The sequence below is a fragment of the Lygodium microphyllum genome, chromosome 1 (genome assembly GCF_053477565.2).
Source record: "Lygodium microphyllum isolate KBCC chromosome 1, Lygodium_microphyllum_v1.1.10, whole genome shotgun sequence".
Taxonomy (NCBI): Eukaryota; Viridiplantae; Streptophyta; class Polypodiopsida; order Schizaeales; family Lygodiaceae; genus Lygodium; species Lygodium microphyllum.
The window spans coordinates 191793888-191865976 of record NC_141135.1 but is presented as its reverse complement, the minus strand read 5'-3'; positions in this window follow the sequence as shown (position 1 = coordinate 191865976).

Below are 72089 nucleotides of genomic sequence, written 5' to 3'. Positions count from 1 at the left end.
GTCTAACTCTTCTTCACTCTCATCTCCAATAGAGCGCCAGTCCTCATACTCCTCATCATCAAAGTCTTGCCCCTCTGACTGCTCATCATCCCCCAGGTTTTCCTCTCCAATCTCCTTTTCATCAGTGACTAAAGCCCAATTGTATAACAGGTTAAGATCGTGAATTTTGGTCCAATTCCACTCAGGCTTAGCCAAAAGATCACTTAGGGGTTTTAGATTGGCAGCCATGTTGCCCTTTAGTTTATCGATCAACTACTCTATGATTCCCTAAAGCTCGAGCTTGTTGGTGGGGATATGGAACAAGACCGATTTCCTTGGGTTATGTGAGCTTCCTGCCATCATGCAGAGTGGCACGATGGGCTCCCTTGTTGGCATGCTTGGGGATTTAGCAGCTTGCGTATATAGCTCTTCCTCATTTGAGAATGGTAGGTCAACGGTTGCCAAGACATGCATCCAATCCCGCTCGTCCTCAGGGCAAGGGATGTACTTGGTTAATGGCCCATAGGGTTTTCTTGCCTGTGCATCACCTTTTAGTATGGTTGAGATAGCATCAAGGTCAGTTGGGGTAGTCTTCCAAGTATCCATTTCAACCCTTACCGCTTCTGTTCTATTCCCCAAGAAGATGAGATTGTTACCCAAATCTTCAATAACTCGCACGTTCCTCATCCAGGGACGGCCTAGCAGTATGTCATAGTCCACTCCCTTCATGACAATGAAGTTCATGGAAAACTGCATCCCTGCAACCTTCACTAGCCAGTTCTTTAGGACTCCGAATGGTCTGACCTTCATTCCATTGGCCAATGTGACATTGAACCTAGCCATTTCCACTGGTGGGTTTCCCCAGGCCTTTAGAACTACATGGCTCAAGACATTGGCACTGGCGCTTGTGTCTACGATTCCTTTTCGTGTTACATCTCCCAAGGCTAAGATAGGTAAGATTGCATGCATCTCAGTGCCTTCCCAGGAAGCATTGATGTGTAGTGACCTTGGAACTGAGTGTAGCATTAGTCTTGGAATCTCCATGATTGCATCCTGCTCTTGCAAGTTAGCGGTAGTGTGCTCCTCCTTTCCCTCCACCTAGTGCTTTAATTCTTGCCATAAGGAAGGGTGCTTCCGAAGCAGATCTCCTAGAATCAAGGTTACTGGCATGGTTACTAAAGTGGTGAGGAGGTTGTTGGGTGGTCGCCTTCCTCCTTGGTCAGCATTCTTTGGCCATATGTCTTGGTTAGCTTGCTGACATGCTTCTTCTTGGTCTTGCCTCTGTGGCATCTCACATGGTGTGGGTACGTTCCTCCTTGGTCAGCATTCTTTGGCCATATGTCTTGGTTACTGGCATGGTTACTAAAGTGGTGAGGAGGTTGCTGGGTGGTTGCCTTCCTCCTTGGTCAGCATTCTTTGGCCATATGTCTTGGTTAGCTTGCTGACATGCTTCTTCTTGGTCTTGCCTCTGTGGCATCTCACGTGGTGTGGGTCCCCGATTGAGATTGTGGTGGTAAAACGAGTGTACCAACACTAGAGAGGTCTTCAATTTGGTCCTCCAGTATGGGCTCTACATCCTTAAGGTGTTCTTGGGCGTCCTTGACCCACTCCTTGACTTTGACTATAGCCTCGAGTTACTGTCTAGGGTGGGGGTATTCCCCTACCTTGGCACTCCCTAGTTCTGCTTTCTTAGGAGCTGAGGTCTCTGCCTCTGCATCAGTGACCCTCTTTCCCGTCACTAGCATTGTAGCTTCCTCAGTCTTAAGGGTAATATTTGCATCCGTTCTCTTTCTCCTTCTCCTCCGACTTTTCTTTCCCAATGAGGATGCATCTAGGTTACTTGGCCCAGGCAATGAGATGCCTGTTTGTTTTGTCTGTGCTCGCGTCATGACATATAGTGGGATGGGCGTATCCTCACTGCCAAAGATCTCCACACCAAACAGCCCCAAGGGTACTAAGGGCACGTTGGTAGAACTGGTTGATGGCTTCTATCTAGGATAGCCAGGAAATAGGTATGTGATTCCACACTCCGTGCATTGAAGGTCAGCTTTGTCCTTGTTTTCCTGTTCCCTTTTCGGGTAGCATGATGAGATATGGCCTGGATGACCACAAGTCCAGCATGAGATTGGCTTGGTCCTCCAAAGCCTCAGCCTCTTCCTCTACCTAGCGCCATTACCAGTACTAGTCGGTAGTCCATTAGGACTGGATGGCTTTCCTCATCATAGGATATGTATGGATTTGCATAGGTATCCTCTTCACTAGGTTCTTCGACATAGTGAACAGGAGTGTCACTCGGTGGATGGGTTACATAGGGCCCTGGTGGTCTAGGTATGCTTGTTGGGTTCATCTCTAGCCTAGAAATGGCCGGTCTTGTGTCATTTGGTGCTGGAAGTGCCAATTGGGCTCCCCTGCCAAAGAGGTTAGGTGGCGTGTTGCCTAAATATGGAGGGTTGTATTGCTGCGCATATGAGAATCTCCTTGGCAATCTGCAATGTAATGTGTCATGACCGAACCTACCATAGTTCGAGCACGGCCTAGATCTAGGATCTTGGCACTCGGCTGGAAGGTGGTTACCACCACAGTGTATACACTGCACATGCCACTACACAGGATTCCTCATGTGTTGCTGATTTGCTAATGCATATCATGACATAGATTTTGGTCGCGCTTTAATTAAGAAGATAGTAGCACGAGTGTTATCTCGGTGCTATCCTTTCATCGCCGCAACGCGTTAGAGAATAAGTATTAAAAGCCTGATTATGCACACCACGTTTCTGATTTGAAAATGATGTTTGAGCACTTTAGGATCATTCACCTTTGCATGTGCATGATGATCATGGTATCGAAATAAAAAACCTGGATGCACAGCACATGTTTTCAATGACAATGACTCACATTGAGTGTGGAAAGGCATCCTAAGCCGTAGGATAGACGTTCGTTTCTTGGGGTGGTCAACACTCTTTCCCTTCTCCCATATGCTAGAGTTCTCTCTCTCTCCTGAAACTGTGGACTACTTTGGAGCTCTCTGGCTTGTACTGTCTCGACTGGTGTTCCTCATGCTTTCCTTTCTAAGCTGATAGTCCACCCTTATTGCCTCTTCAAAGACTCTAGCTAACACATCTCAATGTAGGGTGGAGTTACTAGCCAAAGCCTTGTAGAGCTCCTCACTTCGAATTCCATTTATAAATACGGTAGATACAGCTTTCTCATTAGGTTGCTCATTTGTAGGGATCCTCTTGAACAGGCTACGCACATGAGTAATATAGTCCCTTACATCTTCCTTTTCCCTCTGACTGACATTCATCAATCGGACGATGAGATTGTCAAAGTGCCCTGCCTCAGAGAATCTCTTGATAAAGAGGTCCTTAAGATGGGCAAAGTTCATGCGCTCAACAACATCTAGACTAGTGTACCGAATTCTCCCCTTATCACCTAAGCACAAACCGAAAGCTTGAGAGCGTTGTGCAAGGTCTGTGAGACCGTTTGGTTTGCAAACTTGTTCAAATTTCTCCACAAAGCTATATGGGTCATTGCTAGATTCATACTTGTATAGCTACTTTGCTATAATAGGGATTTTAGATTGCCCCTTTGCCCCTTGTGTGACCCCTAATCCTGAGAGTAATGCTTTGGCTAAGGCTGTTGCGCTCTACTCAACGGACGTATTGTCCATGAGCCATTTGGCTACGAGTTCACTCAATGATAAGTTAGCCTCTACTGCTCGTTCTCTCTTTGCATTTGGCCCCGCTTTGGCTGCAATAGCCAAGGCTAGCACCTGCCGAGCCTCATACATATCTACATCGTGTTGACGTTTCCTAGACTTCTGCTCGTGGTTGTAGGCAATTATGCTCTCTAGCACCTTTCTAATCGCCTTTCTTTTCTCTTCTAGGCTTGCTACCACTTCTTCTACTGGTTTACCCTGAACTACCGTCCTAGTCAACAAGTCATACTCATTGACTAACTCCTGCACTAAGACTGGGAATTCTCCCAAGTCCAGTCGGTCCTCTCCTTGTCCGCCTTGTGATCCTGACATTGCTCCCACTTCTAACTCCACAAGGTCGTCAATCAATTTGAGTAGCTCCGGCATCATTCGATCCTCTATGTTGTCGCCTTCTGGATCTCTGTGTCGTCTTAGGGTCCTACTGATGGGGCTCTCAGGCACCCAACTATGTTTTGGGATCTTCTCCTAATAGTGGGTTCCTTGATGTTATTATATCTCCTGATGAGTTCCTTGTTATTGAAAGCAGTTGTCAATCTTATTAACAAGTTGTGCTTTGTGCTTTCTAGTGCTCAGTCCGAAAAGAGGCTTTCTCTTTTCTTGTAGTGCACCTTTGGTGATAAAATCAAAAGTGAAGTGCGGATGCATGCAATGCTCAATGCAAACTCCACTTTTCCCCTCACATTCATAGCCTGATATGGCTCTAAGCATAGGTTCTGGTTGATCTAAGGTCTTACTGAAAGTCCATGCTGTGTTTTCTATTCTGCTTCAGGGTTGGTTGGTTGGTTATCAAAAGTCAAGTCAAGTTATAAATTCGGTCTGCTCAGTGTCAACTTGCAATACCCTATAGTGGACTTGAAAATTCTTTGAATTACTCTACAACACCTATAACCAAGTAAAAAAGCCTTCTAAGATGGTCCCAATTCAATTTTTGAGTGTGATACCCTATGTAAGACCTATAACCACCAATTTGAAATGATCGGAACACCTATAGATGATTGAAAAGTCATTCAAATGAAAGCCCAAATGTAGCAAACTTACAATAACCTTTATAATCCATGTGGCTAATCAATGGAGTCCCAAACAATGCTATCCAGCTAAGATATTTATGTCTTCAATAATTCCACTCGTGGTACATGTGGTGAGGGATATAATAGGATGATAGGCTCCCTACAAGTGTTCGAAATCACCAAGAGGTGGGAAAATTTTTCCTTGGATTGATTGGTTGCACCCCTTTGGGATATTTAATAGTGGGGGAGGGTCACCTCTATATTGTCCCATTATTTCCCTTGGCATCCACCTTTTTCCTCGATGGTAATATCAACATGGCAGCAACATTCTAATTAATCAATCAAGGATGAGATGCATAATTTAAAATTTATTTTAGCCTTTAATGAGATGCATGATTGATCAATGAAATATTGGAATGAAGAAATAAGTGTTGGCTAAGGGTCTTACCAATCCAATTTAGTGACTCACTAATTGCTAGCACTTACCCTTTACAATATTTCAATCTTGGGCAAAGAAAATCATACAACCAAATCAGGGTTATGCATTAACACATTGTAAATGATACCCATGATAAAATAGGACTAAAATGAATACTGATTCAATGATATACTTTTATTAATGAGAAGTGCATTAATGTCTGGTCTATTGATCAATTAAGAGAATTGATTGATCAATAATCTCCCATCAACAAGTGAAAAACATTAAAAGCAAGTGGATATTGAGATATTTTAGATATTAGGAAAGTCAAATACCTTGATCAAGCTTGAAAAAGATGATTGATGTAAGTTTCAATCCAATATTTGAAGAAACTTCCATAATCCACCATGAATCCATCATGAAGCTCGAAGAATCCATAAAATCAGCCCATACATGCTTGAACAAGATTGAATTCATGAAGAATCAATATCCTGAGCTTGCTTGAATACTTGAATATTGAAGATTCAAGTTTCTTGAAGAAAATCCCCAAAATAGATGTTCAATATGGGCTTCAAGTGTAGTGAAAACCAATAACTTGAAGATAAGAGGATAATGTGCACAATAAGAGATAGAGAGAGAGACAATATAGAAAAGGTAGTGAACTGCAGTTAAGCATTTCATTGCTAGTGGTTGTATATATACAAGGTACATTAAATGAGGTAGGTGAGCCTTATCTCTAAATATCTAAGATATTGACAAAGTGGATATCTATGAGATCCTTTTGTCCACATATTGACTTGTCCTTATCTTATCCAGCTTTTATCCTTATCCACAATTTTATCTTAACATTCCCCCTTAAAAGGATTCCATAGGTATCTATAAAGAAATTTAAAAAAGATTACATTCAATTCATCAATTCAGCTAAATGTTTTCCCCTCCCGATCAGATCATGCAAAGGATTTGCATGGCAATTTTGTGCTTCAAGTGAGGAACTGATTTGGTGAGGAAATCAACACCATTGTCACATGATGGTACATATTGAAGGATGATATAGGAACTTGCAATATCTCATATCAATATGGTGGAGTTTAATGCTTAATTTTGGTCCTTGAATGACAGAGATTGACACTTTATTGTCTGTGAAGATTGGAATTTGTTGAGGCTAATACCCAAAACTGATGTCTTCTAATATTTTCTTCAGATAAATTATTTCCTGGGTGGCCATGCTGCATGCCACATATTCGGCTTCAGTAGTAGAAAGTGCAACGGAGTGTTGTTGTTTGGTACTCCAAGAGAAGGGACCTCCTGCTAAAGTAATGATAAAACCAGTGAGAGATTTTTGGGTACCAAGATCACCACCCCAATCTGCATCGGAATAGGCTCATAAGAGAAAATCATTGCTATCTTTTGTAAAAAAATTTCCCACATTTGATGTTGCTTTTAGATATCGCAAGTCCCGTTTAAGATGCTTCCAATGTTCATAAGTGGGTTGATGCATGGCCTTGGAGAGAATGTGTCCTACATAAGATAAATCTTGACGGGTACAAGTAAGTAGATATCAAAGATATCCAAGTGCTTCCATGTAAGGAATGGTCCCCATTTCACGATCCTGATCAGTTGAAAGAGAATGGGAGGAGGATGGATTCAATTGTAGATTTTGGGCAAGTGGAGTGACCATGGGATTACATTTTAGCATGGAATAACGGGAGAGAATAGACATAATGTAGGTATGTTGATGCATTTTGATGGATGTGGTTGACTGTTCAATTTCAATGCCAAGACAGTAATGCATAGGACCATCGTCTGTTATAGCAAACTGTGAAGATATGATAGATTTGGCTTTGGACATTGCATGAGGAGTGTTGGCAAGAATAGGAATGTCATCAACATAGAGACCTAAGATAATGACAATGTTGCCTTGAAGAAGAGTATAAATGTTGTGATCTATTTCTAGCCTCCAAAAGCCATGGTGTAGTAAGTGAGAATGAGTATGAGTGTACCACTGCCTAGGTGCTTGTTTTAGGCCATAAAGATCTTTATGCAGTAGGCAAACATGTGTAGGAAATTTGGGATCAACAAAGTTTGGTGGTTGAGACATATTGATTTTTTGTTCTAAGTGACCATGCAAGAAAGCAGTCTTGACATCAATGTGGTGAAGAATTAATTTAAAATGAGCTACCATGGAGAATAATACCCGTAAAGAGGACAAAGAAAGTACATGAGAGAATGTACTTCCGTAATGAAGGCCTTCAATTTCTTCAAAACCACTAGTCACAAGTTGAGCTTCGTACTTGTCGATGGAGCCATCTGGTTTGAGCTTTTTGCGAAGTACCCATTTGCAACTTATTGCATATTCTCCAGGAGGAAGGGGTACCAATTTCCAAGTGTTATTATGAAGTAGACCTTTGTATTCATCAAGCATAGCAGCTTGCCATTGAGAGGCTTCAGTACCTTGAAGTGCTTGAGTAACAGTAGGGAAAATCAGAGCTTCAGGAATAGTGATTGGAGGTGAATTTCGAGCTTGGCCAAGAGCAATGTTGGCTTGAAGATGAAGATCATGTAAGCTCTTTGTTGAGAATCAGCAATCACACTCAAACAGCCTCTTTGTATGGAGTCTTAGGGTCAAGGACATGCAGGCTAACTTATCCCATATGCACAATGGTGCCTACTGCAGTTTCCTACTTTCCTATAAAGCATTGTACTTGCTTCCTTTCTTAATGCAATGATAGTACTCTTTTCATTTCAGTTAAGTGTCAATGTCATTGTCCACATACACAAGATTGTGTTTATGAGTCCAAGTCTCAATCTTGGAACCTAATTCACTTGTGTAACAAACAGTGTCCATTCCATCATGAGTCTACACTTCTCCTTCCATCCTCCATAGCTTCCGGTTATGTCATGCTCTAGATCCCGCATTTCTAACATGGTATCAGAGCCCAGTTGGGCATGGCATTGCTTCTCCAGCCTCTCTTGATTCTTCTGAACCTCCATCCAGCTCAGTGTCAGTGTATGACTTCTTTTCTCAACTCTACTCTCACTGAAGCTTCCATGGCAGCCATAGCCAGCAGCACCCTGTCAGATTGAATTGCTTATATCTCACTCCACAGGTCAAATCTCTTGGAGCTTCCTTCTGGAAAAGTATTCCCCAACTCATAAAGCTTCCCTGTATCACATCAATCCAGGACATTGGACCATCTGGAGCTCAGCATTGTGAAAATCCCCAATCTCTGCTCTGTGTCTGCCATAGCCAGACAGGACCTACCTTGCTTGGAGCTTCCATAACTCTTCAACCAGGCCATTTCAGCCCATGATTTCTTCTGGAGAGTTGTTCCTCTGCTCAAGACGCTTCATCTTGGCACAATAATCGATGACATTGATGCTCCCTGGCTCCAGCATTGCAGAAATTGACTGTCGCTATCCAGATCTGCGCCGATTTTGTTCGTGGCCTCTGCGTGCGCCGTACAGCCCGCGATCTGCACAATCTCCATGGGGCTTTGGTAGCCCATGACATAAGATTCCTAGATATGTAAAAAGTTTTGAAAATGATGCACTGTAGCTCCTGCAATAAGCAAAAAACCAGGCCCCTGTCTCAAAAACCCTAATTCCACCATAGCCAAAAGCTTCAAAATCTTGACATTTTTCACTGTTTCTCTCAGTGATTTTAATCACTGAGCAATACTCTCTGAAGTTTGTTAAAGTACTGTCACTCAGATCTGAAGACATCAGCATCAAATCAAGAAGGGGAAGATCACTTGGAGTAAAAGACTTTTGCAGATTTGGTATTCATTGACACTCAGTTAGTGCTTTTTAGCACTTGTGTCTCTCAATCAATTCTTCTGTTGCTCAAATCTAATAAAGTCTGAAGTTGATTTGCTACTGTTCCCGTAAATCTAACATGGGCCTTTGCCAAATGCTTGATTCAAAGGAGTCGGATTCCACACTTGGCAAACCCGCATCAAGCTCATCCTGATGAAGAAGGGTCTCTGGGCCATCACAAATGGCAAAGAGAAGAAACCGCGAGACGTGGACCTTGCAACTACTTGGCAAAAGAATGATGACAGAGCCCAGGCCATTATCAAATTGGAGCTAGATGACAGTTATATCCATCACGTGGATAACTGTGAGACCTCACAGGATACATGGAAAAGACTTGACACCCTGTTCGGTGCACAATCTAAATCATCAAAGTATGGTCTCCTAATTGAATTCTTCAGGCTTGAAATGAAGTCCAGCACATCACTTGCCACACATCTTAATTACATGGAAGGACTCCTAAACCAACTTGCAGGAATCAACATTAAAATGGATGAAGATGTTTGCATCGGTGTTCTACTTAAGAGCTTGCCTCCTGAATATAATAACGTATCAACAACTTTAATCAACATGCCAAATCCTGAACTTGTTGATATCCAGGCATCACTGTTAGAAGAAGAAAAGAAGCTAAAAACTAAAGAAGAACCAAGTACCTCTAGAGATGAGCATGCATTATATGTTGGCAACAGGTACAAAGGCAAGAAAGATCAGCTCTTTTGTGACTTCTGCAAAAGGACCGGACACACCGAGAAGTTCTGCCACGCAAGAAAGAGATCCCAAAAGGCCTATCTAGTCGCAGTCAAAGAAGAAGAAGAGAATGAAACAAAGGAAGAAGAAGATGAAGATCACCAGGATCGGAAGGACAAGACTCATCAGTCCTTGTACTCTCATAATTCTGATAGACTGTTTTAATAGCCTTGTATTTTTCCGTGCCCTAATGCTTCCTGCCATAAGCTATGTAAACTCCTTATGTAACTTGGCATTACAGTCCCTGTACACTTTGTGAGGCCCCTGTTACAGCCTCTGGATGTCCACCATGTTTATGGTACCCACACTTAGCTTTTTCTGCGACAGCCTCTGGTGTTTTGCCATGTCTGTGGTATACCCACACTTTGCAGGTGGTTCTCATTACAGCCTCTACACACTTTGTGCCTTTCCTAGTTGTGATTGAGGAGGGGTGTTGAGAATCAGCAATCACACTCAAACAGCCTCTTTGTATGGAGTCTCAGGGTCAAGGACATGCAGGCTAACTTATCCCATATGCACAATGGTGCCTACTGCAGTTTCCTACTTTCCTATAAAGCATTGTACTTGCTTCCTTTCTTAATGCAATGATAGTACTCTTTTCATTTCAGTAAAGTGTCAATGTCATTGTCCACATACACAAGATTGTGTTTATGAGTCCAAGTCTCAATCTTGGAACCTAATTCACTTGTGTAACAAACAGTGTCCATTCCATCATGAGTCTACACTTCTCCTTCCATCCTCCATAGCTTCCGGTTATGTCATGCTCTAGATCCCGCATTTCTAACACTCTTGAAGCACAGAGTTGATTGTGATTGTACCTCTTCAGTGTCAAAGTCGGATGTACTGAATAGAGTAATCGGTATTGATGGAGAAGCTAGAGATGGAGGCCATAGAGTTGTAACAATGAGAGCCGTAGGAGAAGTATTGCTTGATGTTGAAGACACTGCGGCTATGCGAGCAGACCTTCGAGGTTTTTGTTCATTAGTGGATGGAGTTAAGTTGGGAATAGAGGCATGGAGAGGAGCCGAGTGTTCATGAGGAAATGAAGCTTGTGAAATGGAAACTTGATCTTTATATAGATTTTCTTTAGTATGTTGAGAACTTTGAAATTGTGGATGACTGAGGGAATGGGTTTGAAGTGGAGTGTGAGATTTGATTTTGGCAATGATGGCAGCTTGTTGGCTTGCAGATGGAGTTATTAAGTCGTCATGCTGCACCAAATGCTGTCATAATGTAGTTGCCTGTTGCTAAAGGATTGGATCTACTGGCATTTTGGACTAAGTGAAGATTCTAGACCTACGTGTCAATGGGCAAGTTGCTGACTAATGGCAATTAGCACCATTTGAGAGAGCAGTAGGCATCATTTTCACGCCATCGTGATTGACTGCTGTAATTGGCACTGGTTGACGAGATAGAGCTTTAATAGCTCCTAAAAGTTTTGATAAGTCTTTATCTTTAAGGTAAGAGTGGAGTTTTGAGCCCGAGATGTGCCTAAAATTTGCCAAAAATTTCGGAATTTAGGGGAAAAATATTTAACATTGAAGGCGGCGGCTGCAGCTAGGACGATTTTAAGCACTAAGTGAAAGACGGCTTTTAAAAGGTGCCGGAGCGACACTTGTGGATTTTTGATAATTTTTTCGACTGCCGTATGGTTTTCCAGATGCTACTAGTCAGTGCAGGATGTCAAGATGGACGCGCAGGATTTTTCAGAGGCTGAAACGGGAGCCCAGACGGGGAAGAGACCAAGAATTGGCCAAGATTTGAAAAGGTGGACATTGAGAGGACCAAAGGGGGGGTGCCCTTTGGAACTTAAACACCCCCCCCCAAAAAAAAAATTTATGAACAATCTGTGGAGATGGCGTGAAGAAAAAACATGAGCAGATGGCGTCGATTTTTTCGCCCTCCCCCTCATGATCATGATGTCAGGCTGCAAAGAAGCCATAGAACCAACAATACCCGGCAACTTCTCCCTCTTGGCTAACTCTATCCCCGGTCTTCACGCGAGATATGGCTATCCGGATGAAGAGAACAGAATCTAGTCTTTCTCTCTCCTCCCTCTCTCTTCCCTCTATGGGCTGTTCATGTGCACCATCTTGAAGGAGGAACCGGGAAGGAGAATGAAGAAAATGGTGATGGAGATTGATGGAGATGCTAAAGATTGATGTACAGCATTGGATTGAGAGAAATGGAGGCTTCGTCCTGCTGGTTATGAAGTCATTCAAGGTGTCGGGTTACGTAAAAACACGGTATGACCATTTTTATGAAGGAAAATGAAGGATTTTTTATAGTTTATGATGATAATTATGTTCTTATTGGATGAAAATTTGTGTGAGTGTTGATTGCATCATGATTAATTGCTGTTCATCAGAAAATTTTGATTTTGTAATGATTTACATGCTTTATTTAATTCCCGTAAACCCGAAATGCGGTTTTTAAGCGGTAAAATGGTAGTTTTTCCGTTTCAGATGGGTAAAAGGTGTTCCCATGGGGGAAATATGGAAGATAAATTGAATCTTAGAATGTTGAAGTGATTGAAATAAGAAAAATGAGAAAATAGCATATTTTATTGCCAAATAAATCAAGAAAATGGAAAAAATAAGGGGAAAAATAGAAATACGTCTTGGAAAAATAAGGAAAAATATAATGATTATTTGTGGATGTGTGGTAGTGGCAAAGCATGAGGTTTAGCCTCAGTTTGCCCTATCTCTTTGTCAAAGTTTGTGATTTATCGCTTTTTATACATCAAAACATGACAAAATGAACCTCTACACCTATGCAACGAAAGCAATACCTAAACGTAGGGGGTTGGGATGTTTGAATGGTGTCATTTGCGTGCTGATTATTGCTGATTTTCTGATGCATATCATGACATAGAGTTCATGGTATTTTAATTAAGAGGATAGTAGCACGAGTGTTGTCTCGGTGCTATCCTTACATCGCCGCAACGGGTTAGTAAATGCATTGGAAAGCCTAGTTGTGCACCACATGTTTCTGATTTGAAATTATATTTGAGCACTTTAGGATCATTCAGTTCTATATGTGCATGTAAACCATGGTATCGGAATTAAAAAAACTGGATGCATAGCACCTATTTTCAATGACAATGACCCACGCTTGAGTGTGGAAAGGCATCCTAAGCCGTAGGATAGACATTCGTTTCTTGGGGAATTATTTGGTAAGGACACATGGTATCTCCTGGAGTACTTTCGAAGTGAAAGAGTGGAGTTTGTTCGTTTTTTTTATATGTTGAGCAGCGCATGAAAAGGGGCTAATCCCTGCCATGTAGGAGAGCTGCAATGGGGCCGCAGTGTTTCCGCTGAGAGGTTGCCTCCCATGTATGTGATTATCGTGGTATTTATGGCCAGTATGTATGGGTTCTCCCTCTGTGGAGTTTATAGAAAGGGAAATGTTGGACTACAAAATTATAAACACATAGATTAGGCTTTAGGATAGTCTGTCCTTTAGCAGCAGATTGATGCTCTTGGCCCGCGAGGCCGTGAGGGTGTGTTTGTCTGTTATGAGCATGAGGTCCGACTAGTGCCATAGCCAGTGCCGGCCCATTTGAGATCCCATCATAAGGTTTGAATCCTTTGGAGTTAAGGATTGTTCACATGTTTTAAGGGAATTTGAACTTTTATAAGAAGATAAGGCTGATGAAAGAGGTGAAGGAGGTGTGGCTAGAACTAGACGGAGAGGATGTTGTTGAAGTGATGTTTGGATTTGTATGAGGCATATATAATGTCAGGGATTCTTTGATGGGAAAAAGTGTGAGAGATGGACATGTTGTGGTGTTTGACAGAAGAAGATTATCTTCATAAAAGATGGCACTTCGGCCATAAATAAAGACTTTATCAGTTGGATCATGGAAGCCATAGGCCTTGTGACCATGTGGCTCTCTGTATCCTATAAAAATTAGTTGTGTGGCTCTAGGAGAAAACTTGGATTTGTGATCTTGATTGATAAGAAATGCAGTGCATCCAAAGACTTTAAGATGTGATAAGTCAGGAGGGTGATCAAACCATAACTCATAAGGAGTATTATTTTGTAGAATACATCTTGTTTTGAAGATATGTTGCAGTAGCTATTGCTTCCTCCTAGTAGAGACGAGCTTGTGATAGCATAGCTCTTGCAACATTGAGTAGTGTATGATTCTTTATTTTGGCAACTCCATTTCGTTGTGGGTGATGTGGTATGGTAAGCTCATGTTGAATGCCAAAGACCTTGCAATAATCTTCGAATTCATTTGAAGTATATTCTCCTCCATTGTCTGTACAAAGAGCTTTGAGTCATAACTCGTGCTTATTTTCAACTGCTTCCTTATATTCTTGGAACTTGGAGAAGACTTGTGACTTCTTCGTGAGAAAATATACAACAGTATATCTTGAATAATCATCAATAAGAACCATAAAGTATTTTTCTCCAATGAGAGAAACAGGATTTATTGGACCACAAATGTCAGAGTGTACTAATTGAAGTGGTTGAGTCGTAATGGAGTAAGATTTTGGATAAGGAATATTTGTGGCTTTACTGAGAGCACAAGCTTGACAAAATGGAAGTTGAGAGAGAGAAGGTGGAATGTTGCGAACAAGTTTCTTGTGAATAAGTTGTTGGAGAACATTTTGAGAGGCATGACCAAGCCTACAGTGCCATTGGAGTGTGTTCTGTGGTAGACTTGTGAGTGAAGTGGAGTTGGTTGAAGCATTTGAAGAAGTTTGTAGCACTGAATACCCAAGTGTATAAAGCCGACCTTCTTTGGGGCAGGTAAGCTTGAGAGAAGGTGAGAGGAGCTTTAAGATGCAGTGGTCTTTATAGAAGTGAGTAGTGAGAGAGGATTGCGAAGTGAGCTCATTGATACTTAATAGATTTTTCTTGAGATTGGGAACATAATAGACTCTATGTACCTTGATGATGTGATTGGAGGGAAGCTCCACTTGAATTGTGCCGTAGCCCTGAGCTTGTTGAATGCTGTTGTCCCCCATGGCAACACAGAGTGGAGTAGAGATCTCTTTGAAGTCGACTAGCCATTCCTTGTGAAAAGTCATATGATGAGTAGCTCTAGAATCTAGAAGCCATGTATATTCTTCTTTGGAGTTTGATGAAGGTGCCCAAAAACTTGTGGCTAGGCTAATGATTGTTTCCAGTTCTTCTTCAATGTCATAATTGCCGATACTAACAAAGTGAGCATGACCTTTTGATTGATATTTGTTGAATCTATTTTTTGGACGACAATCCTTTTCAATATGACCTTGCCTTCTGCAAGCATTACATATGAGATGATAATGAGGGCTTCTTGTTGAGGATAGGGATTGAAAAAACTGGTAAGAGTTGGGCTTATGTTGAGGATTGCCAAGAATCCCTTTGAAGTTAGACCAAGAAGGAAGCTTGGGCTTTTGATGAAACTATTGAGCTCTTTTGTGAAAATTTTTTGGGCTGTAAGCAGTTACAGCTAGAGCCTTGGATTCTTGATTTGAAGAAATAGAAAGAGCATCTCTCATGACTTGCTCTTACTTGATTCTATTAATGAGTGGTTGAAGCTTGAGTTTATCAGTGGAAGTTTGAGTAGTAATAAAGGCTCTCCAAGATAGAGGCAAAGAAGAAAGTAAAAACATGGCTTGTAATTCTTCTGAGATGACCATACCAGATATTATGGTTTCATCTAGCAAAGATTGCCATTGTTCTAAGAACTTAGAGGCAGATTGATCTTCATGCATAGTGGCAGTAGATAGCTTTCTAAACATGGCAGATTGATCTTCATGCATAGTGGCAGTAGATAGTTTTCTAAACATCATGGTAGAGTAAAAATATCAAATTGCTATGAGATTTGGTATGCAAGAAGAGAAATGTATATTTGCTTGGTCCCGTACACATGATTGTGGAAGCTTGTTGTATATTGACTTCATATTATGTTATTGCAACGGCTGGGCCATACAATGCTACCTTTTGTAGTTCAAAGTGCAAACTTAATAGGAAGACTAACAATGAATTTCCTTATGTGAACAAAAGCTAAGAGAAGGTTTAAAGTCCTAGAGTGTGAATGGGAAAAAAAGAAATATAAAAATTATTAAAATTTAATAAAGATATAAGCTTAATATCTTATACTTAGTCAATCAACACCATTGATTCTAAATGATGGGGCTGGCCTTTTGACTGTGTGATTGTCATTGATGATCATGCTTGCTACCACCTAACAAGCTAGCTCTTGCTTTGGATTGGAACTACAATTGATGATGCCTTGAGTTGCATTACATACACTCATTGAGGCAAGGGAAGAAAGTAGATTATGCTACTATGATGGCATCAAATGTTGAGTTGGTTGTGGAGCTGGCTTGAAGCCATTAAAAGGCACTATAGTTGATGCTTGATCTACCACATTTGATGTAGAGCTCTTGAGAATGTCAAGTTGCTAGGCTAACTTGGTGAGTAGAAAATTATACAAACTGACGTGACACACACTGATCTAGTGTTGTTGGATATGGCGTGTTGATGATTGGGTTGTCACATGGAGCATTGAGATTGAGCTTAATGTGGCTAGAGTAAGTGCTATTGTGCCATGAAGATTGCAAATGATGAGTTGTCTTCTATTGAAAATAGACTATTGATGGTCCATGAACTCTCTCTCAAGTCTGAATAAAGAAAGGATAGAATCTAAGAGATATTGAAGGCTCCACATAAGGGTAGGTGAAGTGGATAAGCTTTAAAGTTCTCTCTCTCTCTCTCTCTCTCTCTCTCTCTCTCTCTCTCTCTCTCTCTCTCTCTCTCTCTCTCTCTCTCTCTCTCTCTCTCTCTCTCTTAATCACTCTCAATGAAGCTAGTGGGAAGGAGATAATATAGAAAAGGAGCGAGACAAAAGAAGAAGAGAGTAGGTGAGAATGATAAGCTAAGGATGATAATAATGATAAGAAGGACAATATATATATATATATCTCTCTTACTCAATGTGGTTGGTGGGAAGCTTGACTAAGCTAATAACAAAATCTAGATTTCTAACCATCTAGGATTAGTGCTAAACATGGGTGAGATGGAAATGATTATGTGAGTGGGCTTGATAAATGTGTAAAGGCCTAGAGTGTGTGCTATGACACCATGTTAGAATTTTGGTGTTTCCACACATGATCATGAGCTGGAGGACATAGATATGGTGGATAATATCTTAAAGTTTGCATGGTTATGTGTGTGGAGAGAAAAGAAGAGAGAGCAAGACACAAGTTAGCTACAAAGTAGAAATGTTTTTGTGTCCAAATTATTGTGTTACAATGAGAATGAGCCTCTTAGACAGGCTAAGGCAAGTGGCTTGCTTACATCATCAGTGACGCCAAGATCACATGGGTCCAACTAATTCTCTCAAAAGATTCTAAATATAGCTCCCCCTTTGTCCACCAACTAGAGGAGGATTCACATGAGCCCATTAGAAAGACATATTTCAATAGTAACCATGTGCCACTACTTCCCCTAATGAGAAATCACAAGCCAATCAAACCATACCATCACTGCCATTAAAAACATTGATCCAAGTGCACCTCAAGATTCTACACATGCTATGTTGAATGCTAACTCTCAACCCTCCTTGGTTTATTGACCTAGACACCACATAATGAACCCTATAGTTACCTCCCATGAGTTGATCATATTAAACTCTAAACCTCTAGAAGAAAAACCAACATTAACTACCAACCCTTGTGACCTCACATGATTTGACTAAATGATATGATCTCAATCAAATTTCCTTTGTTGGGGCCCGACTTCAACAAGCTCTCTTCAAGATTAGTGCATGCAAACCACATCCTTCAATCCTTTTAAAAATGCCCAAATACTACCATTCAAATCATGAAATGGTGGAAGAACTAGCATAACAGAGATCTACCCCTAAGTGCTTTTTATTACTAGACTCCACCTTTGACACATTCATGAAAATCCATGCCATGATTGATTTAGATCCTTGATCGATGCCGACATGGTTATGCTCATCTCCCAGTGGCATCCCACATGGAAGAGTAAGATCATTTATATAATAAAAGCATCCTGATTCAAGAGCAACTCTCACAAGAACTTTCAAAAGCACACTTGCAAAAATACCAAATCCTTTCAACATATACGACAACTATACATCATAGAGTTCGCTTCTAGGTGGGCACACTCAAACTACTATCTATCTCTCTCAACCATTTCACACCCAACCAGAATCCCTAAATGGATACTAGAGGATATACTGATAGGAAACTTAGTTAAGCAAGACTTGAATGCACTATGTATGGAACACATCACTTGGTCCCTAGCCAAGGCACAAATTGGATTCTTGAGATCTTCACTTTACTTTAGAGTAAAGATTTAATTGCTTTACTTTAGAGTCCCTAGCCATAAAGACAAGTCGTGGGGTCTCCCCCTCCCTAGCTAAATTAACCTCCTTGACTTTGGCAGGTCCCTTGATTGGTTTACTTGCTTGCCCTTGTCATTTGGCTCCCATTAAGATCACCACCCTATCTCCCCTTTTGAACTTCGTGAATCCTTTTGGCAGGTCTTGCGATTTTCGCTATTCTTGTGTTTGCAGTTCTTTGCTCATCGTCTGTCGTTCCTCCCTTAATCATCGATGTCATAGGTGGATGGGTAGGTCCCCCTTAGTGCGACTAGTCTTGGGAGGCCAAGGTATTTCAGGGTCATTATCCGAGCTGACTTCCGATTTAGAATTGAAGTCTCTGTTTTTGCTAGAAGAGGGGCTCTCTCTTGGTGGTCGTAGCTCGGAAGGTGAGTTCATTCGTAGTAGTGGTGCAACATTCGGTTGGGCTAGGCTTGCCTGCTCGTAGTCAATTGCACATGTGTGCTCCAACCAAGTTCGACCAACCAAGTTCGATCGCAGTCCTTGTATCTAACTCCTTTCTCTACCTTAAGGGCATTGTGTTTATGTGACGTGGAGTCTACTCGTATTTTTTTGATTATGCGTCCCCTAGTGTCGTATTCTATGGTATCGATTTCCCTTTCGTTGTCATCATTAAAGGAACAACAGTCGTCATATTGGTCATCAGAGCTGTCTTTGTTTGATTCAAGCTCATTCAAGAGGCTAAGGACTCTAAAGTAAAGATTTGATTGCAAGGATACTAGGTTTAGAATAATCAATTATGGTAGCACATGCACTCAAATCATTGCTATCATTGTAGGAATTCCCCTCCATAAGATTCTACCACCACACATAGAGCTAGATGTACTATCCAAGGATTCATCTGAGGACACCATAGAGATAGAAAAGAGGCAAAGAGAAGAGACAAGGAACCCTAGCCCTAGTGATAATTCAAGTAATAGGAAGAAACACTAGAGATAAGAGAAAGAACTAAGTTTATCCTTGGAGGCCTCTAGTGAAGGAGACACTAAAACAGAGTGGTTAGTTGCATAGCAAGGACCAAAACATTGCATGATAGGTAGGAAAACTAAAGGGAAGGAGAAGGTGACAATGGAACCAACCATCGATTCAACAACCTTGAATGAGCTGATGGCTCAAATAGGAATCATGCAACTGCAAATCAATGAGTTAGAAAAAGCAAGACCCACCCTTGAAGACACATCACTAATCCAAATGATATTCGTCTCCCAATAGATATCTAAAAAAATACCCAAGAACCTTTCAAGTGTTAGAGCATAGTATGAAGAATAGGTGCCCTAGAGTGACTGTGCCAAGAGCTTAAAGAGGAAAAGACAAGTGCACTCAAGGCCAATCAAGAGCTCCAAGGAAGGTTGGAAAATGTGCAAGATGAATACAAAAACTTCTTAGTAGATTTTGAAAAGTAAATTGAGGAGCTCCAAGCTCAACTGAGAGAATGTGATAAGATACTAAAGGAACTATTGAGAAGCAAGTCCAAGAGTTCCAAAATCACATTAGGGGAGTTTTGAGGTCTCAAAAATTCCATGTAAGCAATCTTAGAGAGAGAAAATAGTTTAGAAAATATAAATATTTTTAGATTTTTAAAAACTTTATGTTTTGGTAAGTAAAAATATAAAAAATAGTTAATAAGTCATTGTCGTGATAGTCTAATGGTCACATCAAACCTAGAAATCTAGGCCACCATAAAGGTGACAAAGATTGTCATAATGAAGATCTTACTCATCCTCATTAAAGTGAAAACTAATATTCAATTTGAATTTTGTTCAACATTAGATTACTTCCCTCCATTCTCACTCTCTTCTTTCTTTCTCCTCCTTACCACTTTCTTTTTTGTTTTCCTTCTTGTTTCTAACTCACATATTTTTTCAATCCAATCTTCTAATCACACCCTTAGCTATGGATTAGTCATCACTAATGATCTCTATAGCTCTAGTAGAAGACCTCTCTATCATCTTCATAATGAGTTGGATAGTGAGTATAAACCAATGAGGAAGAGAACAAAACCTATTACTATTATAGAGTCTATGAAATAAATACTCAAGTTTGAAGGAAAGAAGGATCTTGATCTTTGGTTAGATGGAAAGCTATATCCCAAAGATCCTAACAAAATAACACTCTACCTTTCTATAATAACTCTTTATTTATGAGGTTCATTGGTGATGGTTAAAATGGGATTCTAGGTTATACACTTAACTTGGGAGCAGAAAAGGATGTCCTCAGATTGGAGAATCATCTTTTATCAAAACATAACAATGAGTTGTTGTAGAAGCTAGAGGGCTATCAACAGAGGATTTATTTGTTGGAGAAACACATAAGATATTGTCAATGAAAGCAAACTATTTTAGGTCTTTGAAATTGACAAAGGACTCTTAAAAATATTGAGAGTCTCAAACAAGGAGAAGGTGGTTGTAGTAAAGGAATCCAAGTAGTAAGGTGCTTTTTTTTTCACTTTAAAAAGATTAAATATGGCTTCATTTATAATTAATTGTATTGATTTGTGGTGTTAATTTTGTTTAAGTTTCTTCTTCAACCGAATGAAAGTGAAAGAGATGATTTAAAAGCATCTTAGTTAATATCATTTTCTTCCTTCAGTAGTTTCAAAAGATATTTTGGAGAAGAATAAATTTGAAAAGGCAAAAGAAACAATGCTTGGAGTTATTTTTATGAAGGATCATTCTTTGGATATGAGTTAGTGCAGAAGGCACTAGATAGTACTAGTATAAGTCAAGATGTTTATATGAAATGTTTCTAGCTTTTATAATCAAATATGAAGTAAGGACAAGTATGCAATTGGATACTTTCAAGGCCATGTATGGTTAGAACTATGAGACAAAAAATGAATAACAAAGTGATAGAGATTCTGGGTGAGCCTTTCCATATCAAGGTTAGCTTCAAGGGTAGGAAAAAGAAAGTTGTATTCAATGAATTTAACAATATTTTCCTTGACTTGCTCACTCTACAATGTTTAATGATCAGAATTCTATGACTTGTCACTAGAAGCGGCACAAGGAGTGGCTAGATTTGTAGTTAAACTTGATGAAAGTGAGATTTTAAAATGCACAAAATTAGAGAGGGTCTCTATTAACTTTATAAATAGAGCACTTTCATCACATCATTACAATCACTCAATTTCATTTAGTGTTCAATTTCAACACAACATTTGGTGGCTAGGAGCATTTGAAGTAGATACAGAGGATTTTAATATATTGTATTTGGTTTTTCATCAAACACCAATACATGATGTTATTAAGAGACATTAGGTAGGAGAAAAACTATTTGTTGAAGGATTTGGAAACTATAAGATTAAGTGGCACATAGATGGTGACTTAAGACACTCAAATGTATGTACAATGTATCAATAGGAGCCAACTCCACATCTCATTGCCTATATTGCATGTCCCCCATCCATAGATTTAAACTCAAGCAATTGGAATAGAGCCCCCTCTTGGCACAACAAGGATCCATAGTTTAAGCTAGTCCTAGATATCCCTTTAGTGAATGCCCATATTTGTACACTTCATGTGCTTTGCAGGATAATTGAAAAGCTTGTTCATCTTTATATAGGGTCTGCATGGAAGTTGAAGCCATTATCAGCTAGAATAGATTCTATAACAAAGATTGAAAAAGTATTATCTGCAATTGGCCTACATGATGGTAATATTGTTATTGAACTAGATCTTCAAAAGTATAAGGATGGCAATTGTGTTTCCAAAAAGCCATATATTGGTGGAGTGAAGGGCTAGAAGGTTCCTAGGTTTTCATGGGAGACTTGGAAAGATAAACTTTAGGAATGGTGGCACAACTATTAGATACAATCAATGGAAGTCCCTACATAATGCAGTTAAGAATCATGCTAACAATGGACAAGATCAGAATAGAAAAGCCAATGTTTGGGAAAAAATAGACAACATATTCTTTTATTGTGATAAAATTGAATGGAATGATGACTCAAAGACTTCAAGAACTAATTGAACCTTTTTAAAAAGGCAATGATAGAGGCTTGGGGTGATCAACACTTCACTCACTATATGGTAAGAAGTTTACATATATATGTCTCTTTATTATTTGACTCATATAAGTTTTTTAAATTAAATTTATTTATTTGTTAACTATGCAATATATTTTATACAATCATGCTCAATATTCTATAAAGAAATATGGATCTCTATCTATCTAGTCAACTCAAGGTATGAAAAAATCACATTATCAAGCAAGAACAAAATACTTTAGACACACAAGACATGGGGGTGGAAGACACAAAGCAAAAATTTTATTAGAAATCTTACAATGGTTCTACAGACAAGTTTAGCACAAATTCAAGCTCAAACACACAATCACATCGTGTAATACATCATCTTTGGCAAGGACTATACAAATTGTCACCCAAAGAAGAAAGAGGGATATTTAAACTCTTGTGCAAGGCAAAGATTTTCACAATGGTTACAAACTAGATAAAGAGGTGGAAAAAGATGGGTTTCAAGAAACCCTTGACATATTTTAATCTAAATTTGTTGTAGAAGAATCTCTAGTTAAGCAACTCACTAGGGACTCTAAAGGAATCTTTTGTTTCATTTCACTCAATGATACCTCTACATTTCAAGAATTCTTGTTTCCTATAGCTTAGAATGAGCTTCAAATTCTTGGCATCTCCAACATGGGAGAGCAAATAAGCACCAAGAACTCCAAAGTATCCTACCCTAGATCCACTATATCTAGGCATGAAGCCAAAAACTCGTACAACTTCTCCTTTCTCCACCAAAATTATATTATTTGATCCTTTATTGAGAAATTGGGGTCCAATCACCTTGGAGATAGCTTTCAAAGCCATCATTGGCATGCTTAAAGAGTTTGACAACCTGTTGTGATAAATTGCAATTGTTTGACTATTTAAGCTTTCAATATAATGACGAAGGCATTGAATTTTTCCAAGCTTCAATGGCCTTGAGCCCTTGGCTCTTCCAAGAAAGTTTTCCGCATCTTCAATTTCTATCCACCTAATAAACCACAATAGTGTAAGATATCAATAGATAAATATCCAATAATATTTGTCTATAATGCACAACATACTCTAATATAAACCGCAATGGATATCTTAGAATTATCGTCCATACCCTAGGGTTTTCATTTTCTTCAAGAAGACTATCATCATAAAGATTTACTGAAATTTTTGGTTTCTCCTCAGATGGAGACTTTTGTTGGAAGAGAGGGAGAGAGACAGAGTGAAGCGGAAGATGAGCCTTTGCTCATTGTTGTTGTTCTTCCATTATTCTTCCATCATACTAACTGAAAGAGACTTATTGACATAGGTATGACTAACCAAGACTACTTGTGGTTAAGTCACTACACCGACTTATTGAATGTCACACACATGTGTATCTGTATCCAGCTAATGTCGGTCACACACATAAAGAGAGACTGACTTAAGAGTAACAGGAGCTTGATATTTTAACACTCCCCCTCAAGCTCAAACCATCTGATAAATTCCAAGTAGATGTCTAAAGTATATGAACTTTTCTTTACCAAGTGACTTGGTAAATATGTCTGCTACTTGGTCTTCAGTCTCTTCACATGAATCAAGTCAAATTTCCTTGTAAGAACCATTTCTCTTATGAAATGGTAGTGAATCTCAATATGTTTGGACCTAGCATGGTAGATAGGATTGCTAGCCAACATAACAATGTTGAGGTTATCACAATGCAATCTCACTCTGCCTTCCAGCTATATTTCCAAGTCTTTTAGCAGTTTCATTAACCAAACTACTTCGCAAGCTGCTAAGGCAACTCCTTTGTACTCAGCTTCTATACTAGACAATGCAACAGTAGGTTGTTTCTTACTCTGCCAACTAATCATACTGTTGCCCAATCCAAATGCATAACTATTGGTGGACCTCCTGTCATAGGCACAACCAGCCCAATCAGCATTAGTAAACCCTATCAAGTCAAGGGATTTTACATATGCATAAAATAGCCCATAATCTATAGTACCCTTTACATATCTCATGATCCTCTTGACTGCATCTAAATGTGGTTTGCAAAGCTTCTACATGAACTGACTAATCAACCCCACTAAATAACATAAGTCAGGATGGATAATAGTTAAGTATATCAAGCTGTCCACCATCTATCGATACATCGTCACATTCTCTATGTCATTCCCAATATCAATCTGTAGCTTGACATTCTGATCAAGAGGTGTCTCCAAAGGCTTGTATTCAACCATACCATACTTCAGTAACATGTTATGAGTATATTGCTTCTGTTATAGCCATATACCTTGAGGTGTAGATACTACCTCAAGGTCTTTGACTATGAATTTAGCATGTAAACATGATTTAATTTCAAAAATGCCTCGTGTGTAGATGGTACATAACACTTGTAAGCTTTCCAATCTTGTGCATAACCAAGGAACACACTCTTGACAGCTTTAGGATCCAATTTCTTCCTCTTTCCATTAGAAACATGCACAAATGCAATGCTGCCAAATACCTTCAAGTGTGAAATGTCAGACTTATGACCATACAACCTCTCATATGGAGTTACATCATGAAATGGCAAACTCTTCTCATTCAGTATAGCTCTTGCCAATTCCATCAGTACCCTATTTTTCCTTTCTACTACATCATTTTGATGTGGTCTATAGCTCCAAGCTAACTATCTTCTGATCCATGTTTAGTAAGGTACCTATCAAAGTAATTAGAGACATATTCTCCACCTCCATCTGATTTAAGACATAAAATTTTACAGCTCAACTCATTTTTAGCATGCCTCTTGAAATCCTTGAATGCATCAAACACATCATCCTTATGTTTAAGTATGTAAAGCCAGGTGTACTTGCTGAAATCATCAATGAAGGATACATAGTAATGAGCACCACCAAACAAAGAATTATGAGACGGAACCCATACATCTGAATGTACCAATTGCAAGGGTCATGAGCTATTCCGTACATGTCTCATAAATGGAAACTGTGCTTGCTTTCCAAACTGACATGCATCACATATATGTCCAAAGTCATGATATTTTAACTTAGGCAGTCCAAGCACAATCTCCTTCTACTGCATAGATTTTAGCTTTTGTACATTCACATGGCCAATCCGCTTATACCATATCTCAACATCCCGTATAGCACCATCATCATGTGCAAACATGGCTGCTTTCAATTCTGGAATTGACGTATCAAGAGTAAACATTCTGCCATCTCTTCGGCCTCTAGCAAATCAATTTGCAACCATTACCATATTCTTCAACAAAGCATCCAACTCTATTAAATCTCACCTGCGGATTCTATTCTGCCATTTGTCCAACAATTGACAAAAGATTCTTGGCTATTGTAGGTACATGTAGTACATCATGCATGCTCTTCTTCTTGCCATCAAGCATCAACAACGAAACAATTCCTGTGTGCTAAATGTCATGTTGGGTGTCATCCCCAGTACACACATAACCATGTGAACCTCCAACCATCTCATCAAACCATTCTCCATGGGGTGTCATATGATTTGAAGCCCTTGAATCAATGTACTATCTCTCATCTCTGTTTTTCCTAGTCGCATTCTTAGACACATGCTGCATGGCAAACAATCTGTCAACCTGCTCATCATGAGCACCGCTAGAAGATGCATAGTACCCATGCTGTTTGCCCTTTGCCTTCATATCTCCCTACTTCTTGTAACAATCCTTTGCAGTGTGTCCATATTTGCCACAGTAATGACAATCCTTATCTCTATTTGACTGATCATTTGACTACCATGAACCAGATCCACCACCTCTCCATGGGATAATCTCCCCTTGCCTCTAATGCCACCAGATCCACACTAGCCCTATGTATTTGTGCCATGCCAGGCATTCTGTTGATGCTTTCCATAAGTGTTTCGAGTGTCTTCTCGACCTTGAAAAGAGCCACAGCCTTTTCCGCCTCTGCCATGTTGGATAGAGTAAAAAACATTGTCTCTGCTTTGAGACATACTAGAACTTGTATTTAGCCCAAGCTTAACTTTCTCATGTAGTAGCAAAGCAATTAGCTCATCCCAATCAAGGGATTCAACTCTCATAGAAATAGACGTATCAAATGCTTTATACTCTTTGCCAAGTCCATTCAATGTCACTGCAATCATATCATCCTCAAACACTGAAGATCCAATGGTGGTAAGCCGATCCGCTATGTTCTTGATCTCTGTACTATAGGCCTAAATGCTTCTACAGGTTCTAGACATGTTATTGAACTGTTGCTTTCAGCTGAATCTTTCTTGTATGTGTTACATTTCCATAATTCTTCATGAGTATGTCCCACGCATCCTTTGGAGAACTGCATCTAGTAATATGTATAACCATAGCATTTGATATACATAAGGAAAACCAATGTAACACCTTGCATGCTCTCTTAGTCCATAGCTTATGATCCCTTTTTTGATCATTTGTCGGATTCCTTTCATGTATTTCAGATTCAACCTCATCACGTGTACATAAGTCCCAATAACCTCTGCCAACCAAAAAATTCTTCATATGAAACTTCCATAAATCAAAATTTTTATTGTCCAGCTTTTCTCCCACAATTTGAGTGATATTGTCAGTGCCTTGAGCATTTTCCATAGTTGGAGCTTAGGTATTCAGTGATGTATACAACCTGTAAGTATTTGACTCATTTTCCTACAGTTCAGGATTAGTTTCGTGCTATTCAAGATAGTTTCCTGCAATTCAGGACAGTTTTCCTGACAATCTGCTTGCTATAAACTGTTTTTCAACAATGAAAAAACACATTCAACAGAGCATAAACCAAGCTCAAATCAATTCAAAACATTATATGGTAGTTTTAACACATCCCAGCAACAAACTATGTCCATACAAGTATCAATGTTTGTACTGTATGCAAGTAGCAGTGCCAAATACAACCAGCCCACTACTATAACCAACAGTATTTTCTCTATTAAAACAAGAGTATTCAGACCTCAAAACAACTCCAAAACATCTCATTCAGTTGCAACTCTATTCAGGAGTTGATACATGTCCAACCGATCAGAATATATTGCATGTATGTCAATTGAATATGATAGGTATTCTTCTTGCAAACAATAACCAATCAATACCCTAATATAGTCAACAACAAATCAATCCAAATTTTGGACTTTCAGCACTCACAATATCCCAAAAAGCATCTACCACTCAAGTGGTATGATCCAAGTAGCAAATAAGTATCACAGATACTTCAACCTTGTAGGTATGTTGTTTCCAAATTCAAGACATCAACCAGTTCACTGTTTCTAGCTTGCAAATAAGCTCCAAAACTGAGTATTTAACACTCCAATATCATCCTCAAATGCATGATAATAAGGGCATATACATTGTTAGGATAAAAGCCACCAGTGCCCTAGAATCACCTACTGTTTATTTCAGTAAACAGCCAGTTTGCACAAGTCTGTATTGAATATCTCAAAATCTGTGAGGAATTTGAAAAACCTTGCTATGCAAACTTGTAGACCACATCGAAACGGTCAAGAATCGCGGGCCGTTTCTCCAAAAACCATTTGTGTAGCAAGATATAGGTTCTACAAAAAAACGGGCTGCATGCACAGTCTCCTTTGATGACATTTTCTTCAGATATGATGTCTTGATGTCAAATGGCCACTGCCAAGCCTTCAGGCTTCAGGCATTCAAGCTCTGATACCATGTTGGAAGAGAGGGAGAGAGGCAGAGTGGAGCGGAAGATGAGCCTCAGCTCATTGTTGTTCTTCTTCCATTATTCTTCCATCATACTAATTGAAAGAGACTTACACACATAGGTATGACTAACCAAGACTAACTGTGGTTAAGTCACTACACCAGCTAATGTCAGTCACACACATAAAGATAGACTGAGTGAAGAGTAATGGCAGCTTGATATTCTAACAACTTCAGTTTCTCTTGATACCCCATGTCATCCATATAAGTCTTTGCTGAATTTGTAAGAATTCTTCCTCTGTAGGTAGCCCCTCCTTTTTACATTCCATGATTTGATTAATACATGAATGTAAGGCTACAAAGCTGTCTTGAAAATTCTCTCCCTCAATGTTAAGACTTGCTAGCAATTCCTATTCATAACCTATAAAATTCTTATCATTTTGGCCCCATGCTACAAGGATTGCTAATAAGCAGTAATCTTCTCTAACATAAAAAGATGTTGAATATCGTTTAGCAATACATATCTCTTTTTATTGATGAGGTAAATGGAAAATATTAGGACACATTCAAGAGGACCTTCTTCAATCTTTGCATACAACTTTATCTCCTTTTCTGCCACTTTTGTAATGTTCTCTTTTTTAAACAAAGTAACATTAAATCCGTGCACTAGTTGGGTCTCAACATCCTCCTGAAACATTTTTCCATTTTCTTCAAAATCTCTATCTTTACTTGCAATATCCTCTATCTTCTTCTCTTGTAATGTATCTAAAGAACAATTGTCCATATACTAAAGATATACAAGAAATCCAACATCCTTGTGGACAAGAAGACATTGATGCTGATTTTGATGAAAATGGCAATCTGCTTTCCACTTTTTGAATTCCTCATCAATAAGGCTAAACCTTTTTTGCAAAGTTGTTATGGCACCATCGGTGGCTTCCACTACATCACTATGTTAGAATATCAAGCTCCCATTACTCTCCTGTCAGTATGTATGACCGACAATAGCTGTGTCCAGCTATATCAGCAAGTGTGGGACATTAAATAAGTCGGTGGTCTTAGACCCAGTGTGAATGGTCCTATGGACCTTAGTACTATTGTATACACTTATGTTATGTTAGTAGTCTATGAAATAATGGAAGATGATGAACGACCTGAAGGTCAAGTTGCTACTCCATTATATTGTCTCTCTCCCTCTCTCTTCTAATATGGTATCAGAGCCATCATGGATGGGCTCTTGAAGGCGTGAAGCTATGAGAAAGACCTACAGCCTGAAGACTCAGGGCAGTGGTTGAAGAGAAGCAGGCTGTCATTGTGCAGGCTGGCATTGTATCCTTGAAGGTATGCATTTTGCCATTTTGGGCTCTATGGTTCATGGTAGTGCTTGAGGCTTGATTAGAGCCTTCAGGAGATTTGGTTGAGCATGTAGAAGGAGATGACCTGCTACTGTAAACTCTCATGTTGATGGCGTGTTTGCACCTGTTGTAAATAAAGGCTGTCCTGCTGCTACTGAAGACATAAATCACTACTTGAGTGATCCAGAGCTTGTATGCTTGCTTGGGAAGACATATTAATGATCTGACATGTTAATGCTTGGTCTGGAGTTGATAACTGAGTTGGAATACTGAAGTAAAGATGTGAAATTAAAGACAGGTTGCTATAAACTGAAACAGGGCAGCATACACTGATCACTCTTTGAAGCATTGAAGCCATTTGATGAGCATTTTGAGCTCTACTGAAGTGAGGGTTCATTCAAGAAGCATATGTATTGAGTTTGATGCATTGGGTTGCATTTTACTAATAAAATATTCAGATCTGAAATTTTATGACAGGCTGAAAACTATCATAAAATTGTCATCATCAAACACTCATTGACTTGAAGAAATGCATGCCTCTTGTTACCTACAGGGAGTTGTATGGTACGGGATATGATTGTTGAATGCTATGAGCATTGAGATGAGCATTGAAAGCTCTTAAAAACTGAAATCTGAATCAGAGAACAAATGTTTTGACAGTGTATTGGCTGGTCATAAATAGTCCATGTACTTTTTGACATTACTTCTTGAAGACAGAGAGTCTGCGAATGCCTGTATGGTTATGTATTGATCCCTACACATAGTGGCATATGTATGAAGTGGCTTGAGGATCTCTTGGGCTGAAATACATCTTGGTTTGATAGTTTATTGGTTGTATACAATCTGTGAGCAGATTTATGTCACTTGTACTTGCTGGATATGCACTGTTTTGTGCCCGTATGACTATGTCTAGTTGCTTACATATACTAGCAAATGTCTGGGAACGTTTGGAGCATGTATGACATGTTTTAAAGTGGTTTTTGATAGTAAATTCACTGCTGGTTACTGAAAAATTGCAGGTTTCAGACTGGGTATTCTCTTTACTGCAATAAGCTTGCATGACACAAAGTTACAATACCTGCAAAGTCTATGTACTGACTGATGTACCTACGGGTTATCCACATGTTTATGGATGTTTTTGAGGTTGTAAAGGGCTGAAATACCCTGATTTTTTGTAGAGAATAGTTGTAGAAAACTGTCATAAACAATCAAGGACTGAGGTTGGTCAGAGTGACTTGTTGGCTTGCAGGAAGTCAGGCAATGACTAAATAGTGTCTGGTACAACATGGCAAATGCAGAAAGGACTGACAACATAACCTAGATAGTGGGGGAAAAGCTTGACAGTAACAATTATGCCATATGGAAGTTTCGCATGGAGAACTTCTTAATAGGAAAAGGCTATTGGGAGTTGGTGACTGGAGCGGAAGCTGAACCTGAGCTCCCAGATCGACCTACGGCTGATCAAAGATGATTACATCGAGCTTGGATAGAAAGAGCTCGTAGAGTCTTGCACTGGCTCTCTTTATATATCTCAGATGCCATGGTAATGCAGATAATGAAATGCAGCTCTCCTAAGGATGCATGGGACATTTTGGTCAAGTATTATGGCACAACCACAAGTGCCAGGAAGATACAGATGAAGCAGAAGTTCAATAACATGGAGAGGAAGAGCAGATCTATACATGATTATGTCATGGAGGTTAAGACCATTGCGGATCAGTTGGCATCTGTTGGTTCACAGGTTGAAGATGAAGACATGGTTGCTGTGACCTTGAACGACTTGGGGCCTAAGTATAATTCTTTTGACACTTCTCTGTCTGTGGGGGCTGAAATGCCTGATTTCAATGAGCTGGTTGCATTGCTTATCCATGAAGAGGTTAAGCTTGGTTTGTGCAGGATCTAGCAGTTCTAAAAACAAGGATGTAGTTTTCTATTCCAATCAACGCGGTCGTGGAAACCGTGGTAGAGGCTATGGATTTGGCAGAGGAGGCCAGCAAAATGCATCCTATGGTAATAACAACTAGTAGGTATCGAATGCAAGAGGTGGTGGAAACTTTAGAGGAAGGGGGAGATCTAGCCCTAGAGGTAGAGGCTCTTGGCAATAGCAACGTCCATCTGACAATCCGAATAAGGATAAAGATTGTCATTACTGCGGAAAGTATGGGCATATTGCCAAGGATTGCTGGAAGAAGTAGGGCAATTAGAAAAGAAAACAACATGGGCATTTTGCTACATCTAGTCAGGGAGATGATACTTCAGGAGATAGATTGTTTGCCATGCAGTATGTAAAAGACAGAGTTGCTGAAAAATCCATTGATGATGCAGTTTGGTATATTGATTCAGGGGCATCGAACCATATGACTCCTCATGGTGATTGGTTCACTGATATGGTGGCTGAAAAAAATGGCTATGTCTGTACAGGTGATGACACGTAGCATAGCATTGAGCATAAAGGCAAAGTGCCTCATGTGGTTCATGATGGCAAAAAGAAAAAATCGCATGATGTATTTCATGTACCTTCGATTACAAAGAATCTACTATTTGTTGGTCAGATGACGGAGTAGAACTTGCAAGTTAGATTCAACAAGCATGGTTGCTTTATTGAAGAGTTTGGTAATGGATGCAAGTTAATAGCTCATGGTCACAGGAATGGCAAAATGTTTACTCTTGATGCTACCTTGCCAAAGCTGAATTCAGCCATGTTTGCCCATGGTTCTAGCACTATCAGAGACTTGGAAATTTGGCACAAGAGAGTGGGGCATGTAAATTTGCAAAGGCTGCAAATTATGCAGAAAAAATAGCATGTTACAGGTTTACCCAAGTTCCAATATTCAGATATTGGTCATGTATGTGATGCTTGCCAGTTTGGTAAGCAGTCAAGGTTGCCATTTGTCAGGCATGTAAGGCAGAGTACACGTCCATTGCAGTTAGTGCACTATGATGTTTGGGGGCCAGCCCATAATGCATCCATGGGAGGCTCGAAGTATTATGTTACATTCATTGATGATTATAGTCGCTATACTTTGGTTTACATTCTGAAGACAAAGGATGAGGTGTTTGTTGTTTTTCAGCAGTTTAAAAATCAGGTTGAAAATGAATTTGACTATTATATCTCTTGCTTGAGGTTAGATAGCGGTGGGGAGTATGTGTCAAATGAGTTTGACAACTTTCTGGCTGAAAATGGCATACGTAGGCAGCTTACCTCTGCAGCTACACTCCTCAGCAAAATGGGGTAGCTAAAAGGAAGAACATGGTCTTAATGGAAGCTGCTCATGCCATGATGAATGAGAAGAAGATGCCACTCTATTATTGGGCTGAGGCTGTTATGACAGCCATGTATATCTTGAATCGGACTCCCACTGCAGGTATTCATGAGATGACACCGTTTGAGAAGCTGTATGGCTATAAGCCGGATGTAAGTCACATGAAAGTATTTGGATGTCTTGCTTATGTGCATATTCCAGATGAAAAAAGGAAGAAGATGGATCCAAAAGCGCATAAGTGTGTTTTCATTGGATATTCGCAAGAGAAGAAGGCATACAAATGCTATGATCCCTCTACCAAGGAGACCTTGGTGAGCAAGGATGTTATTTTTTATGAGATGGGTTCTTGGTATGTATCACCGGCAACAGTGTCATCGGATATGCCTTCCACTCATGTATCTATAGTTGATATGCAGTAGAGCACTACTATGACAGGACCTAGTAGTCAGATAGTATCTCCATGGACAGGGAGATTGAGAAGCTCACCATCCACTAACACCAATATGTCAGTGAGGGGGAGATATGATGTCGCGGACAAAGGAAAAGAGAAAGTTACTGAGGATGTATATGGGATGATGACACCTGGTAGGATGACTTCTGGATATGAGTCTACTAACACTTTAGACAGTGAACTTGGTATTCCGACTGTCTATGCGCCTGGCGCAAGGCAGAGCAGGTACATTCCGCCTCATGAGAGAGGGGAATCGAGCAGTGCAGCACAGCTTAGACGCTCACAGAGGGTCAAATACCCTGTTGACAGGTTGACATATAGTGGCTACACTGCAAAGCATTGTGCTTACATGAAAAAAGGGATAGAGATCAAAGAACCAGGTACATATGCTGAAGCAGTGGAAAATGAGAACTAGTGTGCAGCCATGGATGAAGAAATGAATGCCTTGGCCGAAAATAAGACATGGGATCTTGTGCCACTACCTAAAGGAAAAAAGACCATTGGCTGTAAATGGGTCTACAAAATCAAATGCAAGTCAAATGGCAGTGTAGAAAGGTACAAAGCCAGGCTGGTTGCTAAGGGGTATGCCCAACAGTATGGACTTGATTATGAGGAAACATTCAGCCCTGTTGCCAAAATGGCAACCATACGCACTGTGATTGCTTTGGCTGCTGCTAGAGGATGGAAATTACAGCAAATGGACGTTAAGAATGCATTTCTTAAAGGTGACTTCGCAGAGGATGTCTATATGGTTCAACCAGAAGGGCATGTTCACCCTGATTTTCAGCATTATGTATGCAAGCTGAAAATGGTATTGTATGGGTTGAAGCAGGCTTCGAGAGCCTGGCATGCTAGGATCAGTAACTACTTGCAGGTTGGGTTTTACTGTTGGTAGGGATGATCATAGCCTATTTACAAAGAAGACCGACAGTGGCGCGGTAGTGCTGGTCATATATGTTGATGATTTGATAATCACTGGTGATGATGACTTGGGCATACAGCATGTAATGAAGATGCTGAAATTTGAATTTGACATGAAAGATCTAGGTGAATTGAAGTACTTTTTGGGTATTGAGGTAATCAAGGCTGAAAATGGTTTATGACTGATGCAAAAACATTATGCCATGGAAATGCTGAAGAAGTATGGCATGGCTGAATGCAAACCATTGGATACACCCCTTGATCAGAATGTCAAGCTGGACATTAGCACTGGAGCTGAAATTCAGGATGTGACTATGTACAGGCAGATGGTTGGAAGTCTAATCTACTTGACCATCGCTAGGCTGGATTTGAGTTATGCAGTTGGGCTCATAAGTTAGTTTATGTAGAAGCCCCGGAAGCCACATTTGGATGCTGTTAGGTGGATTATGAGATATGTTAAGTCCACTGTAGATTATGGGTTGTTCTATATGTGAGATAAGTCCTTGAAACTAGTTGGATACACAGATGCGGATGGGCAGGATGCTCATATGATCATAGGTCTATGAGTGGTTATGCTTTTGGCCTTGGAAGTGGCATGATCAGCTGGAGCAGCAAGAAGCAACCAACGGTTGCATTGTTTAGCACTGAGGCAGAGTACAAAGGTGCTGCATTGGCAGCATGTGAGATTTCATGGCTGCTCAAGCTTATGGTTGATTTGGATATTCAGGTGGATGCTCCAATGAACTTATTATGTGACAATCTCAGTAGTGTACTCCTGGCAACGAATCCAGTATACCATGCCAGGACTAAACACATAGAGGTACATTACCATTTTATCAGAGAGATGGTTCTTGCAGGGAGAGTAGATCTTATGCATGTGAAGACTGATGAACAGGTTGCAGATATCTTTACCAAGTCTTTGGATAAAGATAAGTTTGGTAGTTTCAGATAGCTACTTGGAGTTCATCAGATGATTTGAGCTTGAGGGGGAGTGTTAGAATATTAAGCTCCTATTACTCTCGTGTCAGTATGTATGACCGACATTAGTTGTGTCCAGCTATATCAGCAAGTGTGGGACATTAAATAAGTTGGTGGTCTTAGACCCAGTGTGAATGGTCCTACGGACCTTAGTACTATTGTATACACTTATGTTATGTTAGTAGTCTATGAAATAATGGAAGATGATGAACGACCTGAAGGTCAGGTTGCTGCTCCATTACATTGTCTCTCTCCCTCTCTCTTCTAACACGCTATAATGGATGAATCCCTTAATCTCTAGGCCTTGCACATGTCTATTATAAAACTCCCTATATTCCTTTAGTTTGTCTTCAAGATCCTTCAAGAGCTCTTGCAAATCAAAGGGAACATTGAGCATGTCTGTGATGTAAATAAATCTAGATGAATTTCCAGTTACAATGGAGGAAATCAAAAAGCTTCTCATCACACGTATCCTCCAAATCCTCTTCCTCCATTCTCTCTATAGAAAACTTCCTTTTAGTCATCCTAATTACTCACAGAACCAAAATCTAAAACAACAAGACAAGTTTAGAAATACAAAGTACCGATCCACATTTTACTCACATCCAAAAAAGCAATTTAAATGTGTGTAAGTTAATGCACATAGAACATCAGGACTAGATCATTTTACATATGTACAAGATGAAAGCAAGATTTCTAGAAAAATCCCATCAATACCTTCATGCCATTTTTTACTTTTTGATATTTTGTGAGGCGCTCACTCTTGGCTTTGAAGTTTACCCTTTTGATGTGAAGCACGCTCATTAAGGAAACTTGAACAAGGCTTTAATGTCCTCTTCTTCCTCTTGGACCACCAAACATAGAACAATGGGCCATAATGACACTTTATTCCACTCATCTCCTATATCTAAAAACGTAAATCATACTCCACATTTGCAAATGCTTGCATAACATATCATACATGTTTAAAATAAATTTAGTTACAACTTGTAATCAAGCAAAATCAAAACAAGAGTGCCTTATGAAACACGAATCGAGTCTTTAGGTAGCAAAGCAGGCACGAAATTTTGTGTTTCATTGGGTAGACTCAATTCTAGTTGGAAGACTTATAAAACATGATAACATAGGTTAAAAGGGCTTTGTGGATTGATATTATTGTGTTTCTTAAGGCATTGAATCATTTCATAAGAAAAATAACTGATTTAATCATTTTCAATGCCATTCAATCATTTTTTTATGCCTGCAAAAAAAAAGAAAAATAGAAGTTTGTTACTTGAGAAATATATTGCTTTCTGAGAATGGATTGGTTTTATTTAAGAGTACACATACTCTTAGCTTGCGATGCACAAAGAATGTGGTTGTGGAAGATTTAAAAAATGTGTGGAAGAAAAGTTTGCACAAATACCAACCTGAGTTTGTGTATTTATTTATCAATGATCACCATGCACTTACTTAGAAAGGTACCATGTAGTGATTAAAAATAGCTATATTTAGAGTGAAAAAGAAGAGATTAGAAATCTTCCTATTCATGTGAAAAATGGTGCCATCATGCTCGACCACCAAGGCCCATAGATTGCTTATTGTTTCAAGCTTTTTAAGCGAGCAACTAATGGCTATCTCTCACATAGCCCTACGCGCTCTTGATCCTACAAGTATAGTGAGCTTACCTTAATGCCCAATTGAGTAGCCTCCTCCCTCAAGCACTCTAGTTGCTCCACGATCCGAGATGCAAGCTCAAGCAAGCGCTCAATCCTCTACCTTCAACCTTCATCCTCCATAGCCTTGCATGTGAGAGAAGAGAAGAGAAGAGAAGAGGAGAAGTTGGAGAGCTTCTCTACTAGGTCCCTCACCCTCATACATTCACACTCCCTCTCTCAAACACAAGCAAGGAGAAGAGAAAAAGAGAGCCACTTTAGCCACACACCAAGAATGAGCTCTTCCATTCACTTTTTGGTTTTTATACATGCCCTTATCCCTTTGGGCACCCATCCCCTTTTTACATAACTGGGTATCTTGCCAAGGTCTTCTTTTCCTATTCCCTTCTATTTACATTATCCCCTCACCTATGCCCATCTACTCTTTACAATTTGTGCTCTTTTACAAAATTTGGGGATGCCTTTGCATTTTAAAATGCGCCTTTCCCCTTTTCCTTATTTGAGGTTGCATTTGCACCTTTTGCCTTTTCTTCTCTTGTTTCCTCTGTCGGGTATGCACTTTTGAATTTTCTTGGATTTATGTTTTTTTTTCCCTTATTTTGCACGAGGATTAACATTACCCCTTGCCTAGTCGAGTGCTAGTCCCATGGCACTTGTGGGTCTTTGTTGGTGAGAGCTCAGTGATTGAAGGGTTGTCATGTGGTTGATGATGGGTCCCTTGCATGGATTGGACATGGAAGAGAAGCATGTCAGAACGGTCAAGGCTTTGGAGACTGAGCGTGTATTGAGTGGTTGATGGGAGCCTTTGAGGCCGGTGGTTGGTCGCATTTCCATTTACTTGAAGAGGAAAATAAAAGTGCACTGCCTAGGGGGTGTGTCTACCTTACTATGTAGTGCATTGTGACCATGCTAGTGGAATTGGGAGCTAGGGAAAACCACAAGCAAAAGCTTGGGGTTTTGTCCCACACTTGAGAGGACCCAATTTGTGTATAGGGGAGGTGTGGTGAGTGTAGCTTAGGGAGACAAGTCTAACCATAAGCGAGTGTGACCTCCCTAGGTATGTCTTGCCCTTGATGTGCCCTAAGCATGAAGTGGGGAACAAAAAGGGATAGGGGGTTAGACACAGAGCCGACCAACCAAGGCCATCGGACGTGCCTAACTTGGGGACCCCTAGGTGTAGTGATTGTGGTACTCATCAAGTGAGATCTTATTTTCCTTTCTTGCTCTTGTCTTTCTTTTTTCTCTTTTCATTCTCTTTTTCTCTTTTGTGTTTCCTTGTTCTTTCCTTTTTTTTTCTTTTTCTTTTTTTTAAATTTTTCTTCTCTTTCTCTCTCTCTCTCTCTCTCTCTCTCTCTCTCTCTCTCTCTCTCTCTCTCTCTCTCTCTCTCTCTCTATGAATGTGCGTGAGGAGCTAATCCTCTGATTTCAGGTTATGAGAGTAGGAGGCTGGGGGCTTAAGCAATTTACAAAGGAAGTTCCTATTTTGCATATAGTCCTTTAGGTTCATGTGTACATTTAGAGGAGTTGTTGATAAAAATGGATGACTACACCTAGTGAATCGGCTATTATTCATGTCCTCTGGTAAGGCCATGTAAAAGGATGGGAGAAGGGTGGCTCTCATCATCAACCTAGCCATAGTGCAGCTATCTATGCTGGCATTCAAATCAAAGAATAGAGACAGGAGGAGAATTCACTAAGAAAGTGGGAGATGGAGGGTCCTAGGTCATTTTTGGAGAATATAAGAGCTTCCTATGGCTTAATAGCATTTACATTGTAGATTAGGGAAGTTGTAGCGACCATGGATGTTGGGGTTAAAGTCCACCCCTACCCTTCTTGGATATGGCATGTACACACTGGGTTGTTTCTTTTGTAGGATAGGGTATTGCAAAATGACATCCATGCATCTACATTCCTGTCCCAGATTCTCTGCCTCTATCTCGACTGTGATTCATACCGTTTGATAGTCATGGGTACCTCCATGACCTTGTCTTCTCAGTAGTCATGTGCCTTTGTCCCCCCCTAGAGTGTGAGATGGGTCTCTCTTTTTGTGCTCCACTGCTCCCCAAGCCTTTTGCCTATGCTGATCACTTCCTCCACCACTTTAGGGGAAAATACTTAGCTTACTGTGGGTGGGTATTGGAAAATGAATTCAAAGGGCTTGCATTTGTTCTCCCACTACTCCCATATAACGAGTCCCACGTTCCAATTGACTAGAAAACATTCTTCTCTTTACGGGATGGGGGCTTCTAGGGTTGCTAGGGGTCGTTCCCTTAGCCTTCTGTGTACTTGCTCCAGCATCTTCTTCCTTCTTTTTCTGATCTCCTCTTTTCTTTCTATAGTTATGTCCTAAGATGGCACTTCTTGTTGGGCTTCCGATCTTAGAGAGGGTGGTTGGTGGACTTGTTCCTCATCTCATTACCTTACTTCAAAATTTTGCCCCTCTTCTAGTGACACCTGCTGCTCTCTTTCCCTCATGGGCTCTTGTGGTCCTTATTCCTCGTTAAAGCCTAACATCTCCATCTCTTGTACTGTCAACCATGTCCTTGAATTGTCCTTAACAAATACTCTCATTGCTCTTGTTGGCTCAGGCTGGTTCTTGCTCCTTGTGGTTGGACACATAGACCATGTCTTATGGCTCTATGGGTGATCCCTAGCTTCCTCTTTAGAGCTTCAATGGCCTCCTCCTCTTCTGGCTTTGTAACGTCCAAGATGGTACTGAAGAATGCGTGTTGTTGGGCTTCCAATCTTGTGCTCACAACCTCTACTGCCTTGCTTTTTGATAATATTCTTATCACCTTTTGCATGGGCTAGATGACTTGCCAAGTCTTTTACTCTTTCTTTACTCTAGGTCACCCATGCTTCGGCCTTTTGTTTCATCTCCTCTAGGCTCTCACTTTGCCTTTGGGCTAAGGCCACTATCATTGGCTCTTGGTCTCTCCACTTTCAGGTCACCTTTTTCTTCTCCTCCTCCAAGTACTTGATTTATCTTTCCATCTTTCCTTGCTCCTCTATCTCCATTAGTAGTCTCTACCTCATTTCCTCCATCTCTCTTTGATGCTCTTCTCCTACTTGAGCTGTCTCTACTTCTCTTCCTATGAGACTTGATCCATGGCTTCTTGAACTCTTCTCATATGCCTTGCCAGGTCTTTGTATTGCACGATTAGTAGCTTGTACTATCCTTGTAAGCCAATTAGCTCTTTTGCTTCTTCTATCAGCCTTTCTTGCCACTTGTCTTCATCTCTTTCTTTGGCCTTAAGCTTTCCCTTTAGCTCACTTAGCTCTTTTTGATAGCAGACCACTTGGTGGTCCTCTCTAGCTAAAAGGCTACTAGTGTTTCTCTTTCAGCTTCCAACTTATCCACTCCTATTTTCTTTTCTTCCTTAGCCCTCTCTAGCTGTGAAAGGAGCTCTTTGACGTACTCATCATAGCCCACAAATGGTGGCACTGCTATAGGGATGGACGTTGTGGATGCCTCTATTTTTTGCTTCTTTGGGTCTTGTCTTGATTCGACATTTGCAGCTATCGGTCTCTTTGTTTTAGTTGTTGGGGATCCTCCACTTGAATTTGGAGCTACCTCTTAAACTTTATTTACTAGGAATTGCACCCAAGCCATGAGATTGATCGCATCCACCATGGTTGAGATGCCTTGGGTGGGTGTGGTAGCTAGGGTAGTAGGCATGAGGACAGGTGGAATTGGATGAAATGGGCTCTTGCCCTTGCCTTCTATTATTGGTCGTGCTATGGTTTTGTGGCACTTGGGCACTAGTGGTTGGTCCTTCTTCTCCTCATGGGCTCATGGCAACCAACTCCTCTTGCCTAGAGGGCTGCTCCATCGACATGTGTGATGCTTGAGACATGTCTTCATCTTCCTTTCTATGTTTCTCTTCTGCCTCTTCTTCTACTTTCCTCTTTCTTTCCTCTTTGGCTCTCTTAGACTCCTCTTCAATCCTTTGCAATTTGGCTTCTTCTTTCCTTTGTCTCTCTTCTTCAGCCATCTTTGACTCTTTTTGTGCCTTTTGCAAGTTGGCCTTCTCTTTTTTCGTCATTCTCTCCCCGGCTTCTTGCTACTGCTTCTGGGGAGTCTTCTTCTTTGGCTTTTTAAGACCTCCTTATTTGGATTGTGTCTCTTGTTATTCTTCCTTGCTTACTGCTCTTTTACTAGACTATTCCTGCTTATGAGAGGCAGTGTCTTCTTGGGTGTATCTCCTACTTCTACTTCATGTACCACCTCTCCCACTGCCTCCTAGATGAGGGCAATTAGTATTCAATCGAACCCTATGAATGAGACTTTTGAGGTAGGTTTCTTTCTTTCTGTTCTAGCTTTTTATGTTGGGGACTCTCCCCAGTTGGTATGCTCCCTAAGGCTAGTGCTCTGGCAGATTGATCGATCATCTTCTGCACATAGCCATTCTAGCCAATCTCATTGAGTGAATGGGCTGCTAGGACCTCCAATAGAGACACTCCAATTCTATGCATGAGTGAGTTGTACCTATGGCTTGAAAACATTGTGTGAATGACCTTGGTCTGGAGTCTCACTTCAAGGTCAGGGATATCCTGGATGTGCTGATGACGTCATTTGTTAATAATTGTTCCTTGTTCATGTTGAGCATGGCATAGACATCTCTTTTTGGTCTCTTCTCCACCTTGTATGCTAACCCGAGCGCCTTCTCCACCAGGGCCTTGCTTAGCTCTACTTGCACATGCTTGGTCTCTTCACCTCTTCCCACAGGCACAATCCCACATGCTCTATCAGAGTCGTAGGTTCTCAAGAACTCTATGCATTGATCGTAGTGGGCCTCTTGCCCAAATTTCACAATGTACTTTGCTAGGTTGCACTATTCTATGATTCTTCTAGCTACTTCCTCCTTGGCCACTGCCTTGTCAACATTATGGATGGTCATGAACTTTAGCTGATTATAGGCCCGGTTCTCAAGGGCGATGCCGTATCATCTTCTCTCGTAACATTATGGAAGTCGATGTGTGAGGTCTTGATGTCCTACCATTTCTAGCTCCTATCGTATCACAACAAGCTTCCATTAGTTCAGTTGCAAGATCGTTTTCTCCACAAGAAGAAAAAGGGATTGCAACATATTTTTCACTTTAAGGAATTCATTTATTCCAAGCAAGCATTTCCTCCTTATTATTTTTATGTATAAAATCACTTTTCTCTTATTTTTGCTTTTAGGTTTCAGTTTTGAGGTTCTCTTTTTATTTCTTTTTCCTTTTTGTACTTGTTTTGTTTGCTTTTTGGTATTTTTATTTCCAATTGACTTCCACCTTAACTCCTCCCTCCCAAGAATGATGTGAATCCTTCAGAGGATTATAGGTTGAAGGGTTAAGGGCATTTAGCACATGCTTAGGGTGCTTTACTTCCGCATGAGCCAATCATAGAAGTATGGTTGTACTCCAAGTTAGCATAGCGGTCCTCCATGTCAAAAGGTCGGATGCCTATGTAAGTAATGTAGGTGAGGACATTCGTTCGGAGTCGATTCTGCTAACAATTCTACTAACAACATGTAGCTCTTCCTTGGTAAGGATGTGATCTAAAGAGGGGTAGGTAATGACATGCTCTTCTAGAGGTTGGTTGCGAGTAATGGCCAATACCCTATAGGAGGTGGGAGCTACATAGGTTGGGTTGCACTCAAAGGTTTTGATTGGTCTCTGCTCAGTGTTGTCATAATTTGGCAGCCCTCTTGCTCCCATTGAAGTCGGAGAGCATACCATTTTTGCAAGAAAGAGGAATCATTGTCGGCTAGGTTTTTCAACTCTTAAATTTCCTAGTTTGTGGCAGATATCGTGCTCTGGTTATAAGATGTGATGAGTTGTTGTTTGTGCGCTTGCTTGCGAGAAATTTCATTGGCAATTAAGTCTTCAGCTTGCTATGGGAGCCTTAACGAACACAAATTCAGATTCCTCCTAGGTGCAAGGTAGTGAGCACACTTCTATTGCTAAAGGTACTTCCAAAAGACCTAAGTCCAATAGCTCATAGCTTTTAGCAAGCATAGTAAATATAGCATCCAAACATCAAATGCAAGTGACCAAGTCATTTCCTATATTTTCAGCTAAGTTAGAGGCCAAGGTAATGATGGATCGCTACTCATAAGAGGGTTTAAGGCCTAGAGGAGGTTGGGGTTTGACTAGACTAGATAGCTCAACAACTGGTATCTGTGACTTTGGTTGATCATGAGGGCGCAGTTTAGCCTCTTATGCGATAGGTGTGGTTTGTGATGCTTGTGATGCCCTTGGGACACTAGCAGCATTAGGTTGAGGTAGTTTGGAAGAAGAAAGCTGCAGTTTCTATTGGTAGACTTGTTGATGCTCTGCAGGTTCATCAGTTTTGGAAACTATAGGCTTTGCAACTTGAGTCTCTTGTGGTTTTGGTTCCTTAACTGTTGTGCGGTCTTGTATAGAAAAGTTCGAGGGTGGCGATTGAGTGGTGCCCTTGGCAATGTTGGATTTAGGCACCCATATCCAGGTATTTTCCTCATGATAGCCTTGCATTTGCAATAGGGTTTTGGGGACCCATCATGGCTTGACCATTTGTGGCTTGACCATTCATTCAGAGTAAATTTTAAAGGCTATTTTTGAAGCGCAAAAGAGTCTAGGGGAGGTTGTAACAGACCAAATTTTCATGCAAAATGAAATTTTTTGCAAATCGATTAGCTAGAGTATTCCTAGATGGAGTTTGATCCTAGGAACCCAATGCAAGTCTTGATTCATTGATTGGGGACCGTTTGACCTCCCATTTAATCCCCGCAAGGTTTCGCATTATGAAGCAACTATATGATCCAGGAGCCAAAAAGTGCATGAAGGTGGCTAGCTTTATAGATTTCAACATCACAAAGCCAATCTTCTAGAAGGATTTCAATTCCGATCGCATTTACCTTCTCGAAAGTAAAAAAATCACTTCGATGAAAGTGTGAACAAAACAAAGTGAACTAGTTTCTTAAAGCTCATTTAAAATTAAGAATGAAGAATCATAACCTTTCATGATTTCTCATTCTTCATCGCCATAGATATCATCGAATTTGATGCACTATTCAGTAAGATCTAATTTCAATATTTCTCTCTCCTCTCTCCTCTCTCCTCTTGTGGATCAATGTAAAAGAGAGAGAGATGGGCTGAGATGAAAATTTTTGGTCAAACAATGATGTGAGAGTGGAAAGAGACATGAATCGGAGTTGGAAAGATCATCAAGGGCTATGGAAGAGCGTTAGAGGGCCTCGAACGTTGAAAAATGTGCATCATAATGAGTGATTTTATGAGAAAAATGTACATTTTACCGTTTTATGATGAATTCTTGCTTGAAATGGTTAGCAATGCTTGGATTTGATTGCCAATCCTGTGTTTGATCCGTTATGTTGAAAGAATGGAAGAAGACACTCATAAGAGCAGGCTGAATACTTTTACTTTGTTTTTCCCTTTCATGGACTATCATACCACTCATTTTCATAACCAAATGGATGGGGCAAAAAGGACTCTCACCTTCTTTGTTTGTATCTCCTCTTTATCTTCAGTTTGCTCAGTGTTTGCATGCTTTGGAGCATTCACCATAGTCTTCAACTCTCCCTCCATCTTCCACAGGTGTGCAGGCCCGAAAAATGCGATGAAAAATGCGGGCTGCATTCCTCTCCTTCTTCCACACAAAAAGTGGGCCATATAAGTCACTTACTAGTCACACAAGTCTCTTACAACCATTACTTCATGTCCCATACAAACCAAATGGACTTTGGGCACTCTTCTTAACTTCCAAGGATATATACCTCATGAAGCAATGTGACATAACCTGTAAACTGTCAATTACCACCTATTGATCAAGTTGAAGGTCCTCATAGACTTAATTTTTGTCAATTTACATGATACAAACTAAAAATTGCATGTCAAGTTACAAAGGAACTTATGAGATTAAATGGCATCTAAGACAAATGTAGGGAAATAATGACTAAATTATGTATGAAAGTTTCTCATTTGAATCCTAATGAAGTTCTTCTGCAAACATAAGAATTCCATGTTTTATGCCATGAACAGAAAACCCTTTGACAACGGCACATTTTGGGGCCAATCCTCAAGGTGTAAGAGATCCGTGGTGGAGCCGTAGTGATCAATCAAGGGGTGCTCCTTGTGTGTGTTGTGTATTGTACAACACCATCATGTTTAGGGACTCATTTTGAGGGGTGGAGAAAGAATTATTCATTAGACTACAAAATCAGACAAATGTAAATTTATAGATGCTCCTAGCCGCTAGGCCGTGTGGGGTGGTTTTAGGTGAGTGGTAGAGGCATGGCGAGTGCCTTAGAGCCATTGACAGGCCCATTTTAGGTTTGACAAGTGGTGCAAATGCTAGGAGTCGCTAATAAGTGGCGGTTTCTGAATCTTGGTCAATAGGGACTAGTTTTTAGTGTATGCCAAAAGGCAATGAGATAGTCTCAAAAGACCATCAAGCCAAACTTCAGTTGAACGGGCTAGATGGAAAGTCAAAATTACTAGAAGATATTCTTTGCAAAGGATTGGTCCAATATCCTTACAAGGGTGGGGTCTTAGTAACCCTAGCTCGACACATAGTCTATTAGGAGGAGGAAGTTCTAATACCTCGCCCATTCTAGTTAGTTCATCCACTTTGAGTGGGGTAATAGTTTCGATCGTTCAAACTCCTTTAGCGAATCTAGTTGTCACTATGGCACAACCCATTGCAATCCTAGCAAGAATGTTAGACTTGAGAGCCTCCTTAGGGTTTCCTTAAGCCATTTTTAATGGGTTAGCAAAGGAAGATGCCGAAGTTCATATCAATGAATTCCAAAAGTTAATGTTTACCTATTGAATTCAAGATGAAGGACACTCGATGATATTCTTTAATATGACCTTGAAAGGAGGAGCTACTGTATGGTATCACAACTTAGAAGCTGGAACCATAACTATGATTGAATTCTTCTTTGTGGTATTTTGAAGAGAGTTTTCCCCTAAAAGAGGATGTCAGTATTGGCTCCGTGTCCTAAATGTAACACATTGAGAATCTCACAAACCTATATTCCTATTCCACTTGTTGCTCAATTGCAATACTTTTTGAATGGGTTAGACTTTAGCATTCAAGTGTAATTGAGTAGTGTTACTCTTGTCGACATTGATACGGCTATTACAAGAGCAAAGGAGGTATAATCGTGTGATTGCAAGTGGCTTATACATCTAGGGCAAACAGGAATCCAAGTTTAGGGTTTGGAAATACTTTAGCATTGACAAATGGCAGTCAAGGGATGCCCATGACTCCTTCTAATGGGAGAGGAAGTATGATTCAAAATGTGCCTATGTTGCCAACTCCTCCCAGTGTGACCATGCCTATGGCTAGTCAAATGGCTCACCAAATGTTGGAAGCCAAATGATAAATCCTATCATTCCAGGAAATCAATAGCAAGTGATTCCAAACCAAGTAGTGAGACCAATGGAACGATAGGTACACGATTGTGGCTATGTGTCAAGTGCCTTGAATATCCTTGGCGAAGTCAAGAATATGATAGGCCTTGGAACGATAGGCCTTGGAATGGCATCTACAATGCCTGTGTCTTCGAACCCTGCAAAACCAAGCCCTCATAGACCATAGACACACAAAAAATCTGCATTCTCTCCATCCTCACTCTCTTCCTCTTCCCCACTCTCCATTAGATTAGGCAATGAAGCACAAGAGAGAAAATGAGAGAGCAAGTGTTGTGCCAAATGACAGAGAGAGGGAAATGATGTCAAGATTGTGGGAGAGAAGGAAGGAGTCTCACTTGTAGCTTTCTTGCTTGCACAATGGGGGAATACACACACAGGTGGAGGCTAAAAACAGTTTTCCTCTTCTTAGTTATGTAAGGCAAAAGAACTCTGGTACATAGAAAATAGAAGAACCCTATATGTGGGTCTCAAGCCAAACTCAACTAACTAAGGTGGCATACTAACTGAGCCATGAACTAGAGTAGATAAGGATAGCTATCATCTAGCTATTATTCATGGGCGGTGTACCAACCGCATCTGTAGCTAACAAGTCGATGACATAAATGCACAACGGTCACCCTGGCATATCACGAGTGGAGCTCGATATCTCAACACTCCCCCTCGAGCTCAACCCCAATTCCTGCACACCAAGCAGGTCTCTAAACTTGCACAGATTCTCTGCGCCCAATGCCCTCGTGAATATGTCAGCTACTTGATCCTCTATGCTGACATAAACTAGATCAATAAGACCTAGTAAAACCCTCTCCCGCACATAGTGATAATGCACCTCAATGTGCTTTGTTCTAGTATGATAGACTGGGTTATTTGCCAAGTGTATACTGCTCATGTTGTCACAATAAATGACAACTGGCCCATGTGTAGGCTGATGCATATCATAAAGTAGCTTATGCAACCAAGCTACCTCACATGCAGCCATTGCTGCACCCCTGTACTCAGCCTCTGTGCTCGACAAGGCAACTGTAGGCTATTTCTTGCTACTCCAAGTGACTGCAGCACTCCCAAAAGAGAATACATATCCACTGGTAGATCGTCTATCAGAAATATTACCAGCCCAATCAGCATCAGTGTATCCATGCAACTGTATCTGAACCCCTGTCTCAAAAAATAGTCCATACTGCAATGTGGACTTCACATACCTGAGTATGCATCTAGCCACATCCAAATGTGGTTTCCTTGGAGCCTGCATAAACTGACTTACCAATCCAACAGCATAGCTCAAATTTGGCCTGGTAATAGTCATATAAATCAAACTTCCTACTATGCGTCTGTACATAGTAGAGTCTTCTAGAAGTTCACCTGCATCTGCGCTCAGCTTCACATTCTGCTCCAAAGGAACTGAAATAGGCTTACAGCCTGTCATCCCATATTTGGACAGCATATCCAATCCATACTGCCTCTGTAAGAGCCGTATCCCACTTGGTGATCTAATCACCTCAATGCCCAAGAAATAACGTAGCTCTCCCAAATCCTTCATCTCAAACTTCTGCTTTAATAGCATTTTTACATGAAGGATATCTTCATCACTATCACTTGTCATAATTAAATCATCAACATAAATGACAAGTAGCAAAATACATTTCTCTATTTTTCTCACATAAAGTGAGAAATCTGCCTTGGAAATCTGAAAGCCAATAGTGATAAGATACTGTCATATCTTGTCAGACCATCCTCTAGGTGCTTGCTTCAAGCCATACAAGGCTTTCTTTAACCTGCAAACAAACTCAGGATGAACATCATGCACATAACCTGGTGGCTGCTCCATATAGACCTCTTCTTGCAAATCACCATGCAAGAATGCATTCTTTATATCCATCTGATGTAAAGACCATTCCTTTGATGCAGCCATAGCAATGACTGCTCTTACGGTTGTCATGCTTGCAACCGGACTGAATGTTTCTTCATAATCAATCCCATATGTTTGTGCATACCCCTTGACTACTAATCTTGCCTTGTATCTGTTCACAAAACCATCTGCATTGTGCTTCACCTTATAAACCCACTTACAACCAATTGCATTCTTATCTTTAGGAAAAGGTACCAATTCCCATGTAGCATTTGCTTCCAAGGCATCCATTTCTTCATCCATGACTTTCTCCCATTTTTCTTTTCCCATGGCTTGCTCAAAAGAAGTGGGTTCTGGTTCCTGTATCACTTTGACCATATAGGCATAGTAAATGGCTATAAATCCATCATATTTCAGCCTATCCATAGGATACCTAGCTCTGGTAGACCTGCGCAAAGTAGGTTCACTCCCAGGTGCTCTCAAAACATCCCTCGTCTTCCTTACTCCACGTGTAACAATAGAAGGAATACCCAACTCATCATCAATGCTCTCTTCTGAGCCACTGGATTCACCATCCACATAAGAGTGACCTGCATTCACATCAAACATGGGCTGATCTACCTTCTCTTTTCCTTTTCGTGAAACCTGCATACCACTATCTGCATTGCTTTGAGGAGATTCTCCTGATCTCAATCTACCTGTCCATGGCGAAGAATGTGAACCACTGCTAGAGGACACTCCAGGTCCACTAATATTTTGTGAATTTTGTGCAGCATTACCATATTATGCATCTACATCATCAATCACATTTACTGGTTTATACCAGCTACTCATCTCATCAAAAATAATATCTCTGCTCACTGTAAACTTATGAGTAGAAGGGTTGTAGCATCTATACCCTTTCTACTGCAAGGAGTAACCAATAAAGATGCACTTCTCAGCTTTTGGATCCAACTTGGATCTCAACTCATCTGGCACATGGACATAGGCAATGCAACCAAAAATTTTCAAATGAGAAATATCTGGTTTCCTACCAGTATACCTCTCCTCTGGAGTCATCCCATGTATTGCTGCAGTGGGAGTCATGTTCATTATGTAGACTGTTGTAGCAACTGCTTCAGCCTAGTAAAAATCTGGCAAGTCTTTTTCGTTGAGCATGGCACGAGATACCTCTCCAATATGCCTATTTTTCCTTTCTACAATTCCATTTTGTTGTGGGGTATGACTGCATGAATATTGCTGCTTTATGTCATGCTCCTGCAGGAACCTTGCAAACTCATTTGAGAGGTACTCTCCCCCTCCATCTAACCTTAGGCATTTTATTTGCAGGCATGTTTCTTTTTCAACCATAGCTTTAAGAGTTTTGAAATGCCCAAATACTTCACTTTTCTTTTTCATAAAATACACCCAAACTTTTTTGCTATAGTCATCAATAAAAGTGACAAAATAATGACAGCCTCCAATAGATGCAGTTTTAGTAGTCTACACATCAGAGTGGATTAATTCCAATGGCTTCTTACTCTCTTGAACATGTCTAGGAAATGGTTTTCTTGCCTATTTTCCAAATTGATAGGCTTCACATACCTTATGCATTTCTGCAACCTTGAATTTAGGCAATCCTGCAATAATATTTTGGGCTTGCATTGATTTAGGTCGATGTACATTAACATGACCAATGCATTTATGCCAGATATCGATATCTGCAACTACACCGGTCCCATGTGCAAACATTGCTGCACTCAATTCAGGCATGTCTGCATCCAACGTAAACATTCTGCCCTTCTTCTTTCCTTTTGCTATCAAGCGACCTTTATTTTTCATATCCTCAACAAAGCATCCATGAGAGTTAAATCTGACCTGCAAGCCCTGCTCAACCATTTGACCAACAGAAACCAAGTTCTTGGTGATATTCGGGACATGAAATACATATGACAGGTATTTCTTTTTCCCATCCTGCATAGACAAAGGAATTTTTCCAATTTGCACAATAGGATGTACAGTATCATCACCAGTCTCCACAAATCCTGATTTTTCCATTTTCCTTGCATCCTGCATCCATTCTGCATGACCTGTCATGTGGTTTGATGCACCTGAGTCAACATACCACACATCGTTGCTTTCTTCTGCACTTGTCACAGAATTGGTCATGTGTTGCACCATAAACAAATGCTCATTTCTATCATCACCCTGTCTACTAGAAGATGCATAATTCCCTTGTTGCAGTTTTCCATTCATGATGTCATTCTGCTTTTTATAACAGTCTTTAGCCATATGATCCATTTTACCACAGTAGTAGCATTCAACATTGTTGTTTGCATTTTGGCCTCTTTGCCATCCACCATGACCTCTTTGGCTCCCCCTGCCTCTAGAGTTATCACGTCCTCCTCCATAGGACTGGTTTTCTTGAGTTTCTACATATTCTGATTTCTACCACGGCCTCCAGATCGGCCTCCTCTACCTCTGCCTCTACCTCTTCCACCATTTGAGTAGAAGACAGCTTCTTTTGAAGTTCCTCCTAAAGAAGATGCACCACCATTTCTCTACTCCTCAGAAATTAGAAGAGCAATCAACTCCTCAAAATCAGGAAATCTTTCACGGACGGAAATGGATGTTTGGAACTGTGCATAATCCTTTCCTAGACCATTCAAGGTCGCAGAAACTAAATCATCATCTTCCACTGGCGACCCAATGGAAGCAAGTGCATCTGCAATCTTCTTCACCTTCATGTGGTAGTCATTGATGCTCATACTATCTCTTTGCACATCGTGCAACTCTTGCTTGAGCTGCATTTTCCTGGCTTGCGTATTTGTGCTATACATTTTTGACAAAGTATCCCATGCCTCCTTTGGCATACTTGCATCTTGAATATGCACAATCATAGAGTCTGAAATACTAATAGACATCCAGTACATAACTTTTCTGGCTCTCTCATGCCATCCTTTAAATGCCTGCATTTGCCGTTGATTGGGAACATCAGGAAGAACTGGTTCTTCTTCATTTCCTGCAACAAATTCCCAATATCCTTTTCCCATAAGGAAATTCGTCATTCTAAACTTCCATGCTTGGAAGTTGTTCTTGTCAAGCTTTTCAGTGACAATCTGTGAAAGAGAATTAGATACCATTACAGAACACTGCAAAAACTTCTGTCACTGCAAAAAAACACAGCTTCAGCCGCACAAGGGCAAATCTACAAAACTGACGAAAGTGGTATTTGACCACACAGTCACTTCCTAGTGACGATTTTGCATCAACAGGCAACAAGGATAATTCTGTAACTCCCAATGTCTCTGCGCACAAGCATACGATGCAAATTCTACAGTAACTTTTCACTGACCTGTAGAAGAGTGGTCGCACAGCAAAAAACAAGGCCTTTTCCTGAGTGCGTGCGGAAAACTTTCGCCTCCAAAACATGCCCTAAAATGGCCCCAATATACTGCCCTCTTGCTTCACCGCGAAGGGTATCTCAATCTGAGACAATGAACTCTTGCACTTTCCAGCTATGCTACTTGCAGAGACTTGCTCCCAAACTCGAAAAATGAAAGCAACACTGGTCCTCTTACCAGAACGCCGCGAACTTGGTTTGCTTTCTTGAGCTCCTTACCACGAACCAGGCTCTGATACCATGTCAAGATTGTGGGAGAGGAGAGAAGGAAGGAGTCTCACTTGTAGCTTTCTTGCTTGCACAATGGGGGAATACACACATAGGTGGAGGCTAAAAACAGTTTTCCTCTTCTTAGTTGTATAAGCCAAAAGAACTCTGGTACATAGAAAATAGAAGAACCCTATATGTGGGTCTCAAACCAAACTCAACTAACTAAGGTGGCATACTAACTGAGCCACGAACTAGAGTAGATAAGGATAGCTGTCATCTAGCTATTATTCATGGGCGGTGTACCAACCACATCTGCAGCTAACAAGTCGGTAACATAAATGCACAACAGCCACCCTAGCATATCATGAGTGGAGCTCGATATCTCAACAAATGAACCATAAGGTGAGAAGATGATGCCAGGAGGCATATTCCACGGTGGATTCCGTGAGGTTTTACGATGGATTCCGTAAACTTAGATGACCGGGGCTCATACGCAAAGAGGATTCTTTGTGCGAGAAGTTGATGGGGACGCCTGTCCTTTTCGGGCGTTTCATTAATTTAGTGTGTACATGGGTGATTCCATAGCGGGTGATTCCGCAAAATGCATATTAAATTAATAAGCGTTTATGAGTTTAGAGTGCGCACTCGTAATAAATTAAGGTTAGGATTTATTTTTAACCAGTTGATTTATTTATGTAGCTGAAGACTGCTAGGTATTCACTTTTGTCGGTTTAATTGTGTTATTTTACTAATGATTGTGAATGCTTCAGTTGATGTGTAGAGATAGCAGCAGTGGCGGAGGAAAGCATTGGAGTCTAGCGGGTTTTTCGACTCTTGGATTAGATTTTGATAGGCGCCACGCCTATATTTTGTTATGTCTATAGAGACATTGATTATTTATTATTATTTTGTATGCGCTTATGCGCCTGGATATGTTATTTCTATTTGGACATTGAGATTGGGCGTGCCAGACTCTATGGGCACCGTCCATTAGCTTTATTTTCCTATTTTTGGTAGAAAGCAAACTCAAAAGCTAAAAGCTTGTCATATTTTTGTAATTGGGCTATTTTTGAGCATAAAGATTGGAAATATACATTAAATACATGCTTTGTGAAGCGCTCACACAAGGCATGGGGGAGATTGAACCCAATTTGTCTCTTGTCTCATGTCGTGCTTGCTTTTACATGGATTTTTGTGCTAAAAAGTAGAGTGTTTTGTTCTTGGGGACCTTCCGGGATTCACCACGTGAGCTATCTGCGTCCGATCTGCGCACCAGTGGTATCAGAGCGGAGCAGAGATCAAGGGCTTCCAATCGCTATCAATCTCGGGCGAAGGCGGAGCTCCAGGAACAAACGGCCTCTACAGTCAATCTCGTCGCGAACCGTCGATACAGGCAGACTTCTGGCGATCAAGAACCCCTATTTCCACTGTCAGATCGCGAAGGACCAATCTCTGTCGGCGGAGGACCACTCATCAATTCTCTTCATCAAGTCGTTGCAAACAGAGATAAGATCTTTCCTAATCAAGCTTATTAATACCTTAAAGCTTAGTCTTAAGCTTAAGAAGCTTTATAAGCTTCATAATCATCAGTCGACTGGCAAGAGGAGGGCCCCGAAAATCACGCGTGGAAAAAACAGACCCCCCCCCTTCACGAAAAAACGGCGGCCTGTTTTAAGCTTATTAAGCTTAAGCTTAATTCATTAAGCTTAAGTCCCTCCATACTCTGCAAGTCAGTTAAGCCAAACAAAGTCAGTAACTCCGGGTCCTGCGCACCAGAAGACAAGTTCAGTAAGTCACTTGGAATCAAGTCCTGCAAGTTCTGCAAGTCGGCTAAGTCCAGCAAGTCAACAACTCTGCAAGTCTGCTAAGTCTGCAACTCTGCAAGTCAGACTAAATCAGAACTGACTAGTGCATAAAACTCATAGAAGACTTGTTCGTTTGCAAAAACTCTGAACTGGAAAGTTGTTCGCAGCAAGCTGTTTTACCTATCTGCAAGTTCGTTGAAGTACTTTCAGCAAACGGAGACATAAATATTTCAGAATTTCTGAAAATTGAAGAAGAAAATACCCAAAAATACATAGCCTTGTAACCCCAAATTTGAGCTACGCTCATCCCGCTAACTGATTTTGAGTGAGAAAGGTTTGTTGAGTTTTACAGGATGACTACCCCACATATGGATGATCCTATGGCTGAAGACGACCTACCCGAACCTACCATGGAACAAAAGCTGGATCTTATCATGCTGCAATTGGAAGAAGAGCGAAGAGCTAGGCAAGCCTTGCAAGCACAATTGACAAAGCTACAAGGAGCGTCCACTGATAAAGAAGAACCTCAAGCTGAAGATCTGATTCGCCGTACCATCGACGCCACTCTTGAAGCACAAACCATTCGCAAGGAATCCAAGATAAGTAAACGAAGTTTCAAGTTTCACACTTTCAATGGCATAAGAGAAGGAAAGACTGTTTTATCATTCATTAGCCAGTTTGATGACTATTTCCATGAGGAAACTTATCCCGAGAAAGATAAAATCAAGTGTGTTACTAATCATCTGATAGATAGAGCATCACTTTGGTGGACTGTAGTCCGCAAGAGTATAGAATGTCCTGCTACATGGGAAGATTTCAAGAAGAAGTTCATGCAAAATTTCCTTCCACCGCAATTTCATGAGAAGGCTATCAAGCAATGGGATTTACTTCAACAACGCGATCGTGAGCCTATTCCACAGTATACAGAGCGTTTTTGGAATGCACTCCTACAGCTACGCATGCTTGAAGACGTACCAGAGACGACCCATAAGCGGAAGTACATGTCTGGACTTCTTGGACATTACTACGCTGAGGTGAATATGTTCAAGCCTGCTACCCTTGAAGACGCCATCTCCTTAGCTCACGACATTGAAGATAAGTTACGTGGAAGAGATCGACGACCACAGCCATTCCAAGCAAACGGTAATTATGGATCTAAACAATTCAATTCCAATTTCAGAAGGTTTAATCCAGGTCGTTTTTCATCACCATCTTTCCGCAAGAATTGGCCTAAACCACCTGCATTACCATCCACTGTCAATCCAAATCCTAAGCCTATCCAACAAGCAAATCCAAATATACCCAGACTCCCAGCCATTGCAAATAATGTGACCAAAGCCAAGCCCATCGTATGCTACAAGTGTCACCAGCCAGACCATCTCGCAGCAAATTGTCATTCAAAGAAGCCATCAGCACATATCAACTACCTTGGAGCTATGGACGAAGACGAGCATGAGGATATGCCGGATTTCACTGAAGAAGAAGATGATCCTACTACTACTTCCGACACTTTACCAGGTATGCCTACTTCACATTCATTATTGACTATGAAATGTATGGTGCATGGAAAAGAAAGAATTATATTGCATGATGACGGTAGTACCCATGACTTTATTTCAGCAAAATTGGTAAAAGAATTGAAATTGCATACAGTACCTACGCACTATCGCATAAAAGCTGCATTTTTAGGCACTAGGTACAATGGCACACAAGAAGTTCAAGATTTAGAAATTCAAATTGGTCCATATATTGAAAGAAGAAATTTCTTAGTTGTCCCATTACAGTCTAGCGACATTATTCTAGGAATGCCATGGAGACACCAACATAATCCCAATATAGATTATTCCACACACACAATGAATATTAATTTTCAAGGAAAATCTATTACATTATTTGGTATGCATGCATCTCATATGTTTCCACTGCTTTCGCATACTCAAGCAAAACGTGCACTACGCAAGAACACTAAATCATATCTCATTTGGGTGAATGAATTACACGCAAAAGAAACTCATATGCATCCTAGGCATAAGGAATTTCTTGCGTATTTTAAGGACTGTTTTGCAGAAGATCTACCACCAGGTTTACCTCCATCACGTCCAGAAGACCATAAGATTGACCTTATACCTGGCACACAACCACCTTGCAAAGCCCCATATAGGCACAATCAAATAGAACAAAAAGAAATCCAGAGTCAAGTTGAAGAATTACTAAATAGAGGTTTAATTCGACCTAGCAGTTCCCCATTCGGTGCACCTGTGCTCTTAGTCAAGAAAAAGAATAATACTTACCGGATGTGTATTGACTACCGAGCATTAAACAAAATCACTGTAAAGAATAGGTATCCTATACCTAGAGTTGATGACCTTATGGACAAACTGCAAGGATCTTCTATATTTAGTAAAATTGACCTTAAATCTGGATATCATCAGGTGAGGTTAGATAGATCCGACATATTTAAGACTGCATTCAGGACACAGTTTGGCCATTACGAATTCTTAGTTATGCCATTCGGATTAACTAATGCACCTGCTACTTTCAGTAGAATGATGAACCGTATTTTTCTAAAATATCAGTATTGTGTGATTGTTTTCTTTGATGATATTTTAGTGTTCAGTCAAAGTGAAAAAGAGCATTATGAGCATTTATCATTAGTTTTTCAATTACTGAAAGAAAATCAATTGTTTGCAAATCCTGACAAGAGTGAATTCTTTAAGACAGAAATAGAATATCTAGGTCATATTGTATCAAAAGAAGGAATAAAAGTTGATCCTAAGAAAATTGACGCAATATTGCATTGGCCTATTCCTAAAAATGTACATGAATTACGCTCATTCCTTGGTCTTGCTAGTTTCTATAGGAAGTTTGTACGTAATTTCTCATTACTTGCTTTACCACTGACCAAACTTCTTAAGAAAGGTATTGTTTATCAATGGACTGAAAACCAACAGAAATCCTTTGATTTACTCAAACGTGCATTGACCAATGCCCCTGTCCTACAATTGCCTGACTTTAATAGACCATTCTTTCTAGTTGTGACCGATGCTAGCGGATCAGGAATAGGAGCCGTGCTAATGCAAGACAACCATCCAATAGCATATTCTAGTTCTAAGCTGAAACCCTCTGAGCTTAAATATTCCACTTATGACAAGGAACTCTTAGTAGTTGTACAAGCATTAAAACAATGGAAGCATTATTTAATGGGTTCAGAATTCATGATTAAGACCGATCAGCAAAGCATTAGACATCTACTTAGCCAACCTCAAATTTCTGACCGTCATATCAAATGGGCTTCATTCATTCAAAGTTTCCATCCTATCATTCAATACCAACCTGGAAAAGAAAATGTAGTTGCTGATGCATTGAGTAGAAGACCTGCAATTCATAATATTTCTATCATATCTTTTGATTCTTTGATTGCTATGAAAGATACATATCACCAGGATATTACTTTTCATTCTGATTGGCAAAAATTAGTTCAAAATAATTTCATTCCTGTTGATTCATTGTCATATAATGATGGATTCATGTTCTTTGAAAAGAGACTGTGTGTTACTATTCCATTCCGATCTTTTGTTTTAAATGAAATTCATTGTCCCCCATATCAAGGTCATAGAGGTATCATTTCTACATTACGCATGTTAACTGAAGATTTTTATTGGTCGCATATGGATGCAGATGTGTCTAATTTTGTTTCTGAATGTCTGATTTGTCAAAGAATAAAAAGACATCATGGTAAACAGTATGGATTATTAATGCCTTTATCCATTCCATCTAAACCTTGGGAACATATATCTATGGATTTCATTACTGGCTTACCAAATACTAAATCTAACCATGACATGATTTGGACAATTGTAGATAGATTTAGTAAGCAAGCATATTTCATTGCATGTAAGAAAACTTTAACAGCATCACAAGCAGCACAGTTATTTTTGAAAACTGTTTTTACTAACCATGGATTGCCGAAAGTGATTATTTCAGATAGAGATTCTAGATTTTGTAATAATTTTTGGATTACACTGTTTGCAAATCTAGGCACAAAGATTGATTTCTCATCTGCATTTCATCCAGAAACAAATGGACAAACAGAAGCCACAAATAGCACTATTCTAGATCTTTTACGTGCATACACTATCTCTAAACCTCAGACATGGGATACTCATTTGCATTTATTACAGTTTGCTTACAATAATACACCGCACACATCTACAAAGAAAGCACCTTTTGAAGTTATTTATGGATATAGATTATCTACACCTATAGCATCTTTGTCTAATAGAATACAAAGTGCCGATGATATTGCTGTTATGCATAACACTATTTTTGATGAAGTAAAGGATATGATTGCTAAAGCCCAACAATCATATACCAAACAAGCCAACAAGAAAAGACAAGCCATGAATTTCAAAGTTGATGATTATGTTTGGCTTAGAATAGAAAAACGTAGACTCCAAAGTGTAGATAGACATCCAGTTGTCAAATTAGCCCCTAGATTCTACGGACCATTTAGAATCATTCATAAGATTAATGACAATGCATTCAAGTTAGAACTGCCATCCCATTGGAAAATTCATAATACATTTCATATTAGTTTATTGAGACCATTTAGAGGACAATTACCTATCCACCCTGTCTACGAAAACCCACCTTTACTAGAAGAAGAGACTGAAATACTTGAACCAGAAGCCATCATAGACACAGACTACATGACCACTAGAACTGGCCGAAGGTATTCTAGATATCTAGTGAAATTTAAGAACCATCCTGTAGAGGAAGCACAATGGATGCACGCTAGAGACCTAAATGCTTTCCCCACTCTGTTAGCTCCACATTGAGCTAATAGCAATTGAGGTCAATTGCTATCCCACCCCGGGGGTATGATGCCAGGAGGCATATTCCACGGTGGATTCCGTGAGGTTTTACGGTGGATTCCGTAAACTTAGATGACCGGGGCTCATACGCAAAGAGGATTCTTTGTGCGAGAAGTTGATGGGGACGCCTGTCCTTTTCGGGTGTTTCATTAATTTAGTGTGTACATGGGTGATTCCATAGCGGGTGATTCCGCAAAATGCATATTAAATTAATAAGCGTTTATGAGTTTAGAGTGCGCACTCGTAATAAATTAAGGTTAGGATTTATTTCTAACTAGTTGATTTATTTATGTAGCTGAAGACTGCTAGGTATTCACTTTTGTCGGTTTAATTGTGTTATTTTACTAACGATTGTGAATGCTTCAACTGATGTGTAGAGATAGCAGCAGTGGCGGAGGAAAGCATTGGAGTCTAGCGGGTTTTTCGACTCTTGGATTAGATTTTGATAGGCGCCACGCCTATATTTTGTTATGTCTATAGAGACATTGATTATTTATTATTATTTTGTATGCGCTTATGCGCCTAGATATGTTATTTCTATTTGGACATTGAGATTGGGCGTGCCAGACTCTATGGGCACCGTCCATTAGCTTTATTTTCCTATTTTTGGTAGAAAGCAAACTCAAAAGCTAAAAGCTTGTCATATTTTTGTAATTGGGCTATTTTTTAGCATAAAGATTGGAAATATACATTAAATACATGCTTTGTGAAGCGCTCACACAAGGTATGGGGGAGATTGAACCCAATTTGTCTCTTGTCTCATGTCGTGCTTGCTTTTACATGGATTTTTGTGCTAAAAAGTAGAGTGTTTTGTTCTTGGGGACCTTCCGGGATTCACCACGTGAGCTATCTGCGTCCGATCTGCGCACCAGAAGATAAAGGAAGAGAGAGGGTGTAACCACCTCAACCTCCCACCTCCTCAAATCCCACGGTTGCAACCACCTTTCTTTTTTCTTGATATTAAAAATTGAGTTTGCATACATTTTCCTAAGGTCTTAAAGACCCCTCATTTTGAGAATAGGACAAAAGTATTTGACTTTTCTTTTCCTTTCCATATTTTAAGATGTGAGCCTAAGGACCCACATTGTTACATTGCTTCATATTTGAATTTTTTTGCTAAGAGGTACATTTTCAATGAGTCATTTGACAAAAATTTGTTTCCATGTGAGCACATTTTGGTGCCTTTATTTGCACTGATTTCTCAGTCATCACCAATTAATCGTCGAATGCAAGGACACAATCTCCAACAAGATGAGGGACCGAAACAAATATTACAAAGAGAAAAAGCTATATTAGAGGAGCTATCTAGTTTGCGGATCATGATAAGAGATCGAAAGGATAAAGAAACTAATAAGGACAAGGTAAAATCGGTCAAGGGCAACCCTAAGCAAGATAATAAGGAGATGCAAGTCCTTAAGTCCAATATGGAAGGTAGACCTCTCATAGCTGTAGATAGTAAAACTAACCCCAAGAAGGATAAGGAGTTTCCAAAGAAGAAGGCAAAGGCCAGGAAAGAGGCACCAAATCTAGTTTAAAGATCAAAGGAGAGAATAGTCTGGCAAGAAAAGCGAGCACTTACTAACTATCATGAATTTGATTTAGCGAGTTCTCTTTGCAAAGTTAAGCTAGATGTAAACCTCTTGCAGTTAATTAATTTATCTCCAAGAGTGCGTAAAGAATTTAAGAAGATTCTTTGCATTGGGTATATCATTGAGCCCTTGGGAATAGTGCGAGTAGGAGATGATTGGTTTGAACATGCTCAAAAGCATTATCCAAGGATAGCAGCATATGTTGATGGAAACTTAGTTATCTTGCTATTGTGAACACAGGATCCTCTATCAACATTATGAATTCAAAATTGATGGAGAGGTCAGGATTAGAAATTAAAAAAGATGCCTCTAGGATTCTTCGAATGGCTGACGACAATTTAAGACAACTTGAAAGTTGCATTACTAAAGTTCATGTGACTGTTGCCAATGTGGAATGCATTTTGGAATTTAGGGTCATTAGGTTTGCTGAGCAACCTAGCTATCAAGTATTGCCAAACACGCCATGGATTTTACAAGTAGATTGATAGGTTGATATACCTACTGGTCAATTGATCTTTAGTAGAGGTGCTAGACATGTAGTAGTAGTAGTAGATGCCTATCTTGAATCTCCTCAAAGTGAGAGATTTTCTTTATCCTCGTCAAAGTTAGATACATTAGATGCTCCATCTACTAGTGAGTTGTCGTTAAGTGAAGAATCCAATGAGGGGTCCACTATAGAGGATATGCTCATTGAAAATAGATACTTAGGACAGGATAAGAGATGAGGACGTAATTGAGCTAGACCTTAGTGCACTTAATGATTCATGGCCAATCAAATTAGGATCCATGCTCACTTCAAAAGAAAGAGAGGACTATATGTCCTTGATTCAAGAATTTCACAACATCTTTGCTTGGAGTTATGATGAGCTGAGAAGCATTCCTCCCAACCTAGATGTTCATACTATCCCCTTAAAGGAAGGTAGCCACCCTATGTGTTAGAAAGTAAGGTGCACGCCTTTAGAATTGAGGGACAGGTTATTTGAAAAATTGACTAAACTACAAAAAGCTGGCCTGATATTTCTAATTCACCACACAGAATGGTGTTCACCACAAAGAGAATTACCATTGATGACAGACCTCCTATCTTTTAACTGTCTATTTGAGTAGAATGAAGTTTGTCAAGTATCCTTTGAGGATGTGAAGCAAGAACTAGCGAAAGTGCCAATTTTAAAAGCACCCAGATGAGATGAAGCTAAAGCAACTTGGAATGACACTGGAAGCCTATTACTTGAAGTTTGTAACACTTCTCAAGTATGCACCGCCTATGGAAGTATCCAAGTTTTTCCATGGATTGGATGATCCTCTAAACACACGACTTGAAGAAATGCGTCCTCCAAGATGCATTGATAAGAGCAAGACCAATCGTACTATGGGAACTCCAGTCCAAACCAAGAAATGATAAACCTTGGAATAATAAGTTCCAAAAAAGAAATATAACTAGGGCCTATGAAAAAGAGCCCAAGGTCAATTCCAATCTGCTAGTAGCAAGAAGGCTAAGACATTGGTAGTGGAGAACTTTACTAGTGGTAATAAGGATACTTTCAGGTGCTATTATTGTAACAAATCTGGCCACATCCAAAGGCAATGTCCAAAACTTGGACAGAATGAATGCCAAAGCAAGTTCCATAACAACCAGAGCTGGAAAGCCACAACTAGAGGAAGAGTTGCCGGCATAACCCTTAAGGAAGTAGAAGGTGATGAAGGTCCCACTTTGGAAACCGATATGGGAAGAGTAAGAATTCACACCTCTCTCAACAAGAAGGGACCAAATTGACAATTTTCAGTGATTCAAATACCATCAACCTATAACGGTAAACCCTTTAAAGTTTTGATTGATTGTGGAAGCACGCATTCATTCATATCACTAAGGTGTGCTAGAAAACTAGGCATAGACACAATCATGCACCTAGGCTGATAGTTGAGTTAGCTGATGGAAAAGAAGTTTCCTCAACACAACATACAAGTAAGGTGGAGTTTAATCTGGGTGGCAATCAGACCAACATGAAATTTAGAGTGATGAACCTAGAAACCTATGAGTGCCTGTTAGGAATGGACTGGTTAATTCCCAATGACGCTCATATTCATTGTGAAAAGGACCAAGTCACATTCTTGAATCTTGTAGGACAACAAGTGACCACACAAGGAGAAGAGATTTAATTAGCGAAAGCTTCTGAGATCGCTAAAGGTTTAAGAAAAGGCTCACCTATATACCTAATCAAATTAAATAAGATTGAATGGGATAAAGAAGCAAAAGACAAATCATTGTGGCTTAAGGAATATGTTGACGTATTTCTTGAAGAATTAACTAAATTTCCACCACAAAGAGAAGTTGACCACGAAATCAAGTTAGTACCAGGAACTGCACCGGTTGCAAGGCGACCATATCGAATGTCCATTATTCCAGAAGCCATAAAACTAAAGGAACAACTCAAATAGCTCTTAGATTAGGGGTACATTAGAACCAGTAACTCACTCTGGGGAGCTCCGATGTTATTTCAAAAAAAGAAGGATGGGACTCTCTGTCTCTGCATTGATTATCGAGGGCTCAATCAGGTAACAATAAAAAATAAGTATCTGATTCCAAGGATTTCTGTAAATCTTTGCTTTGCGCAAAAAAAAACACTTTGTCTAATGTTTCCCAAACTTTAGCTTTTCTATTTTGAGCTTGTCCATTATCAGTGTGATCCTTAACTGCATTATGTAGGGATTTCCACTGATTAAATTTAATAGTTGAGCCACCATTTCTCGAGTTTATCTTGCCAAGTCTCCCATGAAAGCCTAGAAACCTTCTAGCCTTCACTCCACCAATAGATGGTTTTTTTGGGACACAATTACCATCCTTAGACTTTTGAAGATCTGGTTCAATAACAACATTGCCACCATGCAAACCAATTGCAGAGAGAACTTTTTCAACCTTTGTTATAGCATCTGTTCTAGTTGATAATGGCTTCAACTTCCATGCAAATCCTATATAGAGATGAACAAGCTTTTCGATTATCCTGCAAAGTGCATGAAGTGTACAAATATGGGCATTCGCTAAAGGAATGTCCAAGACTGGTTTAAACTATGGATCCTTATTGTGCCTAGAGGGAGCTCTATTCCAATTGCTTGAGTTTAACTCTACAACTGGTGACATGCAGTATAAGTAAGGAGATCTCGAGTTAGCTCCCTTTGATACATTATACATACATTTGAGTGTCTTTAGGTCACCAGCTATGTGCCACTCAATCTTGTAGTTCCCTAATCCTTCAACAAATAGCTCTTCTCCTGCTTGTTGCCTTTGAATAACATTAGGTATTGATGTTTGATGAAAAACCCAATATAGTATATCAAAATTCTCAGTATCTACCTCAAATGCTCCTAGCCACCAGATGTTATATTTAGATTCAACACTAAATGATGTTGAGTGATTGCAATGACCTGACGAAAGTGCTCTATTCATCAAGGTGATAGAGATTCTCTCCAATTTTTTACATTTCAGAATCTCACTTTCATCAAGTTTAATCACAAATCTAGCCACTCCCTGTGCCTCTGCTATTGATCATTAAGCATTGTAGGGTGGGCAAGTCAAGGAAAATATTGTTAAATTCATTGAATGTAACCTCTTTTTTCTTGCCCTTGAAGCTAGCCTTGATATGAAAAGGCTCACCTAGAATCTCCATCACTTTGTTATTAACTCTCTGTCTGATAGTCCTAACCACAAATGGTTTCGGAAGTATGCAATTGTGTGCCTGTCCTTGCTTCATATTTGATTGTAAAAGCTGGAAAAGTTGCATATAAGCATCTCGACTGATACCAATACTATCCAGTGTCTTCTGTACTAACTCAGAATCCAAAGAATGATCCTTCACAAATGACTCCAAGCATTGTTTCTTTGCCTTTTTAAATTTCTTCTTCTCCAAAATATCCTTTGAAACTACTAAAGGAAGAAGATGATAATAAAACTGAGCTGCTTTTAAAGAATCTCTTTCACTTGCATTTGGTTGTAGAAGAGATCTAAGCAAAATTAACATCACAAATCAATGCAAGTAGTTTAAATAAAGCCATATTTAAGATTTTTCAAGTGAAAAAAAATATACCTTGCTGCTTGGATTCTTTTACCACAGCCTCCTTCTCCTCGTTTGAGATTCTCAATATTTTTAAGAGCTCTTTGTCGATTTCGAAGGCCTAATAAAGTTTTCTTTTGTTGATAAGCTTTGATACGCTTTTCCAATGAATGAATTTTTTGCTGACAATCCTCTAGCTTCTGCAACAACTCTATATTGTGTTTCATCAAAAGATGATTCTCTAGTCCAAGGATATCCTTTTCTGCAACAAGATTAAGTGTATAACCTAAAAATCCATTGTAGCCATCACCAATAAACCTCATTAATGACGAGCTATTATAGAAAGGAGGAGTGCTATTTCTGCTAGGATCTTTGGGATATAGCTTTCCATCTAACCAAAGATCAATATTCTTCTTTCCTTCAAACCTCAGTATATGTCTCATAGACTCTGTAACCGTGATAGATTTTGTTCTCTTTCTTATCGGTTCATACTCACTGTCCAACTCAATATGAAGATGATAGAGAGGTCTTTTATGAGAGCTACAGAGATCATTAGATGATTTATCCATAGCTGAGTTACAGAGATCATTGGGTGATTGATCCATAGCTAAGGATATGATTAGAAGCAAGAACGAAAACAAAGAAGAGACTAATAAGGAGGAGAAAAAAAGAAGAGAGAAATGATGGAGAAACGATGAGGGAGGCAATCGAGTATCCACCAAAATTCAAATTGAATATTACTTTTCACTTTAATGAGGAGAGGTAAGATCTTCATTATGACAACCTTGCCAACTTTATGGCGACCTAGATTTCTAGGTTTGATGTGACCACGAGAATATCACGACAATGACTTATTAACGAATTTTGATATTTTAACTTACCAAAATATAAACCTTTTAAAAATTCTATAAAATGATTTTATTTCTAAATTGTCTTCTCTCTCTAGGATCTCTTACAGGGCATTTTCGAGACCTCAAAACTCCCCTAATGACTTGATTGACTACAAGGAGCAAAGATTTTCTCTAAGGTTGATCTCAGATCAAGGTATTACCAAAACAGAATTAGGCAAGAAGATATCCCAAAAACGGCTTTTAGCACAAGGTACGATCATTACGAGTTTATCGTAATGTCAATTGGATTAACCAACGCCCCTGCTACCTTAAACAGATTATTGCAAGATATATTCAGACCTTATCTTGATGATTTCATCCTTGTATTCTTTGAAAACATCTTAACATATTCCAAGGATGAAGGAAGTCACAAATCACAACTACAGACAGTTCTTGAGACAATGCAGACTCAGAAGCTATATGCTAAGAAGAATATGTGTGTGTTCTTCAAGAAGCAAATCGAGTATTTAGGGTTTATAGTTTTAGTAGATGGAATTTCAGTAGATTCATCAAGGATGTACAAGACTGGCCGCCTCCAACCACTGCAAGCAATGTTCATAGCTTTTTGGGTTTAACAGGATGGTATCGGATCTTTATCAAGAATTATGCCTTGATTGCTGCACCCCTCACCGACATCCTCAAGAAGTAGGTTGCCATTAAATAGACCCAAGTTGAATAGTCTAGCTTTGACAGGCTCAAGCTAAGTTTAGTCACATCCTTGATCCTCAAACTACCCGATCTTAGCAAAGAATTCGAAATGGTGACTGATGCGAGCTCTCTTGCTTTGGGATGCGTACTCATGCAGGAAGGACATCCAGTAGCATATTCCTCTAGAAAATTGAAGACTCACGAGAGAAATCATACTACTCATGAATTGGAATTACTTGCAATTATCCATGCTCTTAAGTTATGGAGACATTATCTACTCGAGAAGAAATTCTCATTAGTAACTGACCATAAAAGTCTTAAATGGATTTTCACACAACCAGATCTAAATATGAGGCAACATCGGTGGATCAAAGTCTTGCAAGAGTATGATTTTGAGATCAAATATAGACTGGGCAAAGAGAATCTAATTGCAAATGCTTTAAGCCGCAAATCATTTCTCAATGCACTTATCTAAGAAAAACCTCTTAGAGCTCAAACACTAACTACAATGATATCAATGCCTGGCAATCCATTCATCGGGCTAGCCAAGGAGAAGGCCAATAATGAGCCCAATCATCAACAAATGCTGAAGGAAATTCAGAATAAAGAACAAAATTCTAAGCTTAAGACAAAGTATCTTAACTTCTCTGTTGATGAAGGGCTTGTCTACTTTAGGACAAGATTATGTATTCCTTCAAGTCAAGATCTTAAGAAGAAGATACTATGGGATTTCCCGTTTTCAGGACATCCTAGCTATGCCAAAACTCTCAATGCAGTTAGGAAAAGCTATCATTGGGAAAATATCAAAAGTGACGTACTTAAATACGTAATCGAATGCTTGAGTTTCCCACAAATAAAAGCTGAACGAGTTAAGCTACCAGGAAAGCTACAACCACTCGATATTCCTCAGATGAAATGGGAATTCATTAGTATGGATTTTGTAGTTGGATTACCCTCAGTTCAAGGAGGATACAACTCGATCATGGTAATTTAGGATATTTTGACTAAGGTTACCCACCTTATTTTGGTCAAAACCAGCTACAATGCCTCAGATATTTCCAGGTCATTTGTCAAAGAAATCTTTAGACTTCATGGACTACCAAAGATAATTATCAACGATCGTGATTTTCTATTCACTTCACATTTTTGGAAGGGATTATTTGAACCTCTCGGTACACAGCTTTGTTTTAGTACAACTTATAACCCTCAAACTAATGGGCAGACATAGCATGTAAATCAGGTCATTGAAGACATACTTAGGGCATATTGTTGCAAAGAACCTAGACAGTGGATACAATATCTACCTTTGGAGGAATTTGCTTACAATGTGTCCTATCATCAGAGCATTCAAATGACCCCATTTCAAGCTCTATATGGGCAAGAATGCCTAACCCCACTAAACTTCTTCGACCCTACCTTGAAGGTTGAAGCTTCTAAGAATATGCCTGAAGAGATGGACGAACAATTCAAAACCATCAAGCAAGATATACAAGCTGCCAAGGATCGACAGAAAGCCTATGCTGATCTAGGGAGAAAAGAATGAATCTTCCAAGAAGGGGACAAGGTTTTTATCCATGTACGCCCAAAGAAGAGTTCTTTGGAAAAATTCAAGAAGCTAAGCCCAAGATACTATGGACCTTACAAAGTCATAAAGGCTTGGACCTAATGCTTATAAGTTGCAACTTCCTGAAACCCTAAAAGTTCATGAAGCCCTATGTACCTAATCATGATCACATTCTTAATGGTCAACAAGTTGTAATGCCAAGCCAAGGTTTACTTGAACTTCAACTTGATAGAATCTTGGATGTAAAAGAAAGAATCCTTAGGAATAGGACCCTTAGAGAATATATCATCGGAAGGATTATCCTGAAGAGGATGCCACTTGGGTTGATGAGGTAACCCTTATGAAATACCCCTAGTTTCTCTCGAGATGAGGACATCTCAATTTCTCTAAGGAGGGAAGAATGTAATGTCCCCATTACTTAGTTTATGCGTGGTGTTGCACATCCACACATGGCAAAAAGAAAATTGCAAAATCTCTACAGGATCTACAGGAAGCAGGACTGGTTTACTAGAATAGTCTGAAATCTCTAATATCATGTTTAGATGACTTAATTCTGACTTTAGATGGATCCAAATATATATTGTGACTTATTTTGAAGGGAATAAGTTGTCCAAGATAAAAGATGGATTAAAATAATGTGATTTATAAAAATCATCATTCTCGCCTATTTTTGATGGATTTTTGCAATTCTTCCAACACTAGTCTGTTGATCATATGTGTTCCAATTGTTTTAAGTACCCGAATGTCTATATTTGGAGTTCATACGACGAAGTTATGATCCAAACAAGTTGTAGGGCATAAAAAACGAAAATCTTTGTCATCGATGATGTCATAAAAATGCCAAAAAACAGGTGCCCTCTCACTACTATATAAACAGGGGTAGAGCGTCACGTAATAGACACACAACAACCCTTGCAGAAGTCTCTCTGTTGCTATTGATGCGACGAAGCTCTATTGTAATCAGACCCTCTCTCTCTCTCTCTCTCTCTCTCTCTCTCTCTCTCTCTCTCTCTCTCTCTCTCTCTCTCTCTCTCTCTCTCTCTCTCTCTCTCTCTCTCTCTCTCTCTCTCTCTCTCTCTCTCTCTCTCTCTCTCTCTCTCTCTCTCTCTCTCTCTCTCTCTCTCTCTCTCTCTCTCTCTCTCTCTCTCTCTCTCCCCAACCCTACGTAGAAGCGTTGCTATTCCATGGCTCCCATGCGAGACAAGGAAGGACAAGAGCAATCTTGACGGGACGAGGTGCTGATCGAGAAGGAGAGTGACAATGTGCAATCTTGACGAGGTCAAGACGCTAATTGAGAAGGAGGAGAGATTATTCCACGAGACGAAGAGACATCATCCTGTTCAACCCAAGGAAAGGGATACACTGAAGGTCTCTCATCCTCTTTTACTTTGATCCGAGAAAAGAAGACACTGAAGAAATCTATCCTTTTCTATCATATCTCTACTCTCATCTCTTTTCTATCATATCTCTACTCTCATCTCTATTCTATCATGGCCTCGAAGAAGAATTCAAAGGCAGAAGTCGCGAATGACCCTACTGACATGGAAGAAATAGTTGGAGTTGCGGGCATGCGAGTCACAAATGGAGTCACGGGCATTGATAAAAACCCTTTTCCAACCATAACATCACAGGTTTTTTTAAAATAAAGTTCTATCCAAATTTAATAGAAATAAGATAAGTCTCTTGAGAAATACTGACTTAAGGCCAATAAACTTGGTTACAAGAACTAGGAAGTTAGAGACTCAAAAAATCTAAATACTCCTAGTTAAATTCCAAGGGAAAGACTTCATTATGTGAAACTCAAGTGTCGATTGCTACCAAATTAAGCATCACTTGAAAGTTGCATGATTGATTGAAGTCATAATTGCTTGAAGACATCAATCTTGTTTTTGATTTTCTAGATTAGATCCTGACTGAATTAAATATTGGAACATATAAAAATTGAGGAGCCCTATGCCTCCCCCAAGGATAGGTGTTGAATCCCCATACTAAGAGGGGATGTTTTTACCGTTGTGGAACTACTATTGAAGAATTGGAGATATTCATTGCCAAATCCACTTTCTACAATAAATGCATTTTTCAATGGCAAAAACATGTCACTATCTTAATGTGAGCTCTATGTGACAGATTGATTCCATTGTCTTGTGAAGCTACAGAAAGTTATATCACTATAGCCAATTGTTTTTCACAAAACTAAAAAGCAAAACTAATAGAATGAGAATCAATGGAAGATTTGGCCTTCATTGAAGAATTTTCATACATCATTAAGTGGGAGATTATGAAGAATCTTTATGAGTCATGGTCTGTTGAGGTTCACAAGAATAAGAAGGAAAAGAGTTTGAATTTGTTCGTGAATGCCCAATAGCAAGATACCTGGGATGCTTGGTGCACTAACAACCTTTTGTTTGTCCAATGATCAATAACCCACTAAAGGAAATAGAAAGAGTGTTCTCTATAACCTATGCTATTGAAACCCTCTGAAGCTAGTATTTAAAGGACAATGGCAATATGGTGATCTTCAGAAGAATGAATTTTGATACCTTCAAAAATTAATATCTTCCTCTTTACAATGGAATGAAAGTAGAAGAAATGTTGGTAAGAGAGTTATCTAGAGAGTGAAGCACTTGAGTACCAACAAATTTGGTGGAGCCAACTCTTTGATGAATGATGCAATCAAGAGGCAAGCACTAGAACAAATCTAGGGGTACATGAGAAGAGAGAAGGCAAAAATCAAAGTTGGGAGCAAGCTAGCAGCAAAAGCCTCCTTTGACACCCTTGTAGCACTCTTTACAAAAGTCCAAATGGCTAACCAAGATCCCCTTCCAAGTCAGATCCATCTTGGAAATGTCGATGTCAGGCCAACAAATGTAGTCCTATTGCCAATCTTTAGGGGAGAATGCAATGAAGACCCCAATCTTTATGTAGCTGAGTTCACGGTAGTGTGTGTAGCCAACAATGCTAGAACTGAGGAGCATTGGTTGGTAAAATTCCCTACCACTTTCAAAGATGCAATGTTTTAGTGGCATAAGAGACAAGAAACAGGAACTTTTGGCACATGGGATGAAAGGTTGCCTTTCTCACCAAATTCAAGCATGAAGGTTTTGAAGAGCAGATGTTAGAGGGATTCATGAACTTAAGTCATTACTTTTGAGAACGGGTGGAAGCATATGTCTCTAGAATGGAATCCACACTAAAGAGATGGACCAACCATAACTTGGATAAAGGCATCCCCACAGATACAAATAGTGCCACAGTATAGTGCACCAAATCCACAGTGGTAGCAAATAGTAGTGCCTAAATGATGGTTCAACCACAACAATAGTGATCTCCAATAGTTTTCCCAATAGCAACTTAGCAACAATAGTGGAACCATACCAATTGGAACCAACAATCAATAGTGCCAATAGGAGCTCTGAATCAAAATCAGAATAGAGGACCCTCTAGACCACCAACGTAACTAGTGTATGTAGTGATTACAAAGATTTCCCAAAACCCTACTGCGAGTACTCCAAGGGGAGAAAATTTGAAGGACTATTTGTCCAATTCAATTGCAAGCATGAGGAAAGAGATTACGGATGTGATTACAAAATAGATGTAGACACTAAAAGCAAATGCTACTAGCATATCCAATATGACAAGTGACGGAAGAGATGTGGGATACAATCGAACACATCAAACATGACATTTAGCCATTGAATGTATCCAAAAGCCAACTATTTTTGGAGCCTTCTATTCGTACTATCTATAAAAAAATGACATAGAGGATATCTGCTCTTTGAAGGACATGCATGAAAAAATGAAGAAAGATCAGGAAGCAAGGTTCAACCTACTGGAATCCAAGATGAAATACAAGACATTGGCCCAAAGCCCAATGAGTTTGATCCTAATTTTGGCCCAAATCCTAGTGAGTTATAAAGGAAGATAGTCTAGTGATGGACATTAGAGATCATAACTGGAATGCTACAGATGTGGAGAGAAGGGTCACATCTCCCCAAAATGTCCAAACCCTAGAAGGTCAGTGGATTACAAGACCTTATGTAGTTGATGCAAAGAAGAAAGCCGCACTACCAAAGATTGTCCTAGTCTAGCCCCTGTGAAGGTCAACACCACTGATAACCAACAAAAAACCCAAAAGCATACCTTCAACTGGGTAGAACTAGAGGTTATCATAGTAACACGTGCCAAAAAAAGAGAACCAAGAGTTCCAAAAGAGAATGTTCCCCTACCAAAGTACTCCAACATCCACTGACACGGATATGTCAGTGAGGGGGAGATCAATTAAAGAAAAGTAAAATATTTTTGATGATGTGACTGGTCCGCTTATAGCAGGATATGAGTAACCTGGTAGTGACAGTTTGGACAGTAAGTTGGAAATACCTTCACTTATGATACCTGGTGTAAGCAAGTATGTGCCGCCTCATGAGAACAAGCTATTTGCAGTTAAGAAGGTCTAAAAGAGTAAAGGAAACCAATTGACAAGTTGACATATAGTGGATATTTAGCCTGTCATTATGCTTACATGACTAGAGTAATAGGTTTCAAAGAACCTACAAAGTTTGATGATGCAGTTGCATATAAGAATTGGTGAGCTACCATGGATGAAGAATATGCAGCACTGGCTGAAAATGAAACATGGGATTTGGTCAAGTTGCCTGAAGGCAAAGTACCCATGAGCTGCAAATGGGTCTACAAAGTAAAATGCAAGTCATATGGTTCACTAGAAAGCCATGCTGGTTGCAAAGGGATGTGCATAGTCGTACGGCTTGGATTATGAAGAGACTTTTAGTCCAGTTACCAAGATGGTGATAGTGAGAATAGTCGTTGCATTGGCAGTATCTAAGGGTTGGAAATTATGGCAGATGGATGTTAAAAATGTTTCTTCGAATGGTGAATTGCTTACAAAAGCGTATATGGAGCATCCTAAAGGCTATGCTCATCCTAATTTTTCAACATATGTGTGTAATCCCAAAAAAAAGCTTTATATGGGGACTAAAATAGGCATCGAGAGCATGAAATGCTCGAATAAGCAGTTATTTACAACAGCATGGATTTCAGATAGCTCATGTAGATCACAGTCTATTCATGAAGAAGACAGATCATGGTTATGTTTTTCTGGTGGTTTATGTAGATGACTATCATAATTGGACATGATGATCAAGGGATTGCTAAAATTAAATCATTGCTACATGCTGGATTTAAAGTTAAAGATCTTGGAGCGCTGAAGTATATTCTTGAGATTGAAGTTATAACTACACCGCAAGGTATATGACTGTTGCAAAAACAATATGCTCATGATATGTTACAGAATTATGGCATGATGGAGTGTAAAGCTATGGAGACACCCTTGGATCAAAATGTCAAGTTGGCAATTGATGTTAGGATTGAAATAGAGAATGTAACTATGTATAGAAAAATAGTGGGAAGCTTGATCTACCTTACTATCACTTGTCCTAACTTGAGTTATGTAATGGGGCTGATCAGTCAAT